The 72,089-nt window shown below is 37.6% G+C and overlaps 1 protein-coding gene across 1 annotated transcript; it reads left to right on the forward strand.

Annotated features, from left to right (window-relative positions):
* Window positions 1-24,566: 24,566 nt before the first annotated feature.
* Window positions 24,567-52,035, forward strand: SLC5A7 (solute carrier family 5 member 7). The gene is made up of 9 exons (XM_005575201.5): window positions 24,567-24,807; window positions 26,159-26,387; window positions 30,141-30,254; window positions 31,021-31,176; window positions 35,576-35,724; window positions 39,389-39,532; window positions 43,573-43,726; window positions 45,995-46,212; window positions 48,067-52,035. The coding sequence occupies exons 2-9, from the start codon at window positions 26,210-26,212 to the stop codon at window positions 48,694-48,696; spliced, it is 1,743 nt and encodes a 580-aa protein (XP_005575258.3). The 5' UTR covers window positions 24,567-24,807; window positions 26,159-26,209; the 3' UTR covers window positions 48,697-52,035.
* Window positions 52,036-72,089: the final 20,054 nt, after the last annotated feature.

Raw genomic sequence — 72,089 nt, forward strand, 5'->3', positions numbered from 1 at the left:
ACCTATATAATTTTGTTTACTACTGCTGTTTACTTCTTCATGACATTTTGAATTACAGAATGTTGTCACTTCCTTTCGGCCTGAGGAAATTCATTTAGTGTTTCTTTTAAGGCAAGCTGACAATGAATAAATTGTGTTAGGGTTTGTTTATCTTGAAATGGCATTTATTTTGTCTCTATTTTTGAAGAAAATTTTGCTCCATATAGAATTTCTAAGTAAAAGGTTTTTTCTCTCTCTCTGCACTTGGAATATGTCATCTTATTCTCTTTTGAAATTCATCGTTTACCATGAGGGTTAATTATGAATCTCATTGTGGTTCCATTGTACAAAATGAATCATTTTTCCTCTGGTTACTCTCAAGATATTTTTTTGTTATTGTTTTTCAACAGCCTGACAAAAACATTTCTAGATGTTAAACTTTTTGTATTTATCCTATTTGGACTTCGTTACACTTCATGTATGTGTAAATTAAATTTTTCAATCTAATTTGAAAAAATGTTGGTCATTAAATATTACTTTTTTTCTTTCTTTTTCCTCCTTCCCTCTCCCTCTTGAAGTCCCCTTATGTATTGGTATCTTAGTAGGGTCCTACAAGTTTCTGGGGCTTTTTTCATTTTTCTTCATTCCTTCCTGTTCTTCAGATTATGTTGCTCCATTGACTTACCTTGAAATTCACTGATTCCTTTTTCTGCCTGCTCAAATTTGCTTTGAACACCTCTGCTGAATTTTTCATTTCAGGTACTATACTTTTCAACTGGAATATTTCCAGAAAGCTCTTTCTTGTATTTTCTCTTTACTGATATTCTAGTTTTGATTAGTCACTCTTCTTATGTCCATTTCACAATTGAAACATGGTTTTCTCAGTTCTTTGAACATGTTTACAGTACATGCTTTGAATTCTGTCTGATAAGTCTAACATGTAGGTTCCCTCAGATACAGAATCAATTGATTCCTGTGTGGTTTCCTACATCTAGGTTATACTTACCTGTGTCTTTGCACATCTCATACATTTTTGTTGACTACTGGATATTTTAAGATAATGTTATTTGAGCAACTCTGCTGATATCCCCAGTCATGGCAGTTGATGCTGTTTTCCTTTATAGTTGTTTAATGACTTGGATGAACTAAGAAGGTGGAGTCTGTTTCCCTATAGTGTGTGGCTATAATGTCTGCTCCATATTTTTAATATTATCCTTATTTTTATGTTTAAACTGGACTTCCTAAATGTCAATTTGCAAAATAAATTTAGATTTCTGATCATAAATTAAATCATGTTAACAAATAATGCCTTGTGTAAAGGGAAAATTTCTCTGACCTCACAAATAGTTTTGTGATCATGTCAGCAGCCAAGAGTAAAAGGAAACGTCAGTTGGTTGCTTCATACCACTATGATAGATTTTTCCTTTTTTTAAAAGTAAACAATCCTGAACATTGTTCTAGACAGTGTACAAGACACTGTAGCATTTGTCTTGGCTTACATGACATGAATGGCTTATTTGATTTCAGTACACATATACAATTCTTATGTAAACATGGTGTTTTATAATATTTCTAATTCAATTACTGATAATTATTAATATTCTGTGCTTCAATTCTGTCCACCAAATCAATGATGGCTTCTTAACATGTATTATACTCTAGCAAACATGCAAAATGCCAAAAGTCACAATTTTTAAAATCTCATACTTCAAAATTATATTTCAAAAGTTATTGCTCTGTGATACACAATCGATTTTTTTTAAACCACTCAGGATATACAGAGCTTATAGATTCACTCTGATTTTATGTGTAGATTCAAAAAGTAACTCAGCATGAGTTAAAGGCAGACATAGTATTATGCATATGAATGTATTTTCATGTTTGTGCTATCCTTTTCCATATCTCTTTTCCTAATTGACAAATAACAATTGTACATATTCATGGGATGCGTGGTATTGCTTCTGTACATACAATGCATAGAATCAGGTCAGGGTAAATAGCAAATCTATCATCTCAAACATTTATCATTTCTTTGTGCTAAAGTGTTCAATATCCTCCTTCTAACTCTTTGAAGCTATGTAATACATTACTATTAACTATAGTCATCAAATAGTGGTATAGAAGACTAGAATTTATTTCTTCTATCTAGTTATGAAGATATGTTATTCCCCACATGATAAGAAGACAACAAGTGTATAGTGCATGTCAAAATCTGAGACACAACATTTTCACAAGATGCTTCACCATATAAAAGAATCGAGTGATTTTAAAAGTTTGGAAAACAGTACATATCATCCCCATTTTGGTGATGTATATGTTAGTTTTTTAAATGATCTGTGAATCCTCAGTATCAAAATAAAACAAAACAGAATCTTATTGGACTTAGCATCCCTCAGCATCCAGATATTTTGGAAAATATTAAATAACATTACTTGGAGTGAATATTCTATGGTATGTGCTTTGAAAATTATTCTCTAATGGGATTAAAACAGATTTTCTTGCAGTCTATTTTATCACAACAACCTGTCTGGGATTATTAAACACTCTCAGTAGATTTTCTTATATAATTCTAAGGGTGTCTACTGGAGTTTTATTATGCCCACTGAATGAGCCTTATCTATATTGCTGCCCAGTTTATACAGTAATAAACCCAGATGCTTTCAAGAATAACTAATGGCACATAAAATTTCCCCTGTTTTAAGATGAATTGCATATGAGACAATTCTATTCTTTTTGAATTTTGTTTATTTAGGTTTATCTATATCCACAAGCAATTTAATATTCATTTCCAATGGCAAAATGTATAACAAAAATGTGATGAGTTTTTACAATGCACCTATTGACCAGAAAATGAAAGGTATACATTAATTGTAAAATACTTCTCATGGATATATAGGGCAAGAGATCAAAAATGGTTTAAAATTACATTCTGGCATTATTATAATTGGAATCTTAGTAAGTAGTCATCAAAATGAAAGAGACATAAAAGATTGACAACATTGATTTCCGGAATTAACAGTAACCTAAACTTCCACTTCTATTAAAAACCCACTCTCTTGTATACACTTTCATTTGGCAGCTTTCTCTTGGAAAATATTGCAGTCAATATTTCCTAAAGGAAAACCAACATGAAACTGGGAGTAAATTTTAATTTGTTGCTTGAAAATAAGCTCACGGAAAAGTCTCCTTACCATGTGAAATTCTGTAAGGAATTTTATAGAAATACAAAGTGTCAAAACAAAATATAATAGCTATTTTCATGACTCAAACTAAATCTGAAATAGTGTTAAAATGATTTGAAAACACAAGGTCTGCATGCTGCATAATCCTATGTAATTAATGTATTATTTCTTTTTAAATATAGTTTACTAACATTTATCCTTTATACAAAAAGCAACTGAGTATATAGTATTGATGTTAATAATGGAGCAAAGAGAGAAGAAATGTGTGATTTGGCTTCTATTTTCCTATAAAGCATAACCTATGTTGATCAGGTTACCCATGTCTAATATCTCATCTATTCTCAACAAAAAAATACACAGAAACTTCTAGGATGTTGAAATTAAACATTTTAGGGCACTTCCTGCATCTTTAAGTCAGGGTCACCTATTCTTTAGCTACCCAGATCATGCCTTTTTAAAATTTCTGACCTGACCAAAACATATTTCAGTTTTATTTCACCTTGTTCCCCACATGAGAGAGAAACTTTATCCTTTTTTTAGTCCTTCCCTTAGACTTGGCATTTATATTTTATTTTTTGGGATCACTCTTGACTTTTCTAAAAACTTTGGCCAGACATTTATTACTGAGTAATTCCTCCCATGGTAGCTCATATTAAGATAACTCAAATGTGATTTCAGATCAGACAATTCAAAGCGCATCAAGTCTCCTTGGTATGTGTCAAAGCCTAGGGAGTCGGAATATAACTCAGGAAATATGGCAGATATTTCTTCTGCTCAGAGCTCCCACAAACCTATTGAACAGTCATGCCATAATGCTAAAGGTTTCTTGTAGAATGAGGCCCCACTTACATTTCACCATTTGCAAGGTGACTATGTTATATCTGGGGGAAGAAAGAGCAAGAACCTGGCATTCTCTTCTTGACCCATTTTGGAAAAGTGAAAATAAGAACATGCAAGTGGTGGAAAGATCATGTGTATGGCAGAGGGCATCAGGATGGTGTTCAAAACACTGCTCAGGTTCTTCCTCCATTTTAGCCAAGTAAACTCTGATCAGACACATCCTCCCACGGATAACTATAAATTCTGGGCAAAAAAATAAATAAATAATTAATTAATTAATTAAAAGTAAATGAAGGTACTGAAGAAAAATCAAACCTAGGCAGGTATGAAGAAAAGTCAATAATTAAAAGAAAAATGGCCCAGGGCAAGTGTTTCATTTATTATGGCTTTAAGCTTGAAGGTAGGTTCCATTTTATAGTATTCAAGGCAGTAAACACTACAGTAGAAAAACCTACCATCTTTATTTCTGCTTTTAAAAACTCAGAACACAAAGTTCAGAAAACCACACCTGCTGGAAATTGAGACAGAAAATCCTGGAAAAGAGAAAATGGGGAGCCTTACATTTTGTGTACAAACTCTATCAACATCTGTAGATGATCACCTCTGAACCACACATGCATAAGGCAGACTCCAAAAAGACCATCAAAAGCTAAAAGAACTAAGCTAAGATTAGAGTTGCCTCCCTCCACAGGGAAGACAGAAACTGCAGTGTGAATTCATCCATATTAGCTGTCTGCTTGTGACAGAGTGGAGGGGAGAGAAATAAAGGACATCAGCAAAATGATACAGTAGACAGCTCCAAAATCCTATCACTCCAAAAAAAATTTCAAAAACAAGCAGAAACAGAAAAACTGCCAGAACTCTATAAAACAAAGGTATATAACAAACAGGTAGATGCTGTATCAAGATAAAGTAACTTTGATTTGTTTGTAACTCCATTTTTTATTTTCTATAGGATTTAAAACACAAATTCATAAAAATGATTACACATCCTTGTTACAATGTGTGAAGATGAAATTTGTGACAATGACGATATATGGGGCAGGGAAAGCACTATACTAGAAAAGAGTCTTCGTATGCTGTTAAAGGTAAGTTTTATCAATTTGAACTAGATCAAACTTATGCGACCTGTCTTGTTGTTTTGTTTTAGGCTTTTAACAGCCTAAAGCCATGATTTTTACTTTCTGTCTCTAGTGATAAGCAGATAAGAGAAATGAGGAAGGGGCTTTTTTGGCCCAACCAGAAACGAAAACTAAACACCCATGACTGTATTCTCTCCCTTGGACACCCCTGAGCTAGATAATTAGAAACTTAGAATATTAATTGTAATTCCCAGTGTAGCTACTAAGAAGAAAACTAAAAATAGATACATAAAGGGAAATAAGAAAAAAAATAAACAAAATGAAGGGAGGAATGGAAAAATGAGGAATAAACAACACTTAAAGAAATGGGAAACAAATAGCAAAACAGCAAAGGTTGTATCAAGACAAAGTAACTTTGATTTGTTTGTAACTCCATTTTTTATTTTCTATAGAATTTAAAACACAAATTCATAAAAATGATTATACATCCATGTTACAATGTGTGAAGATGAAATTTATTTATTTTTTTAATTTATTTTTATTACTGGTTAGTTTTATTTACTAGTTATTTTTATTACTGGTTAAATATAAACAGATTAAACCATATAAAGAGATTGGTAAATTTAAACATGAGCTGACAGTACGCTATTTACAACAGACTCAATTTAGATACAAAGACACAAATACATCTCAAAAATGATGGAAGACATTTCATACAAATTAAAACCAAAAGGGAGATGGAGAGTCTGTAGTATCAGACAAAATAGACTTCAAGTCAGTAACTGCTATAAGAGGCCAAAATGATTATTATATACTTAAAGACTCAATTCTCCAAGGTCATGCAACAGTTGTAAGTCTACATGTGCCAAACAACAAAGCCCCAAAATACGTAAAGGAAGCAAACACTGAAAATATCAAAAGGAGAAATAGACAGTTCTAAATAATAATTGGAGACTTCAATAACTCACTTTAGTCATAAATATAATAGCCAAATTAACAAGGAAACAGAACTCCAACACCACTATACAACAATTAAACCGGATCTGCGTCAAGATGGCCGAATAGAAACAGCTTCAGCCTCCAGCTTGCAGTGTGAGTGACACAGAAAACGGGTGACTTCTGCATTTCTAACTGAGGTACCGGGTTCATCTCACTGGGGTGTGTCAGACAGTGGGTACAGGACAGTGGGCGCAGCCCAGTGAGTGACATCCGAAGCAGGGCAAGGCATCACCTAACCTGGGAAGCACAAGGGGGAAGGGAATTCCCTTTCCTAGCCAAGGGAAACCATGACACACAACACCTGGAAAATCATGTCACTCCCACCCTAATACTGCACTCTACCAAGGGTCTTAGCAAACGGCACACCAGGAGATTATATCCCGTGCCTGGCTCAGAGGGTCCCAAGCCCATGGAGCCTCCCTCATTGCTAGCACAGCAGTCTGAGATCAAACTGCATGGTGGCAGTGAGGCTGGGGGAGGGGTGCCCACCATTGCTGAGGCTTAAGTAGGTAAACAAAGCAGCAGGGAAGCTCGAACTGGGTGGAGCCCACCACAGCTCAAGGAGGCCTGCCTGCCTCTGTAGACTCCACCTCTGGGGACAGGGCATAGCCAAACAAAAGGCAGAGAAGCATCTGCAGATGTAAATGTCCCTGTCTGACAGCTTTGAAGAGAGTAGTGGTTTTCCCAGCATGGAATTTGAGATCTGAGAATGGACAGACTGTCTGCTCAAGTGGGTCCCTGACCCCGAGTAGGCTAACTGGGTTACATCCCCCACTAGGGGCAAACTGACAACTTACACTTCACATGGCTGGGTACACCTCTGAGACAAAGCTTCCAGAGGAAAGATCAGACAGCAACATTTGCTGTTCAGCAATATTCTATCTTCTGCAGCTTCCACTGCTGATACCCAGACAAACAGGGTCTGGAGTGGACCTCGAGCAAACTCCAACAGACTTGCAGCTTAGGGTCCTGATGGTTAGAAGGAAAAATAACAAACGAAAGGACATCTATACCAAAATCCTATCTGTACGTCACCAACATCAAAGACTAAAGGTAGATAAAACCACAAAGATGGGGAAAAAGCAGTACAGAAAAGTTGAAAATTCTAAAAATCAGAGCATCTCTCCCCTTCCAAAGGAATGCAGCTCCTCACCAGCAACGGAACAAAGCTGGATGGAGAATGACTTTGACGAGTTGAGAGAGGAAGACTTCAGACAATCAAACTTCTCCAAGCTAAAGGAGGAATTACGAACCCAGCGCAAAGAAACTAAAAACCTTGAAAAAAGATTTGATGAATGGCTAACTAGAAAAACGAATGCAGAAAAGTCCTTACACCTGAATAGAGATGAAAACCATGACACGAGAACTACGTGACAAATGCACAAGCTTCAGTAACTGACTCGATCAACTGGAAGAAAGGGTATCAGTGATTGAAGATCGAACTAATGAAATGAAGTGAGAATAGAAGTTTAGAGAAAAAAGAGTAAAAAGAAATGAACAAAACCTCCACGAAATATGGGACTATGTGAAAAGACCAAATCTACATCTGATTGGTGTACCTGAAAGTGATGGGGAGAATGGAACCAAGTTGGAAAACACTCTGCAGGATGTTATCCAGGATAACTTCCCCAACCTAGCAAGGCAGGCTAACATTCAAATTCAGGAAATGCAGAGAATGGCACAAATATACTCCTTGAGAAAAGCAACTCCAAGACACGTAATTGTCAGATTCACCAAATTTGAAATGACTGAAAAAATGTTAAGGGTAGCCAGAGAGAAAGGTCAGGTTACCCACAAAGGGAAGCCCATCAGAGTAACAGCAGATCTCTCAGCAGAAACTCTACAAGCCAGGAGAGAGTGGGGGTCAATATTCAACATTCTTAAGGAAAAGAATTTTCAACCCAGAATTTCATATCCAGCCAAACTAAGTTTCATAAGTGAAGGAGAAATAAAATCCTTTACAGACAAGCAAATGCTGAGAGATTTTGTCACTACCAGGCCTGCACTACAAGATATCCTGAAGGAAGCACTAAACATGGAAAGGGACAACCAGTACCAGTCACTGCAAAAGCATGCCAAAATGTAAAGACCATCAATGCTAGGAAGAAATTGCATCAACTAATGAGCAAAATAACCAGCTAACATCATAATGACAGGATCAAGTTCACATATAACAATACTAACCTTAAATGTAAATGGGATAAATGCTCCAATTAAAAGACACAGACTGGCAAATTGGATAAAGACTCAACACCCATCAATTTGCTGTATCCAGGAGACCCATCTCACATGCAGACACACACGTAGGCTCAAAATGAAGGGATGGAGGAAGATCTACCAAGCAAATGGAAAACATAAAAAGGCAGGGTTTGCAATCCTAGTCTCTGCTAAAACAGACTTTAAATCAACAAAGATGAAAAGAGACAAAGAAGGCTATTACATAATGGTAAAGGGATCAATTCAACAAGAAGAGTTAACTATCCTAAATATATATGCACCCAATAAAGGAGCACCTAGATTCATAAAGCAAGTCCTTAGAGACTTACAAGAGACTTAGACTCCCAAACAATAATAATGGGAGATTTTAATACCCCACTGTCAACATTAGACAGATCAAGGAGACAGAGAGTTAACAAGGATATCCAGGAATTGAACTCAACTCTGCACCAGGAAGACACAAAGACATCAACAGAACTCTCCACCCCAAATCAACAGAATATACATTCTTCTCAGTACTACATCACATTTATTCCAAAACTGACCACATAGTTGGAAGTAAAACACTCCTAAGCAAATGTAAAAGAACAGAAATTATAACAAACTGTCTCTCACACCACAGTGCAAATCAAACTAGAACTCAGGATTAAGAAACTCACCCAAAACCACTCAACTACACGGAAACTGAACGACCTGCTCCTGAATGACTACTGGGTACATAACGAAATGAAAGCAGAAACAAAGATGTTCTTTGAAACCAATGAGAACAAAGATACAACATACCAGAATCTCTGGGACACATTTAAAGTAGTGTGTAGAGGGAAATTTATAGCACTAAATGCCCACAAGAGAAAGCAGGAAAGATCTAAAATGGACACCCTAACATCACAATTAAAAAAACTAGAGAAGCAAGAGCAAACACATTCAAAAGCTAGCAGAAGGCAAGAAATAACTAAGATCAGAGTGGAACTGGAGGAGACAGAGACACAAAGCCCTTTCAAAAATCAGTGAATCCAGGAGCTGGTTGTTTGAAAAGATCAACAAAATTGATAGACCACTAGCAAGACTAATAAAGAAGAAAAGAGAGAAGAATCAAATAGACACAATAAAAAATGATACAGGGGATATCACAACCGACCCCACAGAAATGCAAACTACCATCAGAGAATACTATAAACACCTCTATGCAAATAAACTATAAAACCTAGAAGAAATGGATAAATTCCTGGACCCATATACTCTCCCAAGACTAAACCAGGAAGAAGTTGAATCCCTGAATAGACCAATAACAGGCTCTGAAATTGAGGCAATAATGAATAGCTTACCAACCAAAAAATGTCCAGGACCAGATGGATTCACAGCCGAATTCTACCAGAGGTACGAGGAGGAGCTGGTACCATTCCTTCTGAAATTATTCCAATCAATAGAAAAAGAGAGAATCCTCCCTTACTCATTTTGTGAGGCCAATATCATCCTGATACCAAAGACTGGCAGAGACATAACCAAAAAAGAAAATTTTAGAACAATATCCCTGATGAACATCGATGCAAAAATCGTGAATGAAATACTGGCAAACCGAATCCAGCAGCACATCAAAAAGCTTATCCACCATGATCAAGTGGGCTTCATCCCTGGGATGTAAGGCTGGTTCAACTTATGCAAATCAATGAACATAATCCAGCATATAAACAGAACCAAACACAAAAACCATATGATTATCTCATTAGATGCAGAAAAGACCTTTGACAAAATTCAACAGCCCTTCATGCTAAAAACTCTCAGTAAATTCGGTATTGATGGAACGTATCTCAAAATAATAAGATCTATTTATGACAAACCCACAGCCAATATCATACTGAATGGGCAGAAACCAGAAGCATTCTCCTGGAAAACTGGCATAAGACAGGGATGCCCTCTCTCATTACTCCTATTCAACATAGTGTTGGAAGTTCTGGCCAGGGCAATCAGGCAAGAGAAAGAAATAAAGGGTATTCAATTAGGAAAAGAGGAAGTCAAATTGTCCCTGTTTGCAGATGACATGATTGGATATTTAGAAAACCCCATCATCTCAGCCCAAAATCTCCTTAAGCTGATAAGCAACTTCAGCAAGATCTCAGGACACAAAATCAATGTGCAAAAGTCACTAGCACTCCTATACACCAATAACAGACAAACAGAGAGGAAAATCATGAGTGAACTCCCATTCACAATTGCTTCAAAGAGAAAATAATCCAACTTACATGGGATGTGAAGGAACTCTTCAAGGAGAACTACAAACCACTGCTCAGTGAGATAAAAGAGGACACAAGCAAATGGAAGAACATTCCATGCTCATGGATAGGAAGAATCAATATTGTGAAAATGGTCACTGGCCAAGCTAATTTATAGATTCAATGTCATCTCCATTAAGCTACCGATGACTTTCTTCACAGAATTGGAAAAAAACTACTTTAAAGTTCATGTGGAACCAAAAAAGAGCCCACATTGCTAAGACAGTCCTACGTCAAAAGAACAAAGATGGAGGCATCACACTACCTGACTTCAAACTATACTACAAGGCTACAGTAACCAAAAGAGCATGGTACTGGTACAAAAACAGAGATATAGACCAATGGAACAGAACAGAGCCCTTAGATATAATACCACACATCTACAACCATCTAATCTTTGACAAACCTGACAAAAACAAGAAATGGGGAAAGGATTCCCTATTTAATAAATGGTGCTGGGAAAACTGGCTAGCCATAAGTAGAAAGCTGAAACTGGATCCCTTCCTTACACCTTACACAAAAATTAATTCAAGATGGATTAGAGACGTAAATGTTAGACCTAAAACCATAAAAACCCTAGAAGAAAACCTAGGCAATACCATTCAGGACATAGGCACGGGCAAGGACTTCATGTCTAAAACACCAAAAGCAATAGCAACAAAAGCCAAAATTGACAAATGGGATCTAATTAAACTGAAGAGCTTTTGCACAGCAAAATAAACTACCATCAGAGTGAACATGCAACCTATAGAATGGGAGAAAATTTTTGCAATCTACTCATCTGACAAAGGGCTAATATCCAGAACCTACAAAGAACTCAAACAAATTTACAAGACAAAAACCAACAACCCCATCAAAAAGTGGGCAAAGGATATAAACAGGTACTTCTCTAAAGAAGACATTTATGCAGCCAACAGACACATGAATAAATGCTCGTTATCACTGGCCATCAGAGAAATGCAAATCAAAGCCACAACGAGATACCATCTCACACCAGTTAGAATGGCAATCATTAAAAAGTCAGGAAACAACAGGTGCTGGGGAGGATGTGGAGAAATAGGAACACTTTTACACTGTTGGTGGGACTGTAAACTAGTTCAACCATTTTGGAAGGCAGTGTGGCAATTCCTCAATGATCTAGAACTAGAAATACCATTTGACCCAGCCATCCCATTACTGGGTATATACCCAAAGGATTATAAATCATACTACTATAAAGACACATGCACACATATGTTTATTGCGGTATTATTCACAATAGAAAAGACTTGGAACCAACCCAAATGTCCATCAATGATAGACTGGATTAAGAAAATGTGGCACATACACACCATGGAATACTATGCAGCCATAAAAAAGGATGAGTTCTTGTCCTTTGTAGGGACGTGGATGCAGCTGGAAACCATCATTCTCAGCAAACTATCGCAAGAACAGATAACCAAACACCGCATGTTCTCACTAATAGGTGGGAATTGAACAATGAGATCAGTTGGACACAGGAAGGGGAACATCACACACCGGGGCCTGTTGGGGGGTGGGGGGAGGGGGGAGGAATAGCATTAGGAGATATACCTAATGTTAATGACGAGTTAATGGGTGCAGCACACCAACATAGCACATGTATACATAGGTAACAAACCTGCATATTGTGCACATGTACCCTAGAACTTAAAGTATAATAAAAAAGAAAAAAAAAAGATCACATGGAAAAAAATGACACTATTAAACCAAACTGACATATACGGAACTTTCACCCAACAAAAGCAGAATACACATAGTTCTCAAGTGCACATGGAATATTACCCAGAATAGAATGTATTTTATGCCACAAAATAAGTGTTAAACTTTTAAATATTGAAATCACCCACAAAGTATATTTTTAATCACAGTGAAATAAAACTAGAAATCAATAACAGAACAAAACTTTTAAAAAACCCAAATATGTGAAAATTAAACACACTTAGAAGGCCATGTGTCAAAGAAGAAATCACAAGCTAAATTATAAAATATTGAGAGAGTAATAAAAATAAAATCACAGAATCCCATAACTGATGAGACACTAGGAGTGACATTAGCAAAGTTGTGAACTAGGAATCACTAAGTTCATATTTCCCCATAGAACCATCAAAGATAAAAACAGACACGTTTTTATAAATGTCCTGCAAAGGCCTTACACTTTCACTTAGGGATAATCACCAGACTCAGAGAAGGTAAAGCTAAGTGGTGATGGAGTACACCAGCACAGAGACAATCTGGTGAATATTCCCTGCCTCCCTGCTATTTTGTCACTCAAATAAACCTCTATCAAAGTACTAGCTAAGGAGCTAAAGGCATAGAGACTTTGGTGATTATATGCAATAAGAAATAATCTTTGCAAAATAACTGGAAAAGCCTTAGAAATTTGGCTTCTTCAAATTTTAATAATCAAAATAAACAGCAAACCTTGGGTGGAGGGGAAAATTTAATTTCTGGAGTTATCCCATTCTAATCATAAAATGCCTAATTTTCAACCAAAAGTCACAAGGCATGCAAAGAAACAAGATATCATGGCTCATTCAAAGGAACAAAATAAATAGAAATTGTACTTGAAGAAGTAAAAACATTGGACTTACTAGATAAAGGCTTTAGAACAATTCTTTTAAATATACACAAGGGGTTTAGGGGCAACATGGACAATAAACTAAAAGCTTTATATATATACACACACACACGCACACATACATGACTATACATATACACATATTTATAACTCTATATATAGTTATATTTCTGTATATATCACAAAATGAGAATATCAATAGATACCAAAATTGTAAAAAGTAGCTAAAAAGAATTCTAGATCTATACATTTTAATAAGTGAAACAAAAAATTTACTACATGGGTTCAACAGCAGTTTAAAACAAGCAGAAGACAAACCAGTAAACTTGAAGATGAGAAACTGAACCTATTAAATCTAAGGAATACATATAGAAAAAAATTAAGAAAATTAAATAGAGCCTAAGGGACATGGAAGACACCATCAAACATTTGAGCCAACATGCGTATATACTAATATCAGACAAAATAGACTTATAATAAGCTGTTAGAAGAGTCAAAGAAGGACGTTACATAACTTTAAGGGTTAATTCACCAAGAAAATATAACAACTATAAATATATATGCACCAAACAGGAAGCCCCAAAGTATATGAAGCAAACATGTACATAATTAAGGGAAAATTAGCACTAAAATAACAGTTATATGAACAATTATAATAAAACAATACCTCACTTTCATTAATGGATAGAATAACCAGGAAAAACAACAAAGAGAGGACTTGAACAACACTATAAACCAATTGTACCTTACAGGTATGTACAGAACACTGCATTCAACAACAGCAGAATACACCTTTTTCTCAAGTGTACATGCAACATTTTCTGGCATAGGTCATATGTTAAGTACAAAACAACTATTAATATATTTTAAAATTTTAAATCATATATAGTATCATTTGCAATCACAATGGAATGAAACTAATATCAATATTAGAAGAAAAACTGCAAAATTCATAAATACATGAAAATGCAACATCACACTAATAAAAATCCAAAGGGTTACCGAATAAAGGATACTTTAAGATGAATGAAAATTTTAAAAATGTCATAAGCTGTAGGATAACTGCACAATCAGTTCTTAAAGAGAAATTTATAGGTGTGTATGCCTAAATTAAAAAAGAGAAAGTTTAAATTACAAAAGTTAGAAATGAGTGGATGAATGCCACCAGCCCTATTGTACCATCCTGTAAAATTTCAGAAATCAGGTAGCCTTCTTTTATTATGTCCTGTGTCTCTATCAACTCTTTAATGCCAGATGACAATATTTCTGCTGCTATAATCTGATCTCTATTTCTAGATTCAGCTAAGACAGCTGATTAAATACATGGATAATCACTCTATAGCGTGGTATTTCAGCTATACCCTTGGTATTCTCTCCAGAACATACTTTCTTATTTTCACACTGTAAACAAGTGGCTAAAATTCACGTTTGAATTTCCTTCGATTTATTTTTTTTCTCTTGCATTACACTATAAGCAGTAAGGAGAATCTTAACAGAATAAGTCCTGACCCTTATGCCTTCTTTTACTTTTAATTAGCCCATTAAAGCCTCTCTATCCAAATATAGCCACGTCAAACGCTAGATCTTTAATATATGAATTCGGTGGAGACAAAATTCAGACCAAAATAGAAAGAGATAAAGACACACACACACACCACACACACACAACACACACACAAATATTCAAAAAAAAGAAGAAAGTAATGGAGAAAATAAGGTATAAAAAAGTTATAAAATCTATAGGAAACAAATAGCAAAATGTCTAAAATAAATCTTTTCTTGTTAATGATTACGTTAAAGGTAATTCGATTAGACTATCCAAAAAATGGCAGAGATCGACAGAATAAATTTTTTTTAAAATTTTTTTCTCTGTCTTCTGTGTACAAGAGACTCCGTTTAGACCCAAGGGAAATGAATAAAGCAGATATTTCATGCAAAGAGTACAACAAGAAAATGAGATGATGAATGGATAAACAAATTGTAATATACACATACAATGAACTGTTATTTTGCAGTAAAATGAACCACTGACACATGCTACAGTATAGATGAACTTCCAAAATATTGTGTCATGTGAAAGAAGTCAGGCACAAAGTATCACAGTTTGTTTGAGTCCACTTGTATAAAATAGTCAAAGTAAATAAATCTATAGAGACAGAGTGCAGATTGGTTTTTCCAGGGGCTGAAAAGAGTGAGGAAGTGATGAGAAACTGTAAAACAAGTAAGAGTTTTACTTTGGAGTGTTTTTGAAGCAGATACAGGTGATGGTTGCACAACACTGTGAATGCATTAAATACCCCTGAATTCTTAACTTTAAAATGTTGAAATTATGTTATGTAAACTTTACCTCAATAAATTACTTTTAAAAATGGGACAAAAGCAGTATTTAGATGAAAATAAAATGGTAAATAAAGGAAAAGTGGTTAGAAGAATATGCCGGATCCAAAATTTATGATTAATATTATTAAGAATATGAGCTAAATCCCTCTACATGGAAGCAACAGAAAAATGTGACCAATTCCCAACAGAAAAGGTAATAATGGGGACAAACCCTAGATGACACAGATATTGCCATAAGCAGACAAGGCATTTATTTTAACTATGCTTGACTATATAAAGAAAATATGTCATACTGAATGAAGTGATCAAAAATTCAGCACACATAACAATTCCAAAGGAACAAGCAGAAATTTCAGACCAAAAAATATACCTGACTCCAAACTATACTACAAGGCGACAGTAACCAAAACAGCATGGTACGGGTACCAAGGCAGATATACAGGCCAATGGAACAGAATGGAGGCCTCAGAAATAACACCACACATCTACCACCATCTGATCTTTGACAAATCTGACACACACAAGCAATGGGGAAAAGATTCCCTATTTAATAAATGGTGTTGGAAAAACTAGCTAGCCATATGCATAAAACTGAAACTGGACCCCTTCCTTACACCTTATACAAAAATTAACTCAAGATGGATCAAAGACTTAAATGTAAGACCTAGGACCATAAAAATCCTGGAAAAAAACCTGCGCAATACCATTCAGTACACAGGCATGGGCAAAGACTTCATGTCTAAAACACCAAAAGCAACGGCAAAAAACGCCAAAATTGACAAATGGAATCTAGTTAAAGTAAAGAGCTTCTGCACAGCAAAAGAAACTATCATCAGAGTGAACAGGCAACCTAGAGAGCAGGAGAAAATTTTTGCAATCTATCCATCTGACAAAGGACTAATATCCAGAATCTACGAAGATCTTAAACAAATTTACAAGAAAAAAGCAAACAATCCCATCAAATAATGGGAAAAGGATATGAAAAGACACTTCTCAAAAGAAGATGTTTATGCAGCCAACAAACATATGAAAAAAACCTCATCATCACTGATCATTAGAGAAATGCAAATCAAAACCACAATGAGATACCACCTCACTCCAGTTAGAATGGCGATCATTAAAAAGTCAGGAAACAACAGACGCTGGAGATGATGTGGAGAAATAGGAATGCTTTTACACTATTGGTGGAAGTGCACATTAGTTTAACCATTGTAGAAGAGAGTGTGGCAATTCCTCAAGGATCTAGAACTAGAAATACCATTTGGCCCAGCAATCCCATTATTGGGCATATACCCAAAAGATTATAAATCATTCAACAATAAGGACACATGCACACATATGTTTACTGTGGCACTATTCACAATTGCAAAGACTTGGAATAAACCCAAATGTCCATCAATGATAGACTGGATTTAGAAAATGTGGCACATATACAGCACGGAATACTATGCAACCATAAAAAATATGAGTTCATGTCCTTTGCAGGGACATGAATGAAGTTGGAAACCATCATTCTCAGCAAACTATCACAAGATCAGAAAACTAAGCACCACATATTCTCACTTGCAAGTGGGAGATGAATGGTGGGAACACATGGACACAGGGAGGGGAACATCACACACTGGGGCCTGTGGGGGCTGGGGGACTGGAGGAGGGATAGCATTGGGAGAAACACTTAATGTAGGTGACTGGTTGATAGATGCAGCAAACCACCATGGCAAATATATACCTATGTGACAAAACTGCACATTCTGCACATATAACCCAGAACTTAAAGTATAATAATTAAAAAAAAACATAAATTTTAAAAAGAATTGGATGGGGTAACAGCATAATGGAGATCACAAAAAAGTGTCAATGAATTTAAAGATTTATCAATAAAAAGTATCCAATCAGAAAATCATTTTTAAAAGATTGAATAAAATAACCTTAAGATTCTGTAGACAGATTCAAGAGTCTTACATGCATATGCTCAAAGACATAGAAGAGGAGAAAGAGAATGAGACAGAAAATATTTGGAAAAAGAATGATGTAATATTTCCTTCTACCATACACACATATTGAGATCAATCATAGAACAAAACGTTAACCCTAAAATTTTATGTTTTTAAAAGAAAACATGGCCGGGCGCGGTGGCTCAAGCCTGTAATCCCAGCACTTTGGGAGGCCGAGGCGGGTGGATCACGAGGTCAGGAGATCGAGACTATCCTGGCTAACATGGTGAAACCCCGTCTCTACTAAAAATACAAAAAACTAGCCCGGCGTGGTGGCGGGCGCCTGTAGTCTCAGCTACTTGGGAGGCTGAGGCGGGAGAATGGCGTGAACCCGGGAGGCGGAGCTTGCAGTGAGCCGAGATCACGCCACTGCACTCCAGCCTGGGAGACACAGCGAGACTCCGTCTCAAAAAAAAAAAAAAAAAAAAAAAAAGAAAACATTAAAAAACATTTTTTGACTTTAGATAAGCAAAGGTTTACAGAGACGACACTGAAACTAAAGAAAATAATTAGAATTATTCAAAACTGAAAACTTCAGAGTCTCATTAAGAAAATGGACAGGCAAGCCATTGATGAGAAGAAAACATTCACAAAACATACATAGAATGCAGATATCCCTGATGTATAAATGTTTGCAATTCAATAATGGAGACAAGCAACTCATCACACATGAGGAAAATTTTTGAGTATATTCCTCACAAAAGAAGGCCTAGAATTAATCATTAAACACATAAAATGTGCTTAACATTATTAGGCATAAGGAAAATGCAAATTAAGTTCACAATGACATATCTCTACATAAGCACCAGAATGATGAAAATTAAAAGAATATACATAAAAATATTTTAAAACAAGACTGATAACATCAAATGCTGTCAAGGATATGAATATATAAAAACCTGTGTTCACAGAAATACTTGTTCAGAGCAGCTTTATATATAATCATGAAAAATTGGACACACCCTAGGTGCCTATCAATTAGAACATAGATAATTAACTGTGGTGTAATCCCACAATAGAATATGACAGGAAAAAATAAAGAAATAGTTTTCCAGTTGACACTATAAATGAGTCTCAAAAATATGCGAAGTACAAATATGCATTGTATGATTCACTTTATATAAAGTTCTAAAATAGACAAAATTAATCTATAGTGGAAGAAAAATCATAACATTGTCTCTTAGATTCAATGGCAGGGACTCAGAAATACATAAGAGAATTTCTGGGGCCAAAATAATGCTTTATATCTTGATCAGCGTTTGATTTACAGTGATACTTGCATTTATCAAAACTTATTTAATATATCAAAACTCATTTCATAACCTCAAGAGTCCTGTACTTTATTCTATATAAATTTTACCTCAACAACTATATATACATATATATATAAAATTATTACTGTCTAGTTAATAATACACTTGCTGAAGTATTTAGGGGAATTGTACTTGTGCCATTTACTTTGAAATGCATGAATAAATGAGATGAATTGATGAATGGTTAAAGATAGACTGATAAAGAAATGTTAATGGTAGAATTTAGGTGGTAAGTATATGGATGTTAACTTTGATATATGTTTTAACCTTGATATTTGTTTGAATATTTTCATAATAAAATACTGGAATAATAACCAGAAGGAAAAATATCTTATGCTGATATGAAGAACTATAAGAACGTTGCACAGAATGACTCTAATACTACCAATGGAGAGAAATCATTGACGCTAAAATACGTTTTATCACTGTCATACATTTTTATAACAATGAAGGTATACAACTGTATAATTCCTATATAACTGCTTGTTTTAGAAGTATGAAGATTTAGTCACCATATGTCATTTATCATAAGGACATAAGAAAATAACTTGGCATTTGTTGGGCAATTGCATTTCGATCAAATTGATGTGTACTCAAGTGATTAATTCTAGTGTTATTGTTATAGTGAGGACACAGAGGTCTGTTCGAACGTGCTCAGATTGGCGTAATAGAATTTTTACCAAAAATGTCAGTTTTCCCCCATCAGCTCTAATCCCTAAGCTATTTTTTCTCCATCTTTCTTATGACTGCATTTTTAAAATTATAGTTGCATTTAATTTATATTACAAAATGAATATAAATATAAATTGTTAAATAAAGACTATGTACCATTTTGAGATAGAGTAATATCAAATTGAGTGTAAGAGCACTATTTACCTAAGGTTAAAAATCATTCATTTGGGAGGCAAGGGAACTCTGTTTTATATCTGCCACTAACTGGTTGTGTGACCTTATACAAATCAATGCAATTTAAACCCATGATGACATACATGTTCTTAATAACCAGAATGGTCCCGTTGCCTCCTCCAAATCTGTTTTCTACTTAGATTTTGATTAAATGATTTCTCAGATATTCACTCATTTTGAGTCTCATATTTTCCTTCTGTAAAACAAATACAGTTTAACTAAGTTTTTGTCTAGTAGTATTCCAGGCACTGTGCTAAGTGTTCTGTGAGTGAAGGTAAATGGAATAGGGTAGTCCCCTTTACAGAGTTCACAGACTAATTGAGAAACAGGCATGAGATCTGTAGACCACTGTTATATACTAGTAGGTACCATGGGTGAGCAGCTTAGAAAAGGAACACATGACCCAGTCTGGTTATAGACAGAAATCAGGGAAGTTTCTCTTCTCTCCATATCTGAGTTGAGTCTAAAAGAATGAGAAAGGGTTAGCTTCATACTAGGTGGGGAAAAAAGTGCCTTAAAAAGAAGCTGGGAACTGTTGCTAAGGACTGAGTGTGAAACTGAGGGAGAAAAGGCTGAGAAAGAAGCAGCGAGAGGACTCTTCCACATGTATCTCTATGAAAGTGGATGACCGACACTACTCCTGGCTTGATCTACAAAGTCATAAATTGGATTATGTTAAAATTTGGTTAAGAAATAGAATCTAGACTTTAGTCCATGGTGTGATGTGCCGAATATATGAACCTCTGATGCACCCCTGAGGTTATTAGCAAAATATTTATTTACCATTAGGTAAAGAAAGGTCAGATGCATTTATCTACAGCACTAGCAATGGATTAACAACTGACTGCCACCAGAGGCCAGAACATCAGCAGGCTTCAATAATGAATCAAAGCAACAGTAACAGAAACTGCAGCAGCAGCAATTGCTTACCATACATTGAGGACCAAAGGGAAATAGGCATTGCACTCAGTGTTTAAAAACACAGTCATTCCTCCATACCTAGGATCACCCTCTGCTTCCAAAATCTGCAGATGGTCATTCTCTGATACAAAATGGCATAGTATTTGCATATAACCTATGTACATCCTTACATATACTTCAAATCACCTCTAGAATACTTATAATTCTTAATACAATATAAATGCTATGTAAATAGTTGTTATGCTATATTGTTTGGAAATTGATGAGGAAAAAAAAGTCTATGAGTTTAGTACAGACATGCTTTTTTTCCCAATATTTTCAATCCCCAGTTGGTTGAATCCATGGATGCAGAACCCATGGGTGCAAAGGGCTGACTGTATGCCATTTCAATGAATCCTCACACTCCTATGAGATTGAAACAACCTTTTATTTATTTCCACTTTACAGATAAGAACATTAAAACACAGTGAAGATAACATAATTTGATAAAGATTCCATAACTAGTTAACCTGAGCTAAAGTTGTCTGTTTTGACTTTCAAAGTTATTTCCACTCTGAAACTCAACATAGTCTTCCAATCCCAGCTTGTCATCAAGATCACTGGGGAAAGGTTGAAAAAAAACCAGGTTTCCAAACCCTTGCCCAAGATTTACAAAGTCAGAATTTGTGCTCTGGGACCTTAGTAGCTGCAATTTTTAAAGAACTCTATAATTTTGATGATCAACCTGGTTTGGAAATGACTGGTCAATTTTAATTCAAGCTAAATGTAATCCATTAAAAGGTATGAAAGATTTAAGTTAACATTGTATGGGGAAACTAGAGCATTAGGAAGGATAATAAATTAAGCAAAATGGGCCCCCACAACCTCAACATGCATTTGGATCATATTTGAAACATGTTCAAAATGTATAGACCAAGTGATGACATTCTCGAATTACCAAAGCTGTTACTTAAAAAAAAAAATGTAATGCTGATGCTGCTGTTCCATGAAATGTACTTTGAATGGCAAGGTCAGAGACTGTTAACCTATTAAAGACAGGGATCTTTTCATTTCAATCAATTGAGTATATACCTAGCACAAGGCAACAGGTGTTCTTTTTTTGTTTGTTTGTTTGTTTTTGTGCTGTTGTTATTGTTGTTTTTTTGAGACAGAGTCTTGCTCTGTCGGCCAGGCTGGAAAGCCATAGCACTATCTCGGCTCACTGCAACCTCTGCCTGCCGGGCTCAAGCAATTCTCCTGCCTCAGTCTCCCGAGTAGCTAGGATTACAGGTGCCTGCCACCATGCCCAGCTAATTTTTGTGTTTTTAGTAGAGACAGAGTTTCACCTAGTTGGCCAGGCTGGTCTCGAACTCCTGACCTCAGGTAAACTGCCCACCTCAACCTCCAAAAGTGCTGGGATTACAGGCGTGAGCCACCGTGCCTGGCCAGGTGTTTTTATACATTTATTGGATAAATGACTCTCCCTGCTCCTCCAGGAAGAATTCCTGCATCTGATTAAGACCTTTTGTTTGTACTTTCCCTAAAATCTGTGTGTATAGATACGCACTTACAATAGTATATAGAAGTGGAGCTTTTGCTTCTTTGTTCTTTATTTCTTTTCATGGATAAGTTACTTGAGGGTAAGGTTTATATCATTTTCTAGATGTATTCTCAGTACTGAGGACAGTGTTCAGAATGTAAAAGGCACTCAGAAAATGTGTTTTTTTTTTTTTTTTAAATAAATGATTTGTAAATGCAAAACCTGCTTTTTCTCCCCCAAAGCGGGAATTCATCTCCCACTGACACATAGTTCCCTAAATCCATGCATGATCACATATTCTCAGGAGAGGGGAGGAAGAGGTACATATTAAAGTACCCATATTAAAGACAAAGGAGAAATGGGTGTCTGGGAAATGACACCTTGGCACAGAAATTCACATGCAGCTTCATCCTTAGATCAGACGCAGAGTGCAAAGGACTGAGCAAATGAGGAAATGTCTCCCCAGAACTAGACTTAATACATCAGCAGTTGTCATTTTCAACTGGTGTTTCTTGTCGTGGAGGACAGCCGCTCTGCCAGGCCAGAATTAGTTTGGCCACTGTCAAGGTCATTGTCCATTCTCAGATCTGGCAGTAAGTCTAGAGTCTGGCAAGCCTGGCTTCTCAAAGTGGATTAGGTGGGCTCTCGGAGGTGTGCTTTGGCTGCACTCCCAATTCTCATACCTAAAGGCGGGTGATGTTCTCTGAGGACGGCTGCCTCTTCAGTCTCTCTTTGGATCTGAGTCAAGCTCCCTGACCTTAGGCCTGTGCACTATTTCAGACACTGCAATTGCCCAGGCCTGCCCTGCTACAGCAATAAGCTGTGTGTCATCATCATCGTAAGTATATTCTGGCAGGAAATACATAAGTTAACCTGAGGCTAAGGCCCAGAGTCAGAAAATGAGTTATAGAAGACAAAAACAAAAACAATCAAGGAATGGATGGATGGATGAATGAATGAATGAACCTCTTTTAAAACACGTGGGTAATTATATGAAACCCCATCTGTTTCCCTCTGCCAGTTCCTTAAAATTGCTTAAATTAATAAAATTTATATGTAAAAATGGGGTTATATTAAAAGGCAACCTAAGTCTTTTTCAGAAAAATCAATGAACTAGTCATACAACCCAAGGGGAAATAACTATCCTTGCAGGTTTTGGCCCGTCTTAGTTTCTGTTCGAATTCCCTAGGCTTTCTCACCTCAAAAGAGGTAGTTGGATGCAGTTATTGTTTATACAGGGAAGAAAGAAAAGGGGTAGTAATATAAATTTGAAGGTGAATTTCAAAATCCAGTGTAAGAAAAGGGGAGATGGTCTGACTGGCCTAGAGAGGTGAACAGTAGTTCAGAGGTACTCTTATTTATTCTATCCCTTGTTAGATTTGTGTATTTCACTGTTAAATACACTCTCATGGTGGAATGTGGAAAGAAGTGAGACAGTGGTCCGAGTGCTTGTGGCTTTGTGGCTTGTGGCTTTGTGGCTTGTGGCTCTTCCGTCTTATTCTCTCCCACCCTTCTCTCTTCCTCCATTCACATTCACATAGGTATCTGCATCTATCCATATATACCTAGATTTAGGAATACATCTGTAGATACATATTTATATGTGTAATATATAAATGATCTATAAAAAATAGGTAGGTATATTGATATATTGTAAACTAACAGCAAATTTTTGTAAGCTGGAATAGGATATTCAGCAGGCCAGCAGCCCAAAGGGCTCCACCAGGAAAGCCATCTTCTCAGGCTTCTGTGATAACCTCAATGTTAATCTGGACCACTCCTAGCGTCCTTCATGGTAGCCCTACTTTTAAGTGGCAGGGTCATGAATGTAAAAAGGACTTTCTAAACCTTCCTGAAATGTCTCCTTCAGGGAGCCCATCACCAGGGACGCCAGGAACAGCTTCCAACAGGGCCCAGGAGAGGCCGCAGGAAGGACCCCTTCCCTCTCAGAGAGACTTCTCAGGAAACAATTTCAGACTCTGACCTGGGAAGAAAAAAACTTCTCTCCACTAGGCTTCCAGCTGCTGCTGCTTCTGAAAATATAGTCCTCTGAGACCCTCCCCATTCCCAGCTTCCAACCATAGGGATGAGAAGTTAGATTGGGAATGACCCTAAGGGATCTCTGCCCAGTTTTCTGGAGGAGGAGAATGGAGTGGCAGGTACTTGCCTCGGGATGGGGATCCTATGGCTGGGGATACATGGCTGGCAGCGCCGACCAGAGTCCAGCCTGCCCCCCAGCTCCTTGGGCCCCGTTTCCTTCGCATCCCGCACACCCACCCTCCTCGCGAGGGCAGCTTCCCCAGCACACGCCCCAGCACCACTTTCCTCTGACGTCCGCCTCCTGAGCTCTGACGATCGCCCCCGCCGGCCGCCCTTATAAAGGGGACTTTTCCCAATACTCGATCGATTGCCACCTCGCCCGGCGCCGCGCGCCCTCCGCCGGCGCCCACACCTGTCAACTCCGCGCGCTCCCAGGTTCTTGGAGACGCCGGGTGAGGAGCCGCCTTGACCGACTGGCCCCCCTCCGCACTGCACCCTTGCCCCACCCCGCACCCTCCCTTTCTTCACCCTCGCACCCACACCCCTCACGGTGCCAGGGGGCGGCGGCCCCGGGCGGAGCGCTTTCGCGTGCAGCTACCACTCCAGGTAGGAGCTTAGCGGGCATTCCTGCGCCTAGGGGCCCGCACCCTCGGAAACGCCTTGGGCACCGAGCCCGGGCGGTTTTAGAGGGGAGGGACGCGGCGTTTTTGCCTCTCGGTGGGATGCAAGGGCGGGTTTGCTGTCTGGCACCGCTGCTGTCAGGGTGCAAGAGGCTACAAAGTCTGGGCGCAGGAGATGGGTAGAAGGGGCCGAGGAAGGGCCGCAGGGGGCCGGGAGAGCATCGGGCTGCCGCGGAGAGGAACTTGCCTGCTTGGTAGCTCACAAAGGCAGAGACCACCCAGCCCGCGTGCGCTTCTTTTGCCTCTTTTAAATTCCAAAGAGGCTGATTCTTTTCCCCAAAGGCTCTTCAGCCACCTGCATGCACAAATATCAGAGTTTCCCCCAGAAACTTGTGTTTGAGAGTTTGGGTTCAGGGAACAGCCGTGGTCACAAAGGTAAAAAGTAAATAAATAAATAAATAAATAAATAAGAACAAGAATTTCAGAAGGTGAATGCTTTCCAATCTGCCGTTTGTCTTCTAAGAGTCTTGATTTTAGTATCTTTGATCCTTCTGTTGTGCTTTTAGGCAATCGTATTTAAAAAGCAACAACAGCCACAACCACCACCACAACAAAAAACCTTTTCCTGTATGTACCATTAATGGGGGGTGATGAATTGAATAAAGGATATTGGGCGAAGAAGATCAAGAGAGTGGACCCTTTAAACAGAAAACATACTTAGTTGCTATAGTAACTTGAACTACAGAAACTTGTTGAAAATGTGGAGTTTGATGTGTTTTTGAAATGAATTTTTCTAAAGATTTTTTTTTTCAGATATTTTTATATCAGATTACTACTGAAGCCATTCTCTGAAGTCGTTTGAAAGGACAGATAAAAGAATGAATAAATTAATGGATATTTTAAAATTTTCAGAATAGTCATTTGTAAAACACTTAAAGTGAATAAATAATTCTAGAAGAGTAACTTAGTTCCAAAACGCAAATACAGCTCTACTCTTTGTAAATGATTTGACAGTTACTGAGTTAAGATATACACAAGGTTAATTTTAAATTTAAAGTATGTATGAAACACACAAGGATTATGATTCCATTTATTAAACTACATTTCCATTTTTTTTTTCTGTTTCTTGCAAACTCAAAGCAATGTTACATTGTTAAATAAAAGTAGGATAATGTAGTGGACACTGATTGGTAACTGCCCATTTTACATGTGGTTTCAGCGTTGTATTCTTTCTGTGAGTGACACAGGGTCTCTCATGATCCAGCTGGTTTACTCCTGGCTGCCTACGTGTGCATAGTGCTCGACTGATTTATCATGCATTCCTGTATTTTCTTCAGAAGTCTTATTGAAGTAGCCAGCTGCAGAAGAATCTGGATCATTAGATAAAAATGACTTTCCATGTGGAAGGACTGATAGCTATCATCGTGTTCTACCTTCTCATTTTGCTGGTTGGAATATGGGCTGCCTGGAGAACCAAAAACAGTGGCAGCGCAGAAGAGCGCAGCGAAGCCATCATAGTTGGTGGCCGAGATATTGGTTTATTGGTTGGTGGATTTACCATGACAGGTACGTTCAGACGCCGCCGGCTCCATGCAGTCCTCCCTTCCTTGGCATCTGTGTGTGTGCAGCGTGTGGCTTCAGAGTGACAAAGCAAATGTTGCTCTTTGTCCTTTGGGGATTCTTTATGTTCACTAGTTATATATATTTTAAAATAATTTTCTGTTCATTTAAAACCTAAAAATAAATTGGTTTCAACTCAGTAGTACTTGAACAAAAATGATTTGATAATAAATCACTGGACTGAAGAGCCATGAAACAAATCTTGGCTCTCTGGGCTGTTGAGTGGATGGAAACAGAGTGAAAACAAAGAGGTGGGGAAGCTGTCCTAGTATTACAAGCTATGTATCCGCTAATTAATGTGAAAGGCAGCATCTCAACGTGTCCAGTAATACGTGCATAAAGTTGTGACTCTGAGATTTAAATGATAAGTGTCAATGAATACCAACTAGTGATGGTTTTTAATCTGCATAAATAAATGTGGGGGTAATAATATTTCCAATTGAGTAATTCCCTGTTTTGAAACCAAATAATTTCATTTAATAACTAATTCCTCACAGGAAGACAATCGCATGTTATGACTCCACAGCACTAATAAAGAAATGTCATGAACCTTGTTATAAAAGGGAAAACCTAGGGCGTGTCCTCATAGGAATCCCCAGGCCACCATCTGTAGTCATTTCTCATTCAAACCTTCGTTATGTTAGCAGGAGCTGATATTCTTTCTTACTTTGCACTAAGGTGGTTCTGTTTAAGGGGTGATTTGTTTCTTTACTATATTCTTCCTGGTCATTGAAAATCATTCTGAAAACATCAACTTAAAATTATATGTTTAATATTTAATACGGTTGCACTAACAACACATATTTCATTACAGAGTCTTAGTGGAGTTTTTAAACATTTGCAACATAGCAGGAACTCTGAGTGTTCATTGGAAAAATATCCCATGGGAAATTATATCAAGTGATGCCCAATTTCAGTCTCGAAGTGCAATTTTAAAATGATTCACCCTGTGTATCAGGTAGTTTACCAAACCAGTCTGGGAAGAGGTCATCCATGTTCCGAACCCCTTGACTTTGGCCATCTGAAACCTACAGTGTTCTATGTGAGCCATCAGTTTGATCTTTCAGACATTGACATTTTATCTTTGTTTAACTCTTCACCCACTGTACGTGGATTCATTTGGTCTTTCTAACAGCACTATGATGACGCTCTGGGGTTAAGTGAAGATCCCGGGTTACAAGGTTAACAAGGACCAAGGCTGCAGGCAGAACCAAACACAGGTCTCCGGTGGCCATGCTGGCGACCGCCGCATGCTGTGCCACATGCAGCCCTGTAACTAGTTTCACTTTCTTTCTTTCAAAAGGTGCACAGTTTGTAAACACTGTAGAAAGAATAAGAAAGCTGCTATATATCAAACTATGTTGTTTATTGAAAATAATTATAACCCTCTATATTCTCATTTAATATTCTGTTCAATATGGTCATAAAAATAATATTTTATAATTTGCTTTTACCATTTAGAAGGTTTTTTTCCAACCTAATAAGCTATTAAAAGATACAGAAAATATTTGAATAATGCTATTTTTTATAAAGGGCCATGATCTTCCTCAGTTTGTAAAACTATTTTTTTTCTTTCTCAGAACTCAAAATAACCTGGTCAATATCATAATTCATTTAAAATCTGAACCATACTACCTAACCTTGTCAGATTGATTGACTTGGATATATTTTATAAAGAATAGAGATTTTTTAAAAATGTTGATTCTTTTAAAAGTGAGTATAGTTTAAGAGTTTGTGATCTCACTCATGGATCTGACGCAAAATATACAAACATGGAGAGCAAATGCTGTTACAGAAGAGACTAAATTCATTTAAAAAGGGGACTTTTAAATCTTAGTAAGTAGTCAAGCCCTCACTTCTATACCACAATAGTTGCAATGATTCAGGCACTCATTTTCTTTTTGGACAAGGGACAGTGAACTTACACAATGACAAATGATCACTAATGAGCTTTGTATTTGTAAGACCATCAGACCATTTACTTTATGCAGTGAAGCATTGACGCGTTAGCAATTCCAGTTACCTAGTAGAAAGATAAAGTCTCAAGTTTTCTGCCTGTAAGAATTTATTTCTTCAGGTCATGGTTACACACACAGTGGAAAAAAAAAAAAAAAAAAAAAAAACAATTTAAAAAATTTCAGCAGGGCTTAGAATAAGAAAACAAATAATGCCATTTGTTATTTGTTAACACTGGGTGTAAAAGCTACTGCAAAGGTGGGAGTGATTGCTAAATATGTATTTGGCTCCAGGATTTTATATATAAACTTTTCATTTAAATGTACTTAAAATTCCTATGTAGGAAAATCTTTTTATGTCAACCCTAAGACTCCCTCTTCTTTGCTTTGTATTAGATTAAAAGCCAGATAAATTTTGGCACAAACACAATAGAAATACATCCTAGGTAGTTTTGTATAGATATTATTTCATTTACCTACATTCTAACTGTGAGATTTTGGAAAATTCATCAGAGTTAAATGTTATTCCTAATGGGATGATGCAATCTATAATTCAGCCTCATATCTGATAAATTTTTTTACCAACCTGTGACCATCATAACTTTACACAAATTCTGCATAAGGATTGTTTTGAATATTTCAACCACACTGTAACCTCAAAAAGGTATAAACTGCAAAGTTTAGTGTTCTCTTCAGCATTAGTTTTTCAGCAAGGATTCAATATTATACTGTTTCCTCAGAGAAAATGGTACTAGTATTACATTGTCTATTCGGAGAAAAATATTAATCTGTAGCTCATGCTTGGCTCAAACCTGTCAAGTCAAAACTTATTTTCTTTGGTTCTTTGACCTCCTTCCCTCAGCTATTATGCTACAGAAATTTTATTTATCTGAATAAGGCATTTTTCATTACTTATTGTCAAATAGTAAATACCTTACTAAAAGATCCATATTAAAATATAGAATTGCAAGTATGTACACAGTTCACATTTTATATTCTTCTGAGTGCTAGGTAGTCTAGGCCTTAAGGTAACATTTAAACTCACTTTGGACACCTTGTAGTAGAAGGTGTCATCTCGATCCTCTCTTCACTCCTAATAATTTAAGGTAGTAAGTGCAACTTAGTGGTGATGGAGATAACATTTGCAAGCTCCGATATCCCCAGAGTGTTCGAGAAAGACTATTTCTATCAGTGAGAAGCACGCTTCCACATACATACACCCACCTACATACATGCATGTGTTCACACACGCATGTACACACACATACCACTCCCTGAGGACAGTATGTAAACATCAATACAATTAAAATGGAAGGACCTTGAAATAAAGAAATTTTACCCCATGACCTCAGACTATATTATATATAATATCATGAAAATATTGCTGACTCAATGCATTTAGAAAACATCCAGGGCAGCACTATCCAATAGAAATATAATGTGAGCCGTAAACATAACGTTGAATTTTCTACAAACCTCTAAAAACAAAAAGAAATAGGTAAATTCATGTTAATAATATAACTTAGGTAACTCAATTCATCCAACATGTTTTCATTTCAACATGTGATCAATGAAAGAAAAAACATTTGAAATCTGGTGTATATTTTATATTCCTAGAACAACTCAATGCAGGCTAGTCACATTTCAGGTGCTCAGTAACCTCCAGTAGCCACTGGTTTGGCAGGGAGGTGTGGGTGTTAACAGGTAAGGCAGTATCACTCCCTCACTTTTCATTCTGTTTCAGCTACCTGGGTCGGAGGAGGGTATATCAATGGCACAGCTGAAGCAGTTTATGTACCAGGTTATGGCCTAGCTTGGGCTCAGGCACCCATTGGATATTCTCTTAGTCTGATTTTAGGTAAGTGAAAGTGCAAATCTCAGTGACTCACTCAGTAAAGCATACAGAACAAGAGTGTAATAACAAGTGGAATAACCAGTCAAACACTGTAAATAACCATTGTAAAAAAATATGTCCCCTGAGATCTTTAAGGAGCCGTTACCAGAAATTGGTAAGTAGCAGAACACTAGTGCTTAGATTATTTGATCTCTTGGTTATGGAATATATTTTTAAAATCCTTTGATCCTGTGGCTATCAGCACAGTGAATTTCTTAACGTAATCATGTTTTATTTCTTTCAAAACAAGTATGGATATATCATTAAAAATGAATCAGCTTGAAATGTACCTGTATTTCTTTTAGCAAGTCAAATGAATAAGAGGTCAAAAGTATTATATAACAGAAGGTACCTCATTTTTTGGGCACTCAGAAGGCTTTTATTGAATCTGTGCTTATTCAAAACCTCTAAATGCTCTGTTGAGTGATAGATATGCATCGAGGCATTTAAGTGAGCGATGTGTTGGTTCATGTTTTTCAATTCACATGCCTCAATGAGATCCACTTGTCTTTGGACACATACAATGGTAAGTGTACTAAATAATTTACATTAGATTGCTAAACCTAATATTTAGAGTAAGTTGGTACTGTGTGCACATTATATTTCAGACTGGTTCCTCAATCCATACAGGTGTTCTGAAAAATGCATTTCCCTTGAGAAGTGGCAGTATAGTAAAAGACTATTATATTACATTTTTTTATTTCCTCCTAAACACTCGCTTAATTTTTAGGTGGCCTGTTCTTTGCAAAACCTATGCGTTCAAAGGGGTATGTGACCATGTTAGACCCGTTTCAGCAAATCTATGGAAAACGCATGGGCGGACTCCTGTTTATACCTGCACTGATGGGAGAAATGTTCTGGGCTGCAGCAATTTTCTCTGCTTTGGGTAAGACCCAACTAAGTTGTTCTAGCTGCATCTCCGCAGTGAACTAAACATCAATCAGATACACAACCTTACTTTCTTCAGCCTTGGCTTCTGAAGACATTTTTATTAAAAACATATACTGAACCTTATTTATATGCATAAAAGCTTAATGGAAATTTTATGTTTATTTGCAATATGGTGGCAGAGGTTAAATAAAACCTCAGCCACACTTTCTATACTTGAATTGCCTCTTTAGACCAATAATCATGAATTATTATGATCAATTTGCTTTTATGAGTCATATATGATTTTGAACAAAGCATAGTGAATTAAGCATAGCTAAAAAGTGCAGTTTACTTAAAAGAAATGTTTAAAACAAGGATTCATGAGCCAGGGGTTAGTGAGAATACTAACATATATTTTTGACGTTGAATACATTTAAATAAATGACTTATATCTTAATTTCTTCCAATAAGTGTTGTTTCTGCAAACTGAGAACTTTTTACCATTGTTTTCCCTCTAATAACTGCCACGTTAATTGGCATAAACACAAATATAAAACTTAGATAGTTTAGATAATTCCCAAGACAACAGTGTTGCATGCTATTCTAAAAGCACTAATATTTTTAGAGATGTTGGCTTTTCAAATAAAATGTCTAATTAAAAAATATATAAAACAAAGTCAGTTCCAGCAGTAAATAACATTCCTGGAGAAGTGAGATATCACTAACCCTCTGCTGACAGAGTAGGTAAATAATGTAAGTCACATGGCAAAACTACAAACTTGAAATATTTCAATAAATTGATATTATAAAGCTCAATGTTATGGTTTAGTAGTGGAAAAAAATAAGTATGGTAGAGTGTAACAAGAATTTCCCCTTCAGTTTAAATGTCTTCTCAATAACTCATATGAAAAAGTTTGCCCATGCCTTAGCATCTCCTCAGCTCCAATCTACCCTTAGAGACAGGCTTAGATGTACCACATGGGGCCAGTTGAGAATGTTGGACCTGACTGAAGCTGTTGAGGCAGCTGGGAGATGGAAGCTCCCCATAAAGGCGTGCACTGCCCCGCCTTCAGCACATCCAATTTCATCCTGCAGGTTAGTCAGGACTTTTTTGATTCCCAACTAGAAAACAGAGTGACTGTTGCGGAAACAAGAGTATTTGATCGTTATAAAATACAGTAAGAACTAGGTGGAAAATGCTGCACTTCCCTGGTGCTGGATAATAATACTCTACACCCACTGCTGCTCTTATGTTCTAATGATATTATGTGTAAAACTACACCTTGCTTTCCACCTGCCTCTCATTAGTTGAGTTGCAATGGGGGCTTATTTGCCATTGTTTTCAACACCAAAAAATTTTAATTTTAAGAACAAATTACCTGCTGAGGTATCAAAAAAGGAGTGGGCTGAGTATATAACAAAATACAAAATGCTCACTCATTGAATAAAGATCAACTTATATAATAGAGTCCTGAAAAAGAATAGAATTAATAAGCTAATGCTTCTAAAGTATTTTGGAAATATATAGTAACGAAACTGTGAACTTTGTTATAATTAGTTTTGTATATATGTGTGTCTATGTTCGTGCCTGTATTACAATATACAGTCAGGTTAAGGATGTAGATGCATTCTGAGAGATGCATCAGTAGGCAATTTTGATGTTGTGTGAACATAGAGTGTACTTACACAAACCCAGCTGGTAGCACCTGCTACACACACAGGCTATATGGTATAGCCTATTGCTCTTAGGCTACAAACCTGTGCAACATGTTACTGCGCTGAATACTGTAGGCAATTGTAATGCAATAGCTACAACATCACTAAGCAATAGGACTCTTTCAGCTTCATTATGATTTTATGAGAATTTGTGTATTTGTGGTTCATCATTGATGGTAACATTATTATGTAATGCATGATTACATATATAAAATATGTTACTGTCTGTATCTTTCTACACACTCACATGCACACATCTATCAAACAACATATGTAAAAACATTGCTGCAATTGCTTGAACTCTTTGAGGGGGAGAGAGAGAGTGTGTGAGTGTGTGTGTGTGTGTGTGTGTGAAGTTACTTACTGGGTACTATGTACGTTATTTGGGTAATGAAAGCACTGAAAGTCTAAACTTCACCACTATGTAGTATACCCGGGTAACATCATTGCAACTGTAATCTTTAAATTTACACAAATAAAAGGTAATAGTTGGACTTCATTAAAATTTAGTGTTTATTACAAATAATTTGATATATTCAAGAATATATAAGATCTATTACCACCTTAGTGTGAATGTGTATAGTTCACCATTGAAACATAGGAGAATCTTAAACTATTTTCTTGGTAGAAATTGACATCTTCCAACTCTTTAAAGAAATGTGTATTTATACTCCTAACAGCTCAAGTTCAGTGGATTTTCATAATTTTGCAGTGCATTTATTTTATAGCTTCATGAGTAGACTAATATTTACTAGCATACCTCAAAGTGTCACTTTGTTTTACTTACTGCAATTGATTTAATTATTCAGAAAATATTTTAGAGACATTTTTATCTAATTTTAATAGTGATAATGGAGAGGTGATTGACGTCTCTAATATCTCTGAGTTACAGTTAAGTGACAGCATCTACTAGGACCCCAAATCTTTGAGATTTTAGTCAGGTAATCTTTATTTTATAATTGGACTTTTCATAATTCATGGTAGGTAGCTTAGAAGTGTTATTAAAGTGGAGAACTACACACACACACACAAAACAACAAAGAATTGCAAGTTTCAATTTGAAGTAAATGATCTCAGGAAAACAATTACTTTTCAAATATCTATGAAACAGCTCAGTCAATTATCTAAAGTCACTCATCTATACTTGATCTCTCTTCTTTGTCTTCTTTCTCCAACTTCTTACTAGATTTTTCTTTTTAATGGGTCTTTACTCCGGAAAATAATTTTATTTTATCGCCATAGCAAAAGCATTGAAAAATATTTTGTACTGATATTTTGGATCAACACATCTTATATTGAGATAATGTAGTTTCATCTCCAGTGAGCTGTATATACTACTAGCATGCCGACTGAGGAATGGGGGTAGCGTGTAAGACCACTCAGCTGGCTGCAACTGATGATACATAAAACCACAGATCCATTTCATGTATGCATTTAATAATGTGACATGTAAACTGTATAGTTTTGAGAACAATAGGGAAAGGACTAGTAAAGCAACAAGTGAATTATGAACTGTCAGTCCAAGAACCACAGTGGCCCAAACTTGTCATACCTCAATACGTTCAGTGGAAATATAAGGACCAACAAACACAATAAACAATGTTATAAGGAGAAACATAAATTTGATTTCTAAGAGAAGTTTAAAATTTTGATGATGAAAATTACTTAAAAAAGTATGATATTCAAATCTTAGGCTCTTCAGTATATTGGTATCCTAGGAGCAGGACTGGTATATTCTACCAATTAAATAAAATAAGAGTGATCTGTCACAAATTAAAGCGGGAGAGAGTGATTAATAACATTTACCAATTTGATAATTTGTTCCTACAAATTTTTCTCAATTCTTTGCCGCCTTAACCATTTGTTAGCTATCAAAAGCTAGCAGGGGGCGGAGTAAATGCAAAATAGCAAGTGAATGTTAATTGTAAAATGTGGAAATGGATGATCATGTTTCTCAGAAAGCCTTGTGTTTTTCATAGATGTGACTAATGTATTTCATATACAGTTATGTGCCATGTAATGACATTTTGGTCAATGATGGACTGCATATATGACAGTGGTCCCATAAAATTATAATACCATATTTTTACTGTTACTTTCTCTATGTTTAGATATGATGTTTAGATATTCAAATAATTACCATCATGTTACAGTTGCCTACAGTGTTCAGTACAGTAACAAGCTGTATGAATTTGTAGCGCAGGATCTATAGGCCATACCATGTAGCCTAGGTGTGTAGTAGGTTATACCATCAAGATTCGTGAGTATACATTGTGAAGCTGCACAACAATGAAATCACCTAACAACACATTTCTCAGAGCCCATCCCTATTGTTAAGCAACACATGGCTATATTTGATTGAGTCAGAGTTCCAGATAGTGAAATTATTTTGAGTTCTCGTAATGTAATTAAATTTCTCAGTAATTCAGGGTCTTCCATAAACATACTACGGATCTGTGTGTCCTCCACATAAATAAGTTAGCAAACCACTCATTTCAGAAAGCAAAAGTGTGTGTCTCACTGAATTTATTAAGATATACAAATTTCAATAGAAAAATTAACTTTAGGTGTTATCATCCACCACATTTCATATGAGAGAGAGACAAATGTTGTTTATCACTAAACTTGCACTGTGTCCTTATACAAAGAGCAGAATCTGTCTGGGCACCTTGACCACAGCACTCTCTTGTTTGTTTCAGGAGCCACCATCAGTGTGATCATTGACGTGGATGTGAACATTTCTGTCATCATCTCTGCACTCGTTGCCACTCTGTACACCCTGGTGGGAGGGCTCTATTCTGTGGCCTACACCGATGTTGTTCAGCTCTTTTGCATTTTTGTGGGGCTGGTAAGTGGGAGCACCCAAGATTCTCCTCCTTTTTTCTGTAAAAGGCAATGTATTTCATACTAACTCTTTAAAAATTAGTAGAAATCTTATTTTCCCTCATGAGTAATACATGCTAAATCACATATTATATGAAATTTCAAATTTCTCCATAAATTAATTAGATGAAAAACTAGTCATTTTGATAACATTTGACAGAAAAGTGTGCTCTATGTTGAATTGTTAGAAAGGTCTAGGTCTTCCTTTCCTTCATGCCTAGATTTGATGGAAACGTATGCATGATCTCCTTTGAGAATTTAAGACAATCCATTTTCCTCGGCAGAGATAACAAAATTCAAACCTTAGTGGCAACCTGTACAAGTCTCCTTTTATGTTAGTTGGTGAATTCTAAGAATGCTCATAAGACATAGAAATGATCCCATTGGAAAACTGTGGATTTCAAATATTAATCATCACTATTTGTGGTCTAAAAACAAAGACAATTCATAATTATATAAGGCACCAGAAAGATTTATTATCTATTGTTTTTATTATAATTATGAGACATGAGTAGTATTAGCACTATATTAAAAACACTTGTGTGTGTCTGAACACATTTTAGTCAATGTTGAAGAAATGTGAACAGTACAGTTATGCATATAATATTCAATACCTAAGATGTAGCAAAAGAAGTATAAAAACTGGTGTGTCCATGCTGGGCTAGGGTTGTCATAGGTTCACATACATTATTTCATCATACACATATATTATCCCAGTTGTAGATTCTGTAGCGGCAATGCCCTCCTGCAAAGCCCACGGACAGAGCAAGCTAACACTAGAGATCATGATTCATTTTCCCAAGGATGGTTAAGTACTCTTGGTTCTCCTCATCTTTATGTATTTATCTTACAATGTAAAGCATTTCATTATATTTTACTTTTGACACTAGACTCTTAGAAATTAAAAATGAAGAAGTAATCTCATGCTCTTCTCTCCTTTTCATAAACGTTCCAGCATCTCTAATAATGTCCTAGAGGAAAAATTTTAAAAAGCGGACTACAATTAGATGTACAGTTTAACTATGAATTTACATGTGCCAGCAAAGATTATAATATTTTCTCTTTTTCTCCTTAGACATTTTGCATTTCGTGGAATTTCATCCATTCATATTGTAACTGAATACAAGAATATTTAATTTACTCAAGGACTCCCACTATTTCTATTTAGATTACCAAAATTAAGTGGACTGTACTGAAATTCTGATTTTTCCTTAGCATCAACATAAATTTCCAGAAATAAAATAGGGAACATAGAAATAAATCCCTCTTCAGAATGTCAGGAGCCAGGTTGGTTTGGCAACGACAGCTCTCATAACTGATGTACTAGGTATTCTAAGAAACACAACCCAAGGGAATGAACCTATTATTGATGATATATGTGATTTCTCATTGCTTTGTATGAGACTAGAACTTAAAACCCATGGGTGCATAAATCAAGTATACAAGTGTAAAGATGACAGTGCAAAGATGTTAGAATATTTTTTCTGCCACAAAATGTAGCCACATTGATAAGGAATGAAGTTTTGTTGGTTACTAGTTAAGGCCCTATTGAATTGGCTGAATAAAAGACTAAATGATGTTGTTTTCCAAACTTTAATTACTGTATGAGCATACATAATTAATCAACTTACCCCTTAAACGGTCTTTTTTCAAATTCTCTAGTATTATTGATTTTATCATCACCCCCGGAGCTCCAAAACTGTACACTTGAGGTTTTTCTGTTCATTTTCCCTCTCTCTGACCTCTCTCTCCTTCTTGTAATGTAAGGGTTGTTGACTTGCTCTTCATAATCCTTTTTAGTACTGGTATTTTTTCATTCCCAGTGTCACTGCTGTACTTCAGGCCTTCATCTAGGTGGAGCTGAAATCACCTGCCACTGTCCCTGACACTTCCTTTTTGCTAAACTCACTATTCATGTCTATGTTATTAAATTTCAAAATAAATTCCACTGAAATCTTTTTAAGACTTAAAAGATTTTTTTCTAGCTTCCAGTTGCCTGCAAAAACAAAATACAAATCCTTTAACTTGCAATGTGGGTTTTCTCCACACATCCATCTTTATCTCTCCCATTTCCCCAAACTACTCCCGTGCCAGCAAAACCCGTCACCAACAGATGTGGGTGCACACACATACACACACACAAACACACACCACATATTCTTCTATTCTTTGCCTTGCTCCATCTAAACATCTCTTCCTTCAATTCTTTATTATTCTACCTGTTATTATCGGGCCCATCTTTGAAGGCTTATATGTCACCCATATATTTCTCAATCACATATTTTCTTATTACTTTAATGAATGGATATCTTTCCTTAATTCACAGAAAACATAAAAGAGTGTGTGCATGTATACACATACATATATATACACACACACTTCCACTTCAAGAATTGTGTGTATATATGTGTGTGTGTATACACACACACTCTTTTATATGGATATATATTTCAAATATAATTTTTAAAATATTTTATTTTATTTTATTTATTATTATTATTTGTAGAGACCAGGTCTCATCATATATCCCAGGTTGATCTTGAACTCCTGGACTCAAGCAATCCTCCCACACTGGCCACCCAAAGTGCTAGGATTATAGGCATGAGCCATTGTATCTGACCATTTTTTTTTTTTCTTTTTTGAGACAGGGTCTGGCTCTGTCACCCAGGCTGGAGTGCAGTGGCTCAGTTACCGCTTACTGCAGCCTCTGCCTGTCAGGCTCATGCAATCCTCCCACCTCAGCCTCCCGAGTAGCTGGGACTACAGGTGTACACCACCACATCTGGCTGATTTTTGTATTTTTTGTAGAGATGGGGTTTCACCAGGTTGCCCAGTCTGGTCTAGAACTCCTGAGCTCAAGCAGTCTGCCCACCTGGGACCTCCCAAAGTGCTGGGATTACGGGCCTGAGCCACAGTGCCTGGCACCCATTTATTTTTTTTGAAATACAATTTTTTAAAAATTTAGATGGAGTCTTGCTCTGTTGCCCAGGCTAGAGTGCGATGTCCAATCTTGGCTCACTGCAACCTCTGCCTCCAAGGTTCAAGCAATTCTCCTGCCTCAGCCTCCTGAGCAGCTGAGAAATACAATTTTTTATTAGAACTCAAGTTTGTGTTATCCAACATTTAACAGAAGAGGAAAACGAAAACAATCCACATCTCTCCCCTCCTCCCACCACCCACAAACAAGGGGATATATATCTCAATAGCTACCTATCTATTTACGTGTGTGTGTGTGTGTGTGTGTGTGTGTGTGTGTGTATGGACAGACAGACACAGACAGACAGAGACAGATAGCTGATAGATAGGCAGGCAGATAGATACATAGATAGATTGATTGATTGACAGATATTTCAAATCTAATATTTTCTTCCTAGAGATTTTGTGTTGCTGCTGCTATAGTTTGTATGACATGGTATAATCAAGCATTGAAATAGTCAAAGTGCTATTTTAATTTATCTAAATCAGTATTTTATGGTGCCCAACAGAAAACAGAGAACATGATTTCCGGTCCTTCTCTGTCTGAACTGGAGGAATTACTGAGCTGTGCAGTGTGTGAGGTGTATAAATCTTGCATCTATCAGACAGTTGAAAATCATGGCCTAGGGCTCCAGTGTCACTTTCTGTTGCAGTGGATCAGCGTCCCCTTTGCATTGTCACATCCTGCAGTCGCAGACATCGGGTTCACTGCTGTGCATGCCAAATACCAAAAGCCGTGGCTGGGAACTGTTGACTCATCTGAAGTCTACTCTTGGCTTGATAGTTTTCTGTTGTTGGTAAGTATTGCCTTTATCTGAGGAATGTGATCTAAGTGTTCCTAAAATCAAATTTATTTTCACGATTTTCATATTCATAGTAAAAAAAAAATGTGCTTGTGGGCTCATGGCCATTTCTGAATTGAGGACGTTCTCCTGGGAGGGTGGAGCCAGGGCCGGACTGTCGTGGCTGACAGTGTCAGGGTGGAGAACAAATGAGGCCCTAAGGGGACAGCGCGAGGTGTTCTGTGTGGTGTGTCCTCATTTCCGTTGTGATGTAAGTCAAGGAATAACATGCCCTACCCCTAGAACTTTCCCCAACCTGAAGGCAAAACCTCGTAAAAGCTTTATTTTGTGTTTTGAATTAAGGCATGAAACCCAACTTATGGAATAAGTCTCTCATTCACTCTTGAATTACAGAGTAAGAGAATTACTAGTGCTAGAGGCCCTAAGTGAGGCGGGTTGGAAAAGTACGTGTCACTCGGGAAAGATGCCAAGAGAGAGGCCCTCAGGAGCCAGAGGAAGCTTGAAAACAGGCAGAACTTTGGGGCAAAGGTGCAGGCACTTTGAGGAGAACATGGAAGAGATAATGGCCAATCCCACTGAGGCAAGAGGGAACAACCAGAAGAACTGACCAGATTTTATGACTGTGCTAATTAGAGGAGTTAGGCCTGAAAATAACACACTGTATTTGATTTCAACGTAAGAAATCGACTATGGTGGAGTGTGGTGGCTCAGCCCGGTAATCTCAGCCCTTTGGGAGTCTGAGGTGGAAGGTTCATTTTGAGGCCAGGAGTTTGAGAACAGCCTGGACAACATAGCAGGACCCCATCTCTACAAAAATAATCTTTTTTAAAAAAGAAATAGATTACTTGTTCTATTAAACTTAAAGGTAAATTGGTTATTTTTGTTTTCTCTGTAGAAGTTTGGCAATATTGTATGACTTTGTGATCATGGCACGTGGCTGAATTTTAGCATTATCTCAACATTCAAAGTAACTGTGTCTTTTCTAGTAAAAATGTTTCTAGTAAGGGATAGGAAAATATGGGGAAAATATATATTTCCAGTGGTGGACTGGAGGGCTTCTTTGCCTAAGGATTGTTGAGAAATCTGTTGGCTCTCATTTTTCTGGAATGGCTTAAAATTATGAACTGGAGTGAGAGTAAATATGTATATGTAACTATACCTGCATAGTAGATGTGCTTATGGTTACATCATAGAGATGATGAGACTTAGAACAGTTAAGCAATTTGTCAATAATCACACCATTGTCTGAGTTAGAGACTGATATAGAATATTAAGAACTCAAAGTCCTTTCCCCTACACCAAGCTTTAGTCTTCAGACTATTCATCTTTAAAATAAGACATTGTATAAAGTGATTGCTAAATTCCTTCCAGCTTTACAAAATTATATGACTTAGTCGTATTCATGATTCAAATTGTAAGACAAGTTAAAATGGTACATGTTGAAGAAATGAATAAACTATAGAAATCAGCCTTGAAATGCTGCATCAATAGTCTTGATCTTCCAGTTGTCTCTCCTACATCCCCTACATGAAGATGACTTGTCAAGTCCTGCTAATGATACTGTCAGTGTATCTCCCGGTCACACATGGAACCTGCCCACTGTCCCCATGTTTGCTCTCTATTAGGTAGACTGCATTCCTTACCTGGTCTACTATGATAACCCCCACCAGTCTCCCTGATGGCAGCCTGCCCACCTCTTACTCCCCCATGCCCATTTTCCATATTGCTAACTACTTTAGTCAGTTTGGGCTGTTGTTACAATTTACCATGGACTGGGTGATGTATAAACAGAAGAATATAATTTTTATAATTCTGGAGGCTGGAAATCTGAAACCAGGGTACCAGCATGATTAGGTTCTCAAGATGGCAGTATTCCAGGTTGCAGACTGTCCACTTCTTGTTGTGGCCTCACATGGTGGAAAGAGGGTGAGAGAGCTCTCTGGCCTCTTCTCAAAAGGGTCCTAATCCCATAATGAGGACTCCACCCTTATGATCTGATTATCTTCCAAAGGCCCCACCTCTGAATATGATCACATTGGGATTAGAGTTTCAAGGTATGAATTTTAGGAGGACAAACATTCAGTCCATTGCATCATGAGAGCTTCTGTTTGTAGATGAAGTCAGACTTTACCCTACTTAAAAACTTCTGATGACCTAAATGTCCAGGGTGATGAATATGTAATTTATGATGTGTCAATCCATTCAAGTCATTGACATGCAAGTTGTCAATTAATGATATATTGATAAAACAGGTCACAAAATGAAAGGAAAAGGTTTTGGAAGAATGTAGACTTGAGGAATGGGGTTATGAATTTTAGAATTTTTCCCTTTAATTACTTTTGAACATATATGGCTTTTATAAGAAGGAGATTGTTATGGTATCTATGTAACAGATACTCTGCTTAGCCCAAGTGAGACCATGATAAGACAGACGTCCCCACCAGAGCCCAGTGAGACAGACAGGCAGTTAATGAAACCTCAATACATTGTGCTACGGCAAGCTCATTTATCAATTCATTCATTCGTTCATGTGACCAATATTTATGGAATATTGACTTTATGCCAGGAAGAGAAGTAGCAGTAATCTAGCCAAAAGTGTGTTTCCAGCTTCTCCTGCAACCACTCCCTCACTCACTGACCTTCATCACACCAAACACCCAGTGGTCTCAGCTGCCTGGTTGCTGTCGTTATTTTCTTCTTTCCTATTAGTTTCTCTCTCAGGTACTCTCTTCTCCCTTGATCTCCACCCATGAAAATGCTCTCAAAGCCTACGGACAATCTGCACTTCATTTCTGCAGGTTTTCCTGTTAACATGCAGCTACCCTTTCTCTCTTCTTACCACCTCTTTCTTATCGCAAATAATTAATGGTTTATCATTTTAATTTCCATACAGACCTCTTTATATCATGCAACAAATTGCATTATAGTTTAAACATTTTTGATCGCATATGCTCAATAAGAAATTTAAGCACATTGCAATAGAGGTATGTATATCTATCAGTTGCTTATATATTCTGTACTGATATATGATGTAAATCATTGAATAAAAGCAACCATACAATATTTAGGTGCAAAGTAAAATACATAGAAAAATACAAAGTAAAATACATAGAAGTTCTAGTATTTTATTTGATGCCGGCTGTATTGCCTTGAGCACTCTGCAGTGCTCACTTTGGAAAACACCACATACATTTACTCTCCCAGTAGAAAGTAAGTTCCAGGGAAAGAACCATACCTTATTCATGTCCTTGCTTTTACAGCCATTAAATTGCCTGGCACATGATTGGAGTGTAAAAATATTTTTGGGTTGCACTGATTCAGGTTAAATGTCATACTTTCAAAATCTTAATATTTTTTGAGAATATTTTATGATGGTTGGAACCACCAGATGATAACAAATTGAAGGCCTCTAGGGTAGTTTAAATGCAGTTCAAAATAGGTAAATAAATGAAAAGAAATAATTGCTCTATGTAATTATAGAGAAAAAGAACTTCAGGAAATTCTGCACAATTGAAAGTTGATGATACATTGTCTTAGTTCAGTTGGGTAACAAAGCATCATAAACAGAGTGGCTTATAAACAACACAGGTTTATTTTTCACAGTTTTTCACATGGTTGGGAAGTCCAAGATCAAGATGCTGGCAGATTCACTGCCTGGTGAGGATTCGCATCCTCATAGAAGGCACCTTCTTGCTGCCTCCTCACATGGTGGAAGAGAAAAAAAACTCATTTGGCTCTCTTTTATAAGGAATCCACCCTCATGGGATAATTATCTCCCAAAGTTGCCAACTTGATACCTAATACCATCACCTTGGTGATAAAATTTCATTGTATGAATTTAGGGGGAACATGGACATCAGATCATAGCAAACATAATGATACTAATTGATGTTTGTGACTACATGCCACTTTTTAAAATACTTCTAAGTTGTACTTATGACTATTCTAAATGTGATTGCAATAAATCTCTTTTAAAAAAAATAGAATAGATGTTTGCCTGTAGTTCACTCTCCATCCTTGTGTTTCCCACACAGATGCTGGGTGGAATCCCATGGCAAGCGTACTTCCAGAGGGTTCTCTCTTCATCTTCAGCCACCTATGCTCAAGTGCTGTCATTCCTGGCAGCTTTCGGGTGCCTGGTAATGGCTGTCCCAGCCATACTCATTGGGGCCATTGGAGCATCAACAGGTAAATCTCTTGTAGCTTCACCACATGTGCCAGTTAGTTTACAGTCCCCACCCAGACACCCTTCTGTCCCACTTCCCTCTTACCTCCACATGGTGAATTCTTTCGCATCACATTTATGTTTATAAATTTGTTATAGCATTCAGTAAATTGTGTTATAGTTCAGCGGTCTCCAATTTTTTATTTTTATTTTATTTTATTTTGTTTTATTTATTTATTTATTTTTAGTAGACACAGGGTTTCATCATGTTGGTCAGGCTGGTCTCAAACTCCTGACCTCAGGTGATCCACCTGCCTTGGCCTCCCAAAGTGCTGGGATTACAGGTGTGAGCTACCGCACCCAGCCTCCAATGTTTTTGATTGCTCACTCCACTACGCAACACTGGCAAACACACCCTCCTTCCAGTTGTGGTATATTTATCGATTGTTTATATGCACTCCTGTCAGCAGTGTATCTCAACCAAGGCTCCTGCTGACATCAGCTGGGGAATGGTGGGGGGATCTTTTAAAAATACAGACATCTGGCCTACTTCACAGGAATTTTATTTCAATAACTGAGGATAGAGACAAGCACTAGTGTTCTTTTAAAACCCCTAGGTGAGTTGAGAGCCAGAGTGGAGAGTCACAGGCTTAGAGAAGTTTACCTGTCATTCTCATGACCTCCCTAAAGATCACTTTGAACTTGAGATTTCTGCTTTACATCTTTATTAGATTTTAATTAGGAGTTTTCTTTCTTGAAGAAAGCAATGAATAAGTGTTTAGGTCAAGACAAGCTAAGAAACAAAGTCACTTAGAGAATAACTTACTGAAAAACAGTTTTGAAAAAGGAGCATTATGAAATGTTTATCTCCATGTTAGTCTCTATGTGGAACATGTTCAACAGCTCACCTTTAACTTAATGAAATGTATTAATTACTCCTGACCATTATGTTCCTGTGTTGTAACTTTTAAGAGCACTCAATGAAAATACATCATGTTAATTCAAATTTGAAGGCATCTTCTAGGTAGAGGGAATAAAATAGATTAAAGTTCACCTTTTGCCCTGTTGTATTTTGTAAAGGTGATCCAGGGTAATGTTCCTACGGCAACTTTGACTTTCAGTTAGTAGAGTCTTTTATTGGATTGTTTAACTTTTAGGAGAGCAGTCCTGGTTCATAGTGTAGATTCTCCATTCCAGTTGTTCGTCCAGGAGACAAACACTTCAAAAGTTGTAAAGATGACTGACAAAGGTGGTAGGTAGTGTTTGTCTTTGAAAAAGGATAGTATTTCTCTCACAAGCAGAAAACATATATGAATGTGTGTGTGTGTGTGTGTGTGTTTATTGTAGGAACACAGGCTAACAGAAACAGCATTAAGCCTATTTTTTCTTGGATTAGATACACATTCTTGTTTGTTATTTCTGTTATTGTAACATCTCAGTTAAGGCCACAAAGTTGCCTGCATGTAAGCAGGTTTTGGAGACAATTGTAATAGAAAATGAGGGAAGAAAAAAATGGTAGGATCCAAAAAGAACAATTCTTATTTGGTCCAATGATCATGATATTAAAGAAGTTCAGCAAATAAAAAGCCAACTATGGTAATGTACATTTAAGGATTCCATAGTTTTTCAACACATGCTACAACTAAATAGTAAAGAAGCTATGTATTCAAAGATAAATCTGTGTTCCAAGTCTTCTTACCCTACCACAACCAAAACTTCCTGAAAATTTCAGCCACATGACTATACTTTTTATTCAATAAAAAGGGACTGTTCTTAATCCAGTGAAATTCTATGCAAGGTGGAAATAGTTGAAAATTAATGCTGAGGCAGCTTCAAAACCAAGTTTATGTACAGAGAGATGATGGCTGAGAATAGGCCTACTATTGTCTTTTTTTCATTTACATATGAATAACTGAGCCTTAAAGAAGGAACAGTGAGCGTCCCACCACATTTCCAAGTGGTCGAAGGAATACTCTAGAATTATGTTTATAAGCATTTGTTTTCTATGGTTCTATGCCATGTAACACCATCACTGTAGGAAGGATATATATTTCTTACTACCAGTGTCTGTGCAGGCATTGTGAATAACCCTAATTGTAACCAATACCCTTTAGAAGTCAGGAGACATAAGACATTTCCACTTGACCAGCACATGGACTTCACACCTAAGCAGACTAATGTACATGATTCTGAGTTTATTTCAAAACAACCTAGTAAATAGGATGACCCCAGATGGATAAAGAACATTTGGCTCTTTGGTTGTTGTAATGGTTGTTGATTCTGTTCAACAGACTGGAACCAGACTGCATATGGGCTTCCAGATCCCAAGACTACAGATGAAGCAGACATGATTTTACCAATTGTTCTGCAGTATCTCTGCCCTGTGTATATTTCTTTCTTTGGTCTTGGTGCAGTTTCTGCTGCTGTTATGTCATCAGCAGACTCTTCCATCTTGTCAGCAAGTTCCATGTTTGCGCGGAACATCTACCAGCTTTCCTTCAGACAAAATGTAAGAACAGTTTCCTTCAACCTGTCATTTACTAGCGTTGCTCTTGCTGCTGCTGATGTTGTATTTGTTGTATATACTTTATTATATATTTGTTAATATTCTACATTAAATCTGACTGTACTTTGATTAAGCATATGAAATTAAATAACAAATTATACCTATGCTGAATGGATGCTATCAATACATGTTATTATTCATGTCAATACTAAAGGGAACAAATCAATATAATTATTTCCCAAGAGGTACAGTCACAGGGCTATCATTTAACCTTCTTGTCTTTCTGATGAAAGAGTAATGAAACTTAAACTATCTACCAAAACATTTAGTATAATTAAATTGTCTATGACACTGGAGAATCTTGGTGGAAGCAGGGCATGGTAAGTTGTCTGACACGTATTTTTGTAACTTCTGAACTGTTTTATACTTGCACTCCCTAGTCCACCTTTGTTAGAAGATATCCTCTCAATTTGATTTTCTTTATTGAATCAAAGTGGCTGCAAAACAGCATGCTTCTTGCTTGATTAAAGCTTTGCCTCGCTCTAGGTTTTAGTTAACAAAACAATCCCAATGTTTTTGCTTTTGCCTTGTTTTGTTTTGATTTTTAAAAATGTAACCAAAGGAACTCCTTGGACAAGGCATTTTCTTCTTTGTTTTTAATTTTTCTTTATGTTCTGGGATACTTGTGCAAAACGTGCAGGTTTGTTTCATAAATATACATGTGCCATGTGGTTTGCTGCACCTATTGACCCATCCTCTTAAGTTCCTTCCTTGCACCGCCCCCCCTCCACCCCCTAACAGGCCCTGGTGTGTGTTGTTCCCTCCCTGTGTCCATGTGTTCTCATTGTTTAACTCCCACTTATGAGTAAGAACATGCGGTGTTTGGTTTTCTGTTCCTGTGCTAGTTTGCTGAGGATGATGGCTTCCACCTTCATCCATGTCCCTGCAAAGGAATGATCTTATTCCTTTTTATGGTCACATAGTATTCCATGGTGTACATGTGCCACATTTTCTTTATCCAGTCTATCACTGATGGGCATTTGGGTTGGTTCCATGACTTTGCTATTGTAAATAGTGCTGCAATAAACATACATGTGCATGTCCTATTTTTCTTTTTTTTTGAGACAGAGTCTCGCTCTGTTGCCCAGACTGGAGTGCAGTGGTTTCATCTCGGCTCACTGCAAGCTCTGCCTCCTGGGTTCATGCCATGCTCCTGCCTCAGCCTCCCGAGCAGCTGGGACTACAGGCGCCCGCCACCATGCCCGACTAATTTTTTGTATTTTTTAGTAGAGACAGGGTTTCACCGTGTTAGCCAGGATGGTCTTGCTCTCCTGACCTCGTGATCTGCTCGCCTTGGCCTCCCAAAGTGCTGGGATTACAGGCGTGAGCCACTGCGCCCGTCCACATGTGTCTTTTCAAGAGCACCAGAAGGTGGTTAGCTTTAAGGATGGTGGCACTTCTACAAAGAGATAAAGTAGGGATGGCCTATGATCTGTCAATGCCACATAAGAACTGTCCCCTAATATGTAAAGTGAGGAAATCCTCCCGTGCTTTATTATACCTCTCTGACACCGTGTTAGCTCATCCTGCCTTTCCCCCTATGCATTCAGGAAAAGGCCTAGGTGGCCTACGTGTCATGCATCTGGTACACAGAAACCCCTCCCAAAGGTCCACCAAGGAAGTCACCTTAATTGTTTCCTTTGGGTGCTGTAGCTGTATTGAGTTTTCCCATAGATTGAGCCATTTGAACCAGGGGAATTCTTTAGACTAGTTTTGAAGCAAAAAATGTGTCTCATTCTTGACCTACATGAGTCAAGACACTGTGCAAAAAGCTGACACTGTGGCAATTTCTTACAGGCTTCGGACAAAGAAATCGTTTGGGTCATGCGAATCACAGTATTTGTGTTTGGAGCATCTGCAACAGCCATGGCCTTGCTGACGAAGACTGTGTATGGGCTCTGGTACCTCAGTTCTGACCTTGTTTACATCGTCATCTTCCCCCAGCTGCTTTGTGTACTCTTTGTTAAGGGAACCAACACCTATGGGGCTGTGGCAGGTTATGTTTCTGGCCTCTTCCTGAGAATAACTGGAGGGGAGCCATACCTCTATCTTCAGCCCTTGATCTTCTACCCTGGCTATTACCCTGATGATAATGGTATATATAATCAGAAATTCCCATTTAAAACACTTGCCATGGTTACTTCATTCTTAACCAACATTTGCATCTCCTATCTAGCCAAATATCTATTTGAAAGTGGAAGCTTGCCACCTAAATTAGATCTATTTGATGCTGTTGTTGCAAGACACAGTGAAGAAAACATGGATAAGACAATTCTTGTCAAAAATGAAAATATTAAATTAGATGAACTTGCACTTGTGAAGCCGCGACAGAGCATGACCCTCAGCTCAACTTTCACCAATAAAGAGGCCTTCCTTGATGTTGATTCCAGTCCAGAAGGTTCTGGGACTGAAGATAATTTACAGTGACCCCATCTAAATAAAATACTGCTTTAGCAACAGAACACTGTAATAGGGTAGTTCTGGAGAGATGATTTGCAGCATACAAAAATATATTTAAAATATAAACAATGTTCAGGAGGGTAAAAATTCATATAAAGTGCAGTTGCACAAATACAAGCCAAGCTAGAAGGAAGCACCTATGAAAGCAACAACTTTCTTTCTCATCCATAGTAATATTGATTTTGATGCTAGATAGTTTTGCTAGGTATAAAAAATAAAGTTCCACTGAGAGAACAAAGGGCCAAATAGAGCATCTATATTTGTTACAAAAAAGGGAAGTAGATGTGAAAGAGACTGAAAAAAAGGAAATTGGATAGTTTTGATACAAACTTTGTTTGCTTATGCACTGATGAGTCTAGTTTCATTATAGCACTGAAGCTATGAGAATAACTTCAGTCACTCCCTTGAATGGTGCAATGAATTAACCAGCTTATTTTTCTTAGTGCGATGATTAACCCCTTCTTTCATGTTCTGAGCTATAACATTTGCTGAATGTGCAATTTGTTATTCTTTTATTAATGGCATGTAGTATGAGCATGGGCAAAGCAAACACAAAAAAATATTATGTACTGGCATTTATTTACGTGCAAGGTGATAGGAAAATAGAATCCATCTTTGTAGAAGAGCACTGGGTTAATTTGTATGTTTCCGTAGCTACTGTATGCATAGAAAGAGTACTTGAAGGATTATTAAGCAACCTTAAAGCAATAAGTTAATTAAGCAGAAGGTAATAGGAGGAACAGTACATTTTTATCTTTATGTCAAGTATATAAAGTTTTGCTCCATGATAAAATAAATATATCTAAATTAATATGTAAGTTAATATTGGAAGTGAAATTGGGCCTTATGTAAGGAGAGGTAGCTACACAGCATCAGTTATGGTTAACGAGAGGCACACTGCTAAATTTACATATATTTCATTGAATGATTATTATGGGAAGCCCTCACAACACCTCATGATAGTAGTAAAAATGAGAAAAAAACAAACTACTAATTTTTAGATATTCATTAATAGGAAAGATTTAGTGTTAAGGGATCTACTCTTTGGCACTTTTTCACATAAGCCAGTCTTAGAGACTAGACAAATTACTACTACAAAAAGTACATAGTGAATTTTAAAATGTAGAGGAAAGCAGAAAATAAAATAAGTTCTAAAGTGAAGAAGCCATCAATTTTAACATTTGATGTCTAGATAACATTCATGAGATTGGTCATTAAATACTGTTTTGCTCCTTTTCTGCTGTTACACATACACACTCATAAACACACGTGTGTGTGTGTAATGATTTGTGTCCGTTTCAAGTGTTTTCACACCAGTCACACATTATAGAAATAACTAGAGCCATTTCTACAAAAGCAAAGTGAAGTGATGAGCTGAAAAGTGATCAGGGAATCTGATCCCATAAAGAAAGTCAGTCTGAATTGTTGAAACAAAAGCACTTTTTTTTTTTCAAAAATACTTCTTTTTTGCAAATCATGAACAAAATGAAGTTAACTTAGTGTTTAACATTAAGAATGAAAGTTGTATCTTGACCCTAGAATTCCTTTCATAAGATTTAATTGTAATTGTCTCAAAGCATCAGATAATACATCTTTATCATTAAACATGAATTTAATGTCTAGGATAATTTTTTAAAGGGGAAATTAAATAATTTTATATGTCTCATATTTTCAGTGCTTTATCAAAATTTGATGTGAATATTACATTGCATTCAAAATCTTCACTGAATATCACATATATCTAAATGAAAAGAGAATTACTTTTCTTCATCTATTTTCTCAGAATCTATTCAGTACCCTATGGAGTACATGGAAGGAGTATATTTTTTGGAGCCAGTAAGTATGGGAGTCCATGATTCTCAGGTATTGAAAGAAAAAAGAGAAAGGGGCAAGAAATTCATTAAATAAAAAACCACAGATATTAACACATTTGACACATAAAAGTGATGAATTGCTGGAGACTACAATTCCTGGCAAACACCATTGTTCCAGATGCACCATGCTCCCCAGCATGCTACCTGAATGGTGGTTTTTATCCAACCTGTCACCCTGAGCATCTGTCTCAACCTGCTGAGGCACAGGCTTCCACCACGTGCATCAGGAAACACTCACTCATACTGTCATATAATGCAACAGGGAGGCATCGTCTCCTTACAGGTCTCTTTACATTGTACCATTCCATTAGGCAACAATTGTCCCAACAACCACACTTAAATTCAGTGGGGAAAAAAAGGTTAACATTAAAAATTTCTTCCATGTAATTCAATTTCTCACAATAGACGGAAACGGGGAAAATGTTTGCCCTGTTCAAAATGCTAAAACTAGATAACTTAAATTATTTAAGCCAATAAATAATATTATATTGTATTTAACCCATTATTCCTCACCTACCCTCAAAGTAGGTATATAAAAGACTAGTTTGTTATTAATCCACAAATGTGCTAAATGTTAGCAAGATGATTTTTAAATACAAAAATGGTTTAAGATCGCAAGGAAGGAAACAATGGTCACAAGGTCTTTACTTAAGCACATTTGCGCATAAATTTCCACCCAATTTCCAAGACAGTTGTATCACAAAGCTGTGAAATGTGCAAGAGTATACTTTTTACCCATCATTTGCTTTGTTTTGACAGAATGAGTAATGCAGACATTTATGTGTTCTTCCAGCTTCAATCAGTAAACCTGATTTTCAACATCTGCCCTCAAATGAAAATACAATAAACAAAACATTCAGACACTGGCTATATTAACCTTGGAAGGCAATACCTGTGGATTAAACATTAGAAGAAAACATATATTTTATTTTCATACTTTTGATATGATTGTAACATATTTCTTGAGTAATTTAAATGCTTCTTTTTCCCACACATATTCAAATCAGCAAGCCTGTAGCTGCACTGCAATATCAACAACTAGTTGTTTCAAACACTCAGCATCCAAATACAACTTCATTGCTAAACTTACAAGGAATGAATTTTATGTGAATATGAAATGAGTATAAGCTTAAAATAAGTGAATCTAATATAATGGCTATTCCTCTTTTTACTTGGAAATAATAAATTAACATTATATTTTAAACATAAATTATGATTTCTTTTTCTGTTTTAGCCTTCATGTAAATTTACAATGGTATAATATATAATTTATTGTAAGTTTGCTACTTCATAGACAGATGCATATAATGGTTCCAGAATATATATTTTTGTCTGTCAAAATATTATATAAAATTATGCCTAAAATAAGTAGATTTGCAACTGTGTAAATGTTTAAGTGTAATGGCAATGTATTAAATTGTGCTGGTCAATTTAGGATATCACTGTCTAAATCTGGCTTTTGGGGGCCCTCTCTGAGACTAAATGTATATGGTGCTTCAAGACAATTATGCAATGAAATCAAAATAAACCATCTCATTACTGGAGGATAGGTAAATGCCACGTGGAAATGCTGCACCTCACGTAAGTCTTGGGGCAATATATGTCATAGCTCAAAAACAAATGTAAATTGTTTTTCTTGGAAAAGACATTCTACCATTGCACACAGGTCTTGTGTAAATCAAAGAAATCAATGGATTAATATCCATTAAGCATCTCATGCTCTACTGACTGAGCCAGCCAGGTGATTCCAGTTATATTCATTCCAACCACAAAAAGAAGATCTGCATTTTTCAAACCAAACAGCTGACCAACAGTTGTTATGTGAAGCCAATCTCTAAGTGATAAGTGGCTGTCATTGTGCTCCAACTATGTGCTCTGTATCTGTCATCTTATTCTCTCAAGATGTCTTTAGACAGGTAGTTATATACACTCTCAGAAGAACTTTGGCCTTTCATGCCTTAATTATGATAAACCTTAGTGCCTTTGGATGTTTATAGGGCAGAAGGGCCTATAACGAGTATAGGGATGAATGAAGGAAAGAATAAGTAGGTATGTCAGGGCAACATCACATCGAGTTGTCTGTCTTGTGGACACACTTCTGGAGATTAAACATTTTTGCTTTATCACAAATCTATAGTGTGGGGGGAATTATTAAGAGCCAGAAAAGAGACTGTATCAGAATATAATATTAGGGCCCATGAACGTTATCTTCATTTTAACCATTGTGTCTAGAGAGCTTAAATTTGATCATTAACATTCTCCTAGAACAGACATTCTTGAGAGAGATCCAGGAAGCTATGGGATAATGATAATTATTGTTTCTACAATTTTTACACTATCACCTCACGAAAAGTTCCAAAACAGTAAAAACAGCCATTGTATCCTATTTAAATTCTCTAAAGTCAGAGAATATGTGGTGACTCTGCTTTTATTTTTGGTTGGAAAACTATAGTTATCTATTTAAAAGAAGCAATGCATTATGTATTTTGGAGCCAAACTGCTGTGTCGATTTATCAGCTTGTCATACAGAGGCAGTTAGAAGCATAAACCAGATAAGACCAAAAGCCTAGTGATAGAATTTAGAGCAGTAAGTATTACTGAAAGAAATAATTGAAAATAGTGCCGTGCCGCACATGCAGCTGAAGAGAACACAGTAGAAGCATGGTGCCAGGAATCACACTCTTTTGGGGCCTGAAAGTGGACGGAGCTGGGATAATTATTGAAACTCTCTGCATCTCTTTTATCTTTGTAAAGCTTCTTATTTGGATAACCTTTAAGATCTTTTATATCTCTAGATTTTTCATTACTCCCTTATTATGAAACTTTTTTGGAGAATTGTAGCATAGCTTGGTAGACAGTAGTTGGGAGTGGGACTATAGAACCAGACACACATGGCTTCCAATAGCAGCTCAGCATCAGATTGAGGGCCACAAGAGTTGCATGGTCTTAGCCAAGTCATTTAACCTCTCTGGGCCTCAGTTTCCCAGATGTAGATGGTATTTACTTGTTATTAGTACATTATATGATGCATACAAGCTTTCCTGAAACTGTCTTTCCAACTGGGAAAACTGTGACAAAAGTTATCTAGCTTTTGGGAAATCATTTTGACTTTGAATCTTGCGTTCAACTAGTTATCAGCATGGATTCTATGATAACGATGAAGAAAAAGGGACAAGTTTTAAACTACATTGACCTATAGGTCATATTTGCTTCACTTGGCTCTTAAATGACCTCATTCAACACAAGTTTTTTGCTCTGCTGCATGCACCCAAATTGTGTTCCATACCTGACCATTGGTTTCACTAGGCGTGGCTAAGTCCACGGTAAAGGTTACCTCTGCATTTATATGAAATTTTTGGGCAATACCGCTAACCAAGAGTACTTTGTGCCCAGAGTAAAGAACAGAAAGAGAAAAAGCCCAGGGCAGTTTTGCAGGCTTGGGAAAGTCTGAAAAATTTCTGTAGCTTAGTTGCCATGTGGATTTCTGATCATTTCATTAGAAGATATCACATGATTGAAATAATTTTTAAAGAGGTAATAACAATGATAGGATATTAAAAATTATTTTCTAACGTGCAAATCATCCAAAGTTGGCCTTCGAAACTCATAAATGTGTATGTTGAGGTGGGTTGGGGGTGGGAATAATACGTGCTAATGGGTTCCAGTGAAAATTAATATGAAATTTGAAAACATCAAGGTCAAGAAAGCATTGCAAACCACATTACTGTATGTAGGTTAAAATGTTCCCAGGCATAGATGATGGCCATGGGCACAAAATGTAAGCTAGGACTTAAGTGCAAGGAACAATTTGGGTTGAACCCATGCAGAGCAATTGCTGTCTCAAACCCATTTGTTCGTGTTCACAGGGTTTGAACACACACAATGAACGCCACATGTTCCGGTTTCTGTTAATCAACATTAAGTCCAAATTCATCCTTAAGAAAAAAATCTAACCTACATAGTGTTCTATTTTATAATAACTTCCTTTTTACATTTTCATTTGTATAGCAAAATTTCCATTAAATAACAATATACGTAGTAAATATTTCCCACATTTCATTTTCCAGAGAGAACTACAAAATCCCAGAAAAATCAGTTTTTAAACTACAGATTTTAAAACATAATATAGAATAAAAAGACCTGATTATGACTTTGTACACGTTTGGTGCAGTCTCCTATATCACAGTTATTCAGTGGGGCTAAAAAAAAAATCCTTAAAAGTGATTTTAGTTCACTCCATCTCCTAATTAAAAAAAAATTTTTTTAAACAAAATCTGAAGTAGAAGTGAGTTTTCAGCATTCATATTGGTGGCCTGTTAGAGTCTACACTGGAGACTCTTCTTTCTTACTGTCATCACCTCCTGACCCCAGGTGTTAGGAGATGCTGCCTTCAGTCCTGGCTTTCCTCCTGTTTGCTCTTGGATGACTTAATTGACGTTTCCCCATCTCAAATCATGTTCTATAAATGATCTAAATTTCTATAAAGGCTCTTTAAGCCTTCTTTCTGACTTGAAATTTAACCCTATGTTGGTCTACACCTCCCCTCCATGTCAGATCAGATGTAATTTACTACTTACACTAAAGCTATTCGAATTACCCCAAGACCTCGTTTCCTATCCTCTCCCTCATTGCCACTGCCAGCTGGTTAGTGACATCATGATAGCATCTTCTCTAGTGAATTATCCATTTTCTTCTTCTAGGAGATAGAAAGCGGGGACACTTTTTATCAAGGAAAATAACACTCATTTGTCCCCTCCAAGTCCTGTTTTCTTACCTTCAGAAATGTTCTATCTGTGAATTCAGCCCATCTTGTGATGTTAACAACATACAATTGAGTCTCGCTATAAATATACCCTTCACTTTGTCCAGGTAGTTGGCAAAAGCCTAAGGTATTGAACAACTCCGAGTTACCCAGCAGGTACCCCCTTGGAATCACTGGCCTATCCTAGTAGCCTCTGAAATATCTGCCTCCTAGTCTATGTTGAGCCTTCTAAGACCCAGAAACTGCCCCCCAAAACTGGGTTATTTTTTATATAAGTTTCATCCACTTATTTGTGTATTATTCAACAAATGTTTATTGAACACCATCTACTCAGGAGGCTTGGACAGAAGAACTGTGTGAGCCCAGTGAGCTATGATCATGCCACTACACTCTAGCCCGGGCAACAAAGACCCAAGAAAACCCTCCAAAAACAAAATGGACTTGAGAGATTACCGAAAGTTGATTCTCCAGTAGATTCAGAAGGTTGATTCCAATGATTTAAACCTATTATATTGTGGGCCAACTCACAGGCATGAGAGAGCTGGGGGGAGCTGACCTGGGGAGAAGTTATTAATTTGCTTTTTTATATACTCAGGTGAGCTTTTTACACAGTTTCCAGGAGGGGGAATATAGTATGCATTAGAAAATGTATTTCATGTGCTTGAAGCTATTCTAGATTAAGATTTTATTGAGGAACGAGTCTTTAATCTAGATCATCTGTTCTCAGTCCTGGATATACACTAGAAACAACTGAGATGCTTTTGAAAAGTATTGGGTCCATCTTAGACCAACTGACTTGGAATCTCTGGAATTAGGGACTAGTATCAGTGTTTTTCAAAAAGTTTCTCAAATTATTCTAATATGTAGCTGAGGTTAAGAAGAATTGATTTAGAGTCTGTATCTCTGGGATATAAAGAACTCATAATCGCTAATCTGATGCCTAGACAGGAAATGAAAGCATAGCTTCCCCTTTCTTTACTTGTCTGACAGATGACTTCTGAGCATTACAGATTTCATCTAACAAGAAGAATTAACATTGAACAATGAAGCCTAAGGGTTAAAAGTGTTGTGAAAGGGAGAGTATGGGGCATGTATGAGTGCCTAAAAAGGGGAACAAATCTAATCTGTGCTTTTGGGCAAGTACATCCTCAGTTGTTTAATACATGAAATGATGAAGTGCCATTCATACAGTAAGTGAACATTAAATCACTGCTCAGATTGTTTCCAAATACCATTTCCCTTTAAAGAAAATCAGGACTCCCTATAGGGAATGACTGATTCCAGTCTGTGGCAAGGAATGTTAAGAAGAACCTGGAATATCTTTGCATAATAGATAGCAAAGAAACTACCAGTGACCACTGAGATCACGTAAAAAGGCAGCTGAGCCAGAGAGTGCGCCGTCTGCCCTATGGGAGTCTCCCTCATCCTCCTACCACTGAGCTTTTCCCTAAGCAACCAGGGAAGTGCAACTGAACCCTACCCATGGGCCATACTTGCAGGGCAGCCAGGGGAAAGCTTTCGACCCCCACCTAACAGCACCAGGTGTAGAGCACGCACTTAAGACCCATAGGTGGCACTTACAGTGATGAAGCAGGAGACCCAGCTGCACCAATTAAGTATAGCCGACCAGAACAGTGCTGCAGCAACAAAAAACTAAATTGCCGTTGGATCCACAGCTCATAGAAGTAGGCCAGCGCCTAAACTTTAAACCCAAACAAGGTGACTACCTGCTAAAATACAAAATAAAAATAAAACCCAGAGACTGCAAACATACCCTTCAAAATATCCAGAATACCATAAAAAATATCAGCCATACCAAAAGCCAGGAAAATCACAATTTGAATGAGAAAAGGTAAATCAACAAAGGCCAACAGGCTGACGAGTCAGATGTAGAAATTATATGACAAGGGTTTTAAAGCAGTCATCCTAAAATGGCTCCCACGAGCAAACCCAAATGTTCTGGAAACAAATGAAAAGCATGAGAACATGAAATGCCTGCAAAGAAATAAAAGGTACTAAAATGACCAAATGGGCATCATAGAACTAAAATTAAAATAAACAGAACAAAAACTCACTGGTTGAGCTCAAGAGCAGAATGAATATGACAGAGAAAAGAATCAGCAAACTTGAAGATAAAACAATAGAAATTACTGAAACTGCGTAACAGAGAAAAATGGACAGAAAAAGGATTAAACAGAGTATCAGAGACCCATTTGACAATAACAACAGATCTGGCACTTACATCTCTGGAGCATAGATGGAGAGAAGAAAAAGAGTGAGTTGAAAAAGTATTCACACAAATATTATGTTGGTGCAAAAGTAATTGCTGTTTTTGACATTGCTTTTAACCTAATAATAACGGAAATTTTCCTAAACGTGACAAAAGACATAAACCTAAAGTTTCAATAAGTTGAACAAATTCCCAACAGGATAAACTATTCCCTACCTATGCGGGAACTCCAATCCAAATAGCAGTTGATTTCTCACCCGGAGGCATGGAGGCCAGAAGAAAATGACACTACCTGTTTCAAGTGCTGAAAAAAATACAAAAACAAAAACGAAAAACAAATGTCAACCCTGAAGTATATATCTGGAGAATATTCGTTACTAATGATGAGGAAATAAAAACATTCTCAAATGAAAGATTGCTCATTTGATTGTTAAAGCAAAAATTGTAAATCATCTCACAAAGTGCCCAACACGTGTAGAAGGAATAGTTAAGAAAATTACATATTTAAAACAGGGAGGGTAAGGGGCCCTAAACAGGGGTAAGTTTTCCACCTATTTCACTCTATGTCACAAAATATCAACACCTGCATACTGATGAAATGCACGTGTATATTGTTTGTTTGTTTGTTTGTTTGTTGTTTGTTTTGAGATAAGGTCTCACTCTGTTGCCCATGCTGGAGTGCAGTGGTTTGATTGCTCTTCACTGTAGCCTCAACCTCCAGGACTCAAGCGATTCTCCTACCCCAGCCTCCTGAGTATCTGTGACCACAGCTGTGTGCTACCACACCTGGAATTTTTTTTTTTTTTTTTTTTTTTTGTAGAGACAAGTTATCACTGTGTTGTCCAGTCTGGTCTCAAATCCCTGGGCTCAAGCCATCCTCCTGCCTTGGTCTCCCAAAGCCCTGGAATCACATGCATGAGGCATATGTATATTATAACGCCTAGAACAGCACTCAGAAAACTGTACAAATTGATGTACTCAAAAACACCATAAACAAGCCAAAAAATAACTCTAAAAATGTTCAAGTAACCCACAAGAGAATCCAGGCATTTAAATAGTTAAAACAGTCTTGACGGAGAATAACGTGGAGGGAATCGTGGCTGAGAAACTTGTGATGAATCTTTTCTCTATCTTGACTGTTATTGGTGGTTATAGAAATTTACACATGTGATCTAACTGCATAGAACTCTGGGGAAACAGCGTCCCTGGAGAAAGTTCTTATAAGAGACCTAGTGTTCTAAGATGCCACGTGGATACCATGATAATTAGCTCTGTAACCATGTTTCCAGTTATTTGATCTGATCTGAAAGTATAATAAAGCTTCTCTCATTCCCGAGAACACCAAGTGACCACAGACCAACAAGGGCTCTAATTTACACTCGAGCATGTCAGGGATATTGGAGTGTTACCTTCCTACACACATTTTGGGAGACAGAAAGTTCCAGAAATCTGAGGCACTTCTGGGTCACAAAAGCCAAGGCACACCAGTATATCGGAAGTTTAGAGAGATTTTATTTAAATACTGAAGGGTTGAAATTAGGACCTATACCCATTACCTTTCCAAGGAGACTCAAGAGGTGAGGATCACAGCTTCCTCCTTCTCCTCTATAAGCAGAGCAAGGTCATGTTTTTTTGTTTGTTTGTTTTTCTCATACATCATCCATGGAGCATCCAACACACAGGAACACTGTTCCAGAAACCACCCCCACACCTTTCTTCAAGTGAAACACCCATTGACTGCCACTGATCTAGCTGCTTATTGCAATAATTGTGTCTCCTGCCTTCTGATAGTCGAGCATCTCCACCTGGACCCTACTGTTTTGGAGTCCTATCATCCTTACTGCTTACTAGTGGGCTCCTGCTACCATTCTCCTTGTCAAACAAAGGAAATCATCACTACATTTCTTAATGGTGCTGGTAACTCTCTCACCACCACATTCTTCATAGTTGTGATCTTCTGAATCTTCCATGAAACACCATATGGTGCTTTTCCAGCACTACTTGGCATGTCCACTCCAGCGAGTCTGCTTCTCTGAGTGTTTCAGCCCTTTCCTTCATTTTCTGAGATGACAATTCCGGTGTCTTCAACTTCATTGAGTTGGGCCAAAACATTTTCATGTTTCTAGGAGCTGTCCTAGCAGTGAGTATGCATCATCTTCAGGAGTCTTTGCCAGGGTGTTACACCCTGTATCTCAGGAGAGTGCTTCCATCACTGGAGAGGCTGTTGCCACACTACAAGATAAAGATGGAGTACACGAGATCCCAGCCAGCTCCATCATCAGCCTCTCCAGTGCTGACATGGTATCAGGCTACTAATTTTCCAAATTTTTCCACTCTGCTTCCCAGGAGTTTCATCAGACTAGTAGCCACACTGCCACTTGGACACTTTGAACTCCCATTATCAAGTCATCCCAGGGAGGAAGAGGAGTCATCACCCTAACTGGTGTTTCTGACCCTGGTCATCAGAAGGAGGTGGGTTTGCTGTTACTCAGTGAGAACAGAAGTAAATACATTTGGCACGAAAGTGATTCCTTTAATGTCTTTGGTACTGCCTTGCTTACCTGTGAAAACACATGGGCAGGTGCAACACACCAGCCTGAAAAGGACGTGGGAGCCCCATCCTTAGACCCCCTCAGGGATGACAGTCTGGGTACATCACAAGTTTTCCACCAAAGCCAGCAGAGTTGCCAACTGAGGATGAAGGTAATTTATAATGGACAGCAGAGAAGGAACACAATGAGTATTAGTTTTGGCCCTGAAACCGGGTTCAGTGATGGGGACTGTAGTTTGTTTGCCCAATTACTATCCCCTTCTAAGTCTCCTCCCAGGAAGAGGTCCACTGGGACTGTGGAGGAGGTCACTTAAAGCTATGACTGTTTAGACTCCTAAGTAATTTTTGCCTAGTCCCTCTTTCCAAGTGTCCTCCAGTTCACGCTGGAGCATACCAGTCAAGGATACACAGCATCTTGAGTCAGCTTACTCAAATATTAAACAGTTCCTACTATTCAACATAGTTCCTGCATATTGACTTTATTGAATAAAATCCGCATTTCCCACAAACTTTAAATAAAAATTTTATTTACATACAGAGTGCAAATTATACCTTCCTTTTCCATAATTCTGGTTGAAAAAAATAATGGAAGTTCCAGCAATTGCACTTTTAGTGTTTACCCAAAAGGACAATTATATTCCACTCCACATAAAGCCAAATTTTATTCACTTTACTCTACGACATCCCACAGGGCCTATACCTACCCTATCTCCCTTTTCTGTCTATTCCTTTCAAAATAGCTGACCAGCATTTCTTTGCAAACCTGTCTTGCTTATTTTCCTTCCGGTTGAAAGGATTCAGTAATCTCAAGTCTGCCTCAACCCTGTATCTTCATCCGGTACCCCGGATCAGTAGGATGAAAGTGGCAAACCTACAAAAAAGCCCACTTCCATTTGTGTCAAAACCTACTTTCCCAATACTTGGGCATGTCAATTCTGCCAGTGTTCTAGAATACAACTTTCTCACATTTTCTAAAACCATATTTTAGAAATGGTTACAAAATCCAAACAATTAACAAAATAAATTAGAATGATGAAAACAAATGAGAGGAATGCTTTTAACTTTCAGAGTAAAAGGCATTGCTTACCCAAGACTGACTATTTTCCTCACCCACACAGTTATAGAATTCCATATTCTGTATATTAATCCTCCCTCCTCGCCAAGGGAACAGCCTCAATGAATACATGGACTCATCCATCATTTATGTGGAGGTTACTTATCTTGTCTGGCCTCGTGCCCATAGTAAAAGGCTGTTGATTTCAGACAGATTGTACAGAAACCTTCAAATAATTCAGGGGAAGTGCCCTAATTTGTGATCCTTATAGATACGTCAAAAATGTAATAAGAAGATGGAGGCAAAGCATAGGATTCCCCGCCTTTGTCTTTATAGTTGTTTACCAGAGATGTTTCAGCCAATTGGAACTAAGAAGAAATGAATATAGTTGCTTACTAGAGATGTTTCAACCAATTAGAAGTAAAAAGAAATGAAACTGAACATGTCTTCTCCTCTGGTTCTTGATCATACAGAGACAAATGTGAACAGAAGCCAGCCCCTGTACCTTTGCTCATGTTAATGCAGTCATTAGAAAACGTTGAGATGTGTAGAGATTCAAGGACCTCAGACAGCTTTCCTCAGTGAGATATTAGTAAGTTCATAGGCCGGCAGCATACGTACAGGTACTTTCCAGCAAACACATGCCATACTTGGTTAGCCAAGTAAAAAACCCCTAAGGCTGGCAAGAGTATTTCTGGGATTGAAAGAGAATCATTTATTAAGTTCTATGAATATGAAAAACAACTTTATTAGGTACTGGTAGAAATCAAAGATCAAGCAATAGTAATACTTCCAACTGTATTTGTTCTGAAAGAAATAGTTCTTATTTTTGGGGAAACACATTTTGATTTTATTTAATAAAACATATTGCAAAAAGCATTCCGAACAAAATGACTAATTTTGCCATTTACTCCCTGCATTGCCTCAAGCACTTTATCAATGAAGATTTTATAATATCTTTCCTTCTTAGGTGACTTTTAATATATACATTTATGTTTATTTAAATAGTATTGATTCAGAAACAATGATAAGTACAATTTCACCAGCAAATTAGTTTACACCATTAGAAAAAATAAAAGCTGCTTGATTTAGAAAATAATTTTATTAAAATATGGTTTTAAAATAAGACTATGTAATTTAGCTTTTCTCTCTCTCTTTTTTTTTTTTTTAATTAGAGACAAGATCCCACCATGTTGCCCAGGCTGGTCTTGACTCCCGTGTTCAGGCGATCCGCAGGCCTCGGCCTCTCAGAGTGCTGGGATTATAAGTGTGAGCCACACTTCTGGGGGCTTTTTTCTTTAAATGGTTTTGTGATGCATAGAAAGGCTAAAGCTGTTAAGAAACTATTGTGACTTGGGTGTTCATTACAGTGACTGCTAAAACTTCTGACCTAGGCTGGGCGCGGTGGCTCAAGCCTATAATCCCAGCACTTTGGGAGGCTGAGGCGGTCTGATGACGAGGTCAGGAGATCGAGACCATCCTGGCTAACACGGTGAAACCCCATCTCTACTAAAATTACAAAAAAATTAGCCGGGCGTGGTGGCACGTGCCTGTAATCCCAGCTACTCAGGAGGCTGAGGCAGGAGAGTCCTAGAACCCAGGAGGCGGAGGTTGCAGTGAGCCGAGATGACGCCATTGCACACTCCAGCGTGGTGACAGAGCAAGACTCCATCTCAAAAGAAAAAAAAAATTCTGACCTATTGCTAAGTAAGAGGATGATAAACAATTATTGTGTTATAAATAGAGCACATAATACCATTCAAGGAGATGTGAGTTGGAAGTTTTAAAAATGTCCTTTCTTGAAAACTTTTTGCCAATCTGCTACTCATTCAGAGAATTTATTGTTACCATTTTCCAGTTATTTTCCTTGCTATAATAACTTCAGAAATTTCCTTCATTTAATTGTTAATTGAGGCTGATTTCCATCATCAGCCTCTCCAGTGCTGACATGGCGTTGGGCTACTAATTTTCCAAATTTTTCCACTCTACTTCCCAACAGTGTTGTTCTGAATTGTACACTGAATTGTACAATTCAATGATTTTTATTTTAATTCGATATTTTGGGCTATTTAGAGATGATTACATAGGTTATATGTGGATACTACATCATTTTAGATCAGGGACTTGGATTTTACTATCTGATCCCCCATGGGTACCAAGGGACAACTGTATTTAATATTAGGGTTACTTCTCCAGTGGTATTTAGTTGAGTCTGTTTACTTTCGATAGCGAATTTAGGGAGTTTTATACTAAAGAGGGCTGATTGGCAGGGCTCGGTGGCTCAAGCCTGTAATCCCAGCACTTTGGGAGGCCGAGACGGGTGGATCACGAGGTCAGGAGATCGAGACCATCCTGGCTAACCCGGTGAAACCCCATCTCTACTAAAAAATACAAAAAACTAGCCGGGCGAAGTGGCGGGCGCCCGTACTCCCAGCTACTCGGGAGGCTGAGGCAGGAGAATGGCGTAAACCCGGGAGGCGGAGCTTGCAGTGAGCTGAGATCCGGCCACTGCACCCCCAGCCTGGGCGACAGAGCAAGACTCCGTCTCAATAAATAAATAAATAAATAAATAAATAAATAAATAAATAAATAAAGAGGGCTGACTACCCAGGAGGTGCTTTCAAAGCATCACCTTCCCGGGAGGATGGAACAGCTGTGAGCCATCCCCATCACCTCTGCAAAACCATGATCAGTCCTTTGCAAGAGACCCAGGCCTCGGACTATGCAGGGACTCCCAGGTGGAACCTGTCTCCTCACTCAACTGAGCGGCAGCCTCGGGCCCCATCAATGAGGAGAGGATTGAGATGCCTCAAAAACGGCAGAACATTTGCAAGAGAAACAAGCTTAGATTTCTGTTCTTCTGACAAGGAATCATTGTCAACTCAAAAGGCACTACCAAATCTGGCTCAATCTAACATAGTTATGTTCTCTGGTCTGTGACCTTTCTGCTGTACATACAATCCAATCACGTCTATACCATAAGCGAACTGTCATTTTAATAATCAAATGAATGCAGATCTCGCTGTGTCTTTGCCAAATATCTACCTTCATAACTTTGAGGAGGCTGGCAGAGAGAGTGAATACTATCCACCTCTGTTAAACAGCTGAGGGAGTGAAGGTACCATTCCCAACCACACAAAAATTTTAAGTAGCAGACTCAGCATTTTCTTTGAAATACTTTACAAATACCTGTGTTTCCTTTTTACTGCATGATAATGCTTTGACTATTGGAATGATTCATAGAGTGCTGTTTTTTTTTTTTTTTTCCAGTTAGCAAATTCACCTTACAAATACAACTTAGGCATCATGTCCCAAACGTCTCGAACAACCAGAATCACCAAAGATATTTGTTACATACCCATATTCCGAGATTTCCATCAGCAAGGCTTGAACAGTCAGCAAATGAGCGAGTATTTTCTGTTAATTAGATTCACAAATGGAAAGACAAAAACCTGACCCTGAAATGTAATGTCAGTTTCAGGGCTCAATTTAATTAGGTAAAATACCTCCTGTGTCTCTTCATTCAAATGTAGAGTAACAGCGTATTGTAGGGTAGAGCCTGGCCAGAGTCTTTGATCACATGTTTGTTTTTTAGCCTCCTGAGTTATAATTCTTTTAAAAGCGATGGATACTCTTCTATGGTTAGTTCCTGCTTTCCAAATCTCTCTTAATCATGTTATTCCAACTTTCTAGTTGGAAAATTGGCCTTCTTGATGAAAAAATATAGAAGCAATACGACAGCCTTGTCATAATGATTCTTTACCGTTTACAACGTCCTTTGCACATAGCACTATTTTTATTAATCTTCACAGCATCCTATTTTACAGACAAAATTAAGAGGTTGTGAGTTGCTTTGTACATAGTGCATTCATTACCAATAGGAATTATTAAAGCAAATTTAAAAAAATTATTAAAAATAATTAACAATTAAAAATTTCAACTCATAAACACATGACTGTTTTATTTGTATGGGTTTTTTTATTTATTTACTAAGAGCTGTATCACATATAAAAACATGCAATATACATCCACAATAATAATAATCTATCATTCATATTAAAAAATAAAGTACTGTGTACTTCGATTTATATGAATTGTGTGCAGAAAGTCAAATGTACATTAGAACATAGACTGGTGATTGTCTGGGCCTGGGAGTGGCAGTGAGGGCCTATTGTAGCTGAGCACAGGTGTCTTTTTGAGATGATAAAAATGTTCTAAAATTATATTGTGATGATGGGCAAGTCTGTAGATAAATCAGTTTTGCAGAGGTGGTGGGGATGGCTCACAGCTGTTGCATCCTCCCGGGAAGGTGATGCTTTGAAAGCACCTCCTGGGTAGTCAGCCCTTTTTAGTATAAACCTCCCTCAATTCACTATCGAAAGTAAATGGACTTAACTCAATACCACTGGAGAAGTAACCTTAAGATTAAATACAGCTGTCCCTTGGTATCCACGGGGGATCAGCTTCTAGGACCCCCATGGTAGTAAAATCCAAGTCCCTGATCTAAAATAAGATAGTATCTGCATATAACCTATGTAATCATCTCTAAATAGCCCAAAATATCTAATACAACGTAAATACTATGTAAATAGTTGTAATACTGTATTGTTTTTTAATCTGTATTATTTTTTCTTGTATTATTATTATTTTTTATTGTTTTCATGGGTATGTGGAATCCACAGATATGAAACAGGAGGTTGCAGTACTAAAGATACAGAGGGCCGGCTGTGTCTATGTAATTTAATTCAGTTCGTAGTTAAATATATTTTTAAGTGACTCAAGAAGGAAATTATTTTTGAGTCCTGGAAGACAAACCTGCCCCAAGTGCTTCCCCCAGCCTCCTGCTGCTGGTTCCATTCACCAACAGGTTATGAAACTCCCTTTTAAACGAGCCTATCAATCAGGCTTGCTCACCTCCAGTTAATGCTAGACAGACCTATAGCTCATAATTTGGTGCAAAATTAAAAAAAAAAAAAAAGCTTGACACTTCGGTTAAATCTTCAGAAAATACTGTAGCTTCCTGCTGGCTGGTTCTTCAAATTCAATAATCTACTCTACTGAAATAAAACCCTGAAGTAGATACCAGTGCTTTGGGCTTACAAACGCCCTTTAATTCAGATGTTATTTCTTGCTAGAACATTTTTGTTCCATTTACAGAAAGGATGAGATTGTAAGACCAATTACCATTTGACAAATAGAAGTTGCAAGTTTCTTTTTAATTCTGTCAGCCACTTTGGTCCTGAACAATCTTAATTTTTAGTCCTCTATTAATTTTCTACTGTATTAAAATCTCACTCTCTTGTTATATAATACTTGTTATAAAAATTGCACACATACGCTTCTGCTAGCATAATTGCAACCTAAAACCACAGAAATATAGTCTATATAAATATAAAATTGTGGTTATTTCAATATATGTGTATAGAAAACTGTTATAGCTTCCTATTTGCTCAGTAATGCAAAAAGATAAAGATACAGAGGTACACCTGTAATTATTTATCTATCTCGGGCTGTTATCTTATTGACATGAATCAAAATAGAGGCACTGACAATATATTTTCTTCCACAAGGGTAATTTATTGAGAAACTGAAACTTTAGCCTAAAGGAGAAAACGTTAAGGATCTACCTGCTTCAGTGGCCAATTTTGCATTATGTTAATATGGTATGTATTTTTTGACACTTGATACATTTCAGAAAATCTGAAGTAATACTGTTGCTGAAACTTATAGCATATGGCCTTCCAGGGTTCCAACAACAGTGTACCTCCTGTAACTCCTGGAACTCTGCCACAGCATTAAACACCAAAATGGCAAGGAGGCAGGAGATATTAACACCAAATTAAAATCCATAAACAGCCCCAGGCCCTAACTTGAGGCTTTGGAGTTGATGTCTTCCACCTCCAAGTATTTTCTGAACTAGGGGGCTTTGTGTTTTCTTGAATTTATTTATTTTTTTTGGTTCACCCTGAAGTAAGCCAGCCCATGGACCCAAGTGCCCGTGTGAATCACTCACTAAACCAACAGGCTCCAGTAATGCACTAATGACTCTGCTTACTAAAGGGCACCTTCACCAATGTGAGCTGGTGTGTAGGCTTAAAGAAAAATAAAAGGACACTACTGAACACACCACTAGAAGCTTGGCTAAATATGAACTGTTTAACCCTTATATACTTAGCAGAGAATGGCAAAGAGGTAGATAAATGTTTCCTGGGGGACGTTGAAAGAGTGTATTCTTAATAGGCTCATCTCTTACAGAGGCTGAACACCAGCCTAGGGACAGACAAATAAATGGCAGAGGTGTCACATGGACACATTTCTTTTCTCATATAGTTTCCCAGAATGAAGGCCAAAATCATGGGTGACCGCTGCCCAGGAGGTAGGGGCAGCAGAGCAGGGATCAGTGAGGCTAAGGCTGCATTTGCCCAAAACAGCATCAAATACTAAGGGAGCTTAGCATAGAGATGGCAAATGGCTCAAGGGAAGAAGTCAGGCTTCTTTATCTGGATACATTTTCAACCCTGATCCTCTAGGGCAATGAAAAGAATGATTCTCTTCAAAATGTAATTTCTTCTGCAGAATATATTTTTTATAAGACAGCCTACACACATGCATGCACACATGCACACACACACACACATACACACACACACACGCACTCCAGAAGGAATCTTTTGTTAGGCATGAAGATGTATGCCTATGCAAACACATTCAAATTGCTCTCACACTTTGCAGGTGCTGACTAACGTTACCTTTCAGCATGTATATTAATCCCAAATGAAAGATGCAGAAAGAAAGAAAAAACAGATGTGTTGTTGTTTTATTTTCTACACTACAGGCAATAATATCAGTATATAAAATAGAAAGCAAAATTATGATACACAAATGCTGGCACTAAGCCTTAAAGTATGATTTTCTTTGGAAGCTAGCTGTAAAAATAAGCCTACTTTTTTTATGAAAAAACATATTACTTTTGTTTTTAAATAAAACATTGAGGCTAATTATATTTTGGAGATGTTATCTTAGTTCATGTAAGTTTGCACAATGATTGTAGACTAATAGTTCCCAGAGAGATGGCCAAAGAGGTTGACAGTTAGAAAAAACAATATGGTCATGCAACATTTCAGTGTAAATAACTAGGCTAAAAAGTTGTGCCAAAGTTCTGGGCCATTATAAACCCAGAATGTAGCCATGAAAGCAGGAAGCTCAAATTGAGTAAAGTTAAAATGAAGTTACACACTGTTTCCTTGGAGAAAGACTGAAAGCCTATTGCCAAAGTCCTTCATGAATGAGGGGGAGTCAGAGGAAGCTTTTGTCAGTTTTAGCCACAAGAATGATGATAAGAGGAAGGCTTTGTTCTTCAAAGAAAAAGAATGCTTTGAAGAAGAAGAAGAACGTTTTAAAGTGGAGACGCAGAGTGGGATAATCCTAATGTATTCTCTTGGCTTTACAACATGAGGTGTGGGTGAACAGGGAGCTTCCAATCTAGAACACCGAAAAGACTATAGGGTCTTTAAAGAACAAGCAGGGTTAATGTTCTGAAAATGTAAAGGATTACAACAGATTACAAGATAAATGAAATGTCCTTAAACTGCATGGAATAGAAGAAGGAATTTGGTGGAGGAAGCACAAAACCCCAAGGGAAAGATATTTGAGGGATGAGAAGCATAAGGGGCTCAAGGGTCCCCTGATCTCAGTTCCCAGAGGCCTGTCAGGCTTTGTGTCAGCACCCCTGGAAGAAGGAAATGGGAAATACTCCATGTGTGTGAAGAGGGCAGGTCCCGGATGCTCACAGGAAAGTCTAAGAAGAGGTGTGTGCTCCCAAGAAGGCTAGAAAACATGATGTATTTTCTGTAGTAGGGATTGGATTTCCATAGGGTGAGGTGGGGAGACTGTCAAACGGACAGACAATTTGCAAAAGATGGGGGCAGCCACAAAGGTCTGACCGATGTCCTCTCCATTACCCACTTTCTCACACAATGACTGGCACAAAGTAGATGATCTCTAACCACTGAATTGCGTATTAACATGCACAACGTCAATAAGAAACCCCTTCATGCCAACGTCTGCCACCCAGGGAACCTGAGCTGCCACCCACACAGCTGTATGTCACAGTCGAGGGGGCAAGACGAAAGTGAATCTGGACAATACCATAAACCTAGATTAAAATGGTACCTATTTTTGGAATAATAAATTTAATTCTCATCATTGGACTCTGAACCTGTGAAAGTCAATGAAAAATATTCATTATAACCATATTTTCTCAGTGAATATTAAGCAAATTAAAGAAAGTCATTTGGCTCCTATGACAAAACAACTTGGTTATGGTGTATACACGATTCTGATCGTGGAGCCATATGCCTTTGCTGTGGTGCTCTGACACAGTTATTTTGGAGTGCACAGTAGAATGCCCTCATTACATTTTAGTAGAGGTCACTTGCATGAAAAATAGCTCAGAATAAAAAGGGGAAATCAGGAGGGAAGCTGTAGGTGGGTGGAGCACTTTCTAGAGATACCTTTGCAAGGACTTTTGAGAGATGAGCCATCAAGAAGGCATCAGAGGCAGGGCAGTGATAAGGAGTCGGCACAAAGATCTCTGTTTGTTCTGAGACCTCACTTAAAATGGTGGAGACGTCACTCAAAATGGAGACCCATAAGTTTCAGAAAGAAAATTATAATTTTAAGATATTTGGGCTTTTCTACGTTCTTGGTCTATCTCCCCTTTATTGTCCCATAGGTGAGGTTTCATAGGTTCTACTGTTTCTGCTGAGAGATCAGGCAACTTTTGTATCCACTCTTGGCTCAGAGGTAGATGGTACAGGAAACGTCCCTATACTACATCTGCCTGGGGCCTAAGTGATGGAAGAGGGGAGCTCAGGGAGAAGAGACACTGGGGACAGTTCTATCTATCATTCAACTGCCCTTTCCTGCCAGGAGACATCACTTCCACTGGTACACTCAGGCGTACGGGGTTTTATTTTATGAAGAGAGATAATAATTCACTGACTATTATAGCCAATCATAGCTATTATTTATCTTTTGTAAAGAATAACAACCCACAATAATAAAAACAACAAGTAGTATCTATTAAGCAATCACACGATGCTGGACACTGCTCCATCCTTCACATATCCATAACTTCTTAGACACATCCCTACATCCCATGTTCCAGATGAGAATCTGGAGGGCAGTGAGCTTAAAGGAATTCCCCAAGACCTCACAACTGGGAAATGAGGGCACCAGGATGGTGCCTCAGCAGTAGGCACCCGGTGCATGGTGAGGTCACTGTACAAATGGGCCATGGGCAGCAGCCCATAAGATTCTTGCAGTTTCCAAACTATGACCTCTCACGAGGTGCATCCCCACCTCTTTCCATGACCCCAAGAAATCCCCCCAGTGCTTCTGCAGGCTTGTGCCCCATCTCATTTTTATTGGGTCCACCCTGGCACTTGGATAAACTCCCTGCGATTTCATACTTGGGTTGGTATGGTTTTTTTTGGTTTAGTTTTTGTATTGTTTTTAGATGGAGTCTTCGCTCTGTCACCCAGACTGGAGTACAGTGGCGTGATCTCAGCTCACTGCAAGCTCCGCTTCCTGGGTTCACACCATTCTCCTGCCTCAGCCTCCCAAATAGGTAGGACTACAGGCACCAGCCACCATGCCCGGCTAATGTTTTTTGTATTTTTAGTAGAGACGGAGTTTCACCAGGTAGCCAAGATGGTCTTGATCTCTGACCTCGTGATCCACCCACCTCAGCCTCCCAAAGTTCTGGGATTACAGGCTTGAGCCACCGAGCCCAGCCATAATTGAACTGTTTAGAGTTGCAGTTGGCCAAGTCTAAGAGAGACTTCTGATCCCTTTTTCTCTTTAGCACACAGACCAGGACTACCTCTGACTGTTCTCACCCTTGGCTGTGACTCCAAGAACATCCACAGTCACACTGCTGAGTTCCTGGTGGCATTACTTAGAGTCCTCTCTGAAATTTTAAGTGCTTACTCATTACCTTACTAGCACATACGTGGTGCCTGTAGAAAATCCTTTGTGAGTCAAAATCTCACCATCCTGATACTTTCCAACTTGGCTAAAACCCATTTCAATGAGTACACAGGTCATCAATAATATAGTTTGTCTCTCTTACTCTTGGTTAGCAATTGATAGCATGAACTGGGGCCCTGGGGGTCTATGAGGCAGGTTACATGGATCTTCACCTTCCTGCCAGGAGGTGCCAAACAGCATCAATTCCAGCCCATAAAGAGCCAACCCTCAGGAATCCCGGTCCTCAAGGGGCACATGTCCTATGTATACATTGTGTGGCCAAAAGGTCTCAGTGAGTTGGATGCTACATGTTTTCTAGGAACAAGCACAGGAAAATTAAAACTTGCATGCCTTCAGAGTCTTTGCTTTGGACTCTAGAAGCACAGGACAGCAGCTTCCCTAACCTGAATATCACGTACATCAAAGTTCAAGGGCAGGCTCTCTGCAACGAAGTGGAAAGCATGAAGTTTGCTGCTCTTAGCTCCTTGAGGCAGGTGCTGGCCAGTGTATGCCTATACACTGACTTAAGCCATGGACAGCTAGTGGGAAAGGTGTTTTTGTTTTGTTATTGTTGTTCGTTCTTTTTTGGCTGTTGTTGTTGTTTTGACAGTACCATAGAGAGAGGTAGGGGAGAGGTCAGATGAAGAGAGGTCTTGGATCCAGTTGGATGTGCTGTATAAGGATGCCCCCCTGGCAGCAGAGCTCAATTCTACATTTTGTCCAAGGCAGAGAGAAAACTCACTTTTGGTTATTGTCTAGAACCAGAGGAAAAACCAAAGTAGAAAATTTTATCATGACCTTCATGCCTATGGTACTTAGGGCAAAACGACAGGTAATGGGGAAGAAACTCAACCATA

The sequence above is a fragment of the Macaca fascicularis genome, chromosome 13, assembly GCF_037993035.2.
Source record: "Macaca fascicularis isolate 582-1 chromosome 13, T2T-MFA8v1.1".
Classification (NCBI taxonomy): domain Eukaryota; kingdom Metazoa; phylum Chordata; class Mammalia; order Primates; family Cercopithecidae; genus Macaca; species Macaca fascicularis.

Excerpts from the sequence above, each read along its gene's own strand:
- SLC5A7 (XM_005575201.5), top strand. The coding sequence starts at position 26,210 with ATGACTTTCCATGTGGAAGGACTGATAGCTATCATCGTGTTCTACCTT. Across the intron at positions 35,725-39,388 it reads TTTGCATTTTTGTGGGGCTG|TGGATCAGCGTCCCCTTTGC; the intron begins GTAAGTGGGAGC and ends TTTCTGTTGCAG. Across the intron at positions 46,213-48,066 it reads AGCTTTCCTTCAGACAAAAT|GCTTCGGACAAAGAAATCGT; the intron begins GTAAGAACAGTT and ends AATTTCTTACAG.